Here is a 71,121-nt window from a genome sequence, read left to right as displayed (position 1 = left end):
TTATATATTAACATATAAAATAAAAAAATTATTGGTTACGTAATTATAACTATATTATAAATACAAAATTATAAGTGGTTCTAAATTAATTTCTAAAATTTAACTATCAAAGTTTTAATTAGTAAAAATTTGGTCACTAAACATTAGTTACAAAGGTATTTATTATAAAAGGAATTTGTTTCTAAATTAGTCTGTAGTTAATTAGTGACAAATTTAACGACCAATTATAATTTTTTATTCATAATAATGAGTACTTCAATAATCAATATTTTTTTATTTTATAAATTGGTATTTAAATTGATTATTACAGTGACTAACAATTTTTAGTTACTAAAATTGATTATTAATAAAATATTTTTTTGTAGTGAAATTAACTCATAAGTAGTAATCGATTATTTCATTATATTTAAATTATGCGTATAAACTTTTTTCCGACACTTACATTTTATCATAAGTTGGTTTGAAAAAGTGTGACATAAGTTGAAATTTGCAAAAGGCAAAATAGAACTATATAATGAATTGAAATCTGAAATTTCACATGATTGATTATACCAAACTATCTCATTGTGACTTTAGACAGATCAAGATGAAATTTAAATAACATTTCAAGCAACACTATAATAAAATAATTATATTACAGACCAAATCTATTTTATTTAAACAAAACTTTTTAGCTGATAAAAGAAACTAAATAAGCCTTGAAGTGGTTGAGACATGCTATATATAAGAGATAAAATGTGTGGCCTAAGAAATTAATGCATAGTTTGTGGAAGAGTTTGAAAGGTGAAAAGGGCGTAATATTAATATATTTAGGTTAATAGTTTGAAGAGTCCACTTTCCTTTGATTTTTGTCTGTTACTGTATTATATTCATGGACGGTCGACAATGGCAAAGCATCAATAATTGGCCCACATAAAGCATCATGATAACAATTCCTGAACATTGTTATCTTTTGAGTCTTTCTCAATTCTCATGTTGCTCTTCTTCCTCACTCATAAATTAATGGTTTTCACCAAACACAGCAATCTGGTTTTGAAACCGTGAAGAATGTAAAGATAAAACAAAGTGGTTTCATCTTAGTTCTGTCTGTTCGAAAACTGATTCAGGTAAAATCTCATATTCTTTTCTCTAATCCTTGCTTAATACCTCTTTATCTTCTGATTATTTTAGGGTTCATCACTCCCCTTCACCCCTTTGTGAAATCCTAACAATTTTACCCAGAACTGCTTCTTCTATTACACCTTACCGTATTGATTCCACTTTTGTATGCAGAAACTAATTAAGTCTTTCTATTACACCTCTTCTCAGGTATCTTTTTTTTCTCATTCAATCTGTAACATTTTAATGTAGTTTATGTTTTTGTTTTGAAGTAGTTTATCTTATATTTTAGTGTACACTGGTTTTCTGTGAACCAACTTTAATTAGCATAAGGAAAGATTGCAGAGACTTGATATCTATGGAATAACTGAATGAGTATCGATAGGTTTTGCTTTTGAGGTTTGTACAGCGAAGACTTCAGGTTTTGTTGGGTCAATGTTCAAAAACATTGAAGTAAAAAGATGATAATGACTCTTATTGGCAGAATATTATATTAATAATTTCAAAATATTTTCTCCTACGTTATACTTTTTTTTTTCTTCTTTTTATACTTAAAATAGTTTTTTTAAAAGATGTATGTATGATATGTAAGAAAAGAAAAACTTGCATTCGTAATATAAAATGATATTCTCATACTGTTTCTAAAAGATAAAATAATTTGAGAAAACTTTAAAAAATTGAGGGTGTAATTTACTCAATTATATATTATATGGTGTTTCATCAAAGAGGATGTGGATTTACTGGGTGACATCGGGTAAGTAACGTTTGATATTTTAACTAAAATTATTTTCCTAAATTCATGGCATCAGGTATGTTCGTGTCGTATGTTTTTCAGTTATTTGTAGGATTATTATAAAATATTAAAAAAATGATTATTAAAATAAATAAAACGAAAAAGGCTGTTAAGTAGTAGTTGTTTTAAAATTGAGGAATTATTTATTAATTTAATGATAGAAAGAGAGAAGCGCGATAACGACTCCTCACCAACACCTCTCTAATATCTGCATTTTAAGTTCCTTTATACCACCAATTCTTCTACTTTCACACGTTATTTATTTGTGGAACCTACTAATAAAAGTAAAACTAATAGTACTAATCATATCCCCAAATACCATCAACTTGTTCGGATTTGTAGAGTTTTTGAAAATACGAGATATATGAGATATATGAGAGTTATATGTAATATGTTATACAGAGGAACATATTTTTGTATTTTATTGATATACCCTATATATAGAGCAAAATATTTAGAATATCTCACTCCTAATCTAAAATAATAACTAATTTCTAAAACTGAAATATATCTCTAAAACTGAAATATTTCTTTAAAACTGAAATATTTCCTAAAAACTAATTTAAATAAAAAAAGATATTAAGTAATATTCTCAACACAACTATCGATATAATTACGATAAACATTTCGCTCAAGTTTCCATCTTAATTTTAAAAATTTAATGCGGATTTAATTGGGATACAAATTTATAAAATTTTAAGAGTCATATTACACTATGAAATATTATGAGTTATATAATATAATTACAATATAAAATATTATGAATGTTGAAAAATTTTAAAAATTATAAAAATATGAGAGATATAAGATATATAAGATATATGATAGATATAAAATATGTCATAAAAAGGAGAACTTGTTAAGTGTAACAAAATATAAAGTAAAATGATTTTATGAGATTTTTTCTAAAAATAAAGTCACAAAACTATTTTTCTGAAAATTTTTCCTTTCCAAATATGGATTTAAACAGAATGTAGATTTAAATGAGTACGGATTTAAATAAATGTTTCCTGTACTTATTTTATTATTTATTTAAGTTATTGTTTATTAAATTAACGCAAATTTTATGAATATTTGTATTTTTGTCCTAATGAATAAACGTTGTACATTATTTTTAATTTAGAAATTTATATTTAAAGTAGATAAATCTAATATGTTTTTTCTCTCTCATTTTTTTATATAAATTTTTTACCGTTTAGATTTTCTTTTTCATTCATATTTATCTCTTTGGTTCATACTCATAATCTCCTTTGTTCATATTCTTCATCAATATTCATCTCTTTTATTAATATTTCCTTTATTTAAATTTATTCATTTCATTTACACTTATCTCATTTATCTAGACTGATAATATTTTCTTCATTATTTTTTATATGTTATTCTTTTTGAAAATAATTTAATACTGTTTTATTATCGTATGTCATGATCAATTTAAAGTTTAATTCACATATAAATTATAATTCTTTATTTTTAATAAAAATTATTTTAAATATTAATAATTTTTAGTTTATAAATTAATATCTAAATTAATTATTACTGATTATTTTTGCGTGTAAAATTGATTAAAAACAATTATTATTAAAAATTGAAAATCAAAAACAAGAAACATATATAGTTATATATGAGTACATATATCTTTTTGTTTCTTTTTTTCATTTGAGAAAATTAAGTTAACTTTTTTCCGTACTTTTATTCCTTTCCGAAGCTGATATATCTTCAAGAAGACACACCCTAAAATGCTTCCTCATAAGTATAAAGATTTGATGTTTGTTTTACAGAAACATGGACACCGTACATGCGAACCCTGCATCGTCATCACCACAAACACATGTTGTTCAGATTGCTTCAGCTGATCAACTTCCACACCCTTCTCGTCACATTCTTCAAGATAGAAGTACTCACTCTTCCTCCTATAGTTTTGTTCTTGTATAATATATAGTGTCTCTGTAGCTGCATAACGCAACACTAAAAGCATCCTTATATTTTACAATCATATGTTTATTTTGCAAACCATACAGTATCATAGTAGAAGGTGAACCTCGCATAGGTTGTAAGAGATTATTCTATCTTATTCAGTAGTTTCAAATTCCAGTGTTAGGAGTGAGATTAAAACAATATGGAGGGAGTACCAAAGAGGGTGATTGTCAAATGCAAAATCAATAATGCAGATGAACATATATAACATTTTTATATATGTTATTAAACTAATGCTTTCTTCAACTGAAGAAAATTTGGCACTGCAATTTCTTCAGGTGAATACTTGCAGAAATGTGTACCCCTTTATAAGCTAGCACTGAGAGGTGATTGGAATGAAGCCAAGCGCATGATAGATGAAGACACTAGTCTCTTAAACGCAGCCATAACAAGGGAATGGGGTACACTACTTCACGTTGTGGCAGGAACAAACCATGTTCACTTTGTGAATCAATTGGTTAAGTTACTTAACCCAGGTGATCTGGAACTGCGAAATTTCAATGGAAACACAGCGTTTTGCTACGCTGCTGCATCTGGAAACATGGAAATTGCTGCTACGATGATCAAGAAAAATGAAGGCTTACCCAAAATCAGGGGCGGAGCAGAAGCCACTCCTCTTTACATGGCTGTCTTGCAGGGAAAAGGTGAAATGGCAAGGCATCTTTACCCTCTCAGTACCAACATTTTAGAAGAAGATGACTTCACCATGCTGTTCTTCCTCTGCATAAAAACTGAGTTGTATGGTGAGTTCATTTTCCTTAGTTCTTCCTTCATTCATCAAATGGTTTCTCAATTGAAACGAGTTTTTGTATTAAAGACCGAGAAGAAATAGATCTTAATTTGATCACACAATTTGCAGATATAGCTTTGCAAATTGTACAAGAACACCCAATGCTGGCATTGGCAAGGGATGAGAACAACGACACAGGCTTGCATCTCTTGGCTCGAAAGACTTGTTGTGGTTTTAGTGTTCGTGGTGAATGGTATCTTCCAAACCAGATCTTGAACTCTGGTAAATTCTTACAATCACCGTTACCTACTTCGAAAACTAGGATATTGGGTTCATATTCATTTTTGTTTTCGCCTCCTCATATCTAAAACAGTTTTCAAATTAGAATTATCAATCAAGATTTCTTTCAACTTATCTTCAAAAGCTTATATTCAAAATTAATGACTAAAACTACTTTTAAAAACTAAATTAAGCGCATGTCTCAGGCATGAAGGCAACTCCATTCGTCGAACTTGTTGAGCGTCTTTGGAGAATTCTTTTCGACCAAGATTACGATGAAACAGAGTTGAGGGCTTTCATAAGTCATCCATCACAAATAACATTTGATGCTGCACAAGTTGGAAATTTTGAATTCTTAGATACACTTATGAGGTCATACCCTGATTTATTATGGGAAGTGGATCAAAGAAACCGAACCATAATTCACATTGCTGTTCTCCACCGCCATTCAAAAATCTATAGTTTAATACACGGACTAGGCTCCATCAAAGATTTCATAGCAACTTTTGAGGACGATGAAAGAAACAACATATTGCATTATGCTGCTATGTTGTCACCTCCAGACAAACTCAGCTTAATTTCTGGAGCAGCTCTTCAAATGACACATGAATTACTATGGTTCCAGGTATACTCCCCAATTCTCAAAATAGATTTGTCTCTCATACAATCATGATCTTTGTATATCACATAGTATGACATTATACTCTGACTTAGTAAGAAAATCATTATACTTTGATATGGCAGGAGGTGAAGAAAATAATGCTGCTGTTAAATATAGAGAAGAAAAACGGTGAAGGCAAAACTCCTCGTGAAATATTTGCTGAGAAGCACAAAGAACTATTATCAAAGGCAGAATCATGGACAAAGAGCACAGCCATTAACTGCATGCTTGTATCTGCACTCATAACCACAGGAGTTTTCACTGCTACATTTATGGTACCTGGTGGCAACAACAAAAAAACAGCAAATCCTAACTATTTGCAGGAACAAGCATTCCTCGTATTTTCATTATCAGTTGCATGTGCACTGATATCAGCATCAGCTTCCATACTAATGTTCTTGTCCATCCTCATTTCAAGTTATGCAGAGGATGAATGTTTCAAGTCCCTCCCTTACAAGTTACTCTTTGGTATGGTCACACAAATCATCTCCATCACAACCATGATGATATCGTTCAGTGCTGCTATTTACATAACATTTTCTCATGGTTTAACGCGGGTTCCGTTTTCTATTTTCGTGCTTTCGTTTCTGCCATTGCCCTTGTACAAACCACTATGGTCAGATATTATTTATTCTTCTTATATTTGTATGTCTCTATTTTGGCCTAGAAAATAAATCCCTGGCTGGAAATGCTGAGGCCATATTTAAGTTGTTGATACGTGCATAGCTTATAACTTGTAGTCGTATATGCTCTATTAATTTTTTAGTTTTTTTTATAGTTTAACTTCATAGCTTGACTACTTACTCATAGTTAATTAAAATAATAAAGGATAATAATATTTTAATCTAATTTTTTTATTTACGTTTAATTTATTACTTCAATCATTTTGATATCATCACATTATTAAAAAAATTCAAAATAAATAACTAAAAGATGATTAAAGTAATAAATTAAAAAATAGATCAAGCTATCATTATCTAATGAATATTGATGAAAAGTATTACAACAAAAAAATAAAAAATAGAAAAACAATATCTCATATCTCATGTATATAAATATGTTATTATATGTCGATAAAAAAAAAAAATCAAACTAAATTTTTCAATTTTTCGATTTTGAGTAGGGCGATCGAGGGTGAAGGCAGTTCAGAATAGAGGGAAACATATCCTTTTATTTCTCTTACCTTTTTATAGTGAATATGATCTATGGAAAATATTTAGGGATTGGAAAATGTTCTTTTGGACAATCCATACCTATATACTTCTATACGTGTATGGTAGAAAATCTCTACCTCATCAACTCTTCGGTTTCAAATATGTTTTAGCTTATCTATTTCCAAAATTTTCAGACACTTGATTTTCTTTGCTCCCAAAATTTAGAATAATGAAATGTTGATCAGTCTTGTATTGTAATGACCTTAATTCATAAATTATGAATATTCGATATACAGCTCATAACTTTGTTGTTGTTGAGAAATTGTAATTTTATACATATGATATTGGTTTTACATATATAAGGTATTTGACACTACTTTTATCATAAAACTTTAAAACAATGATATTACGAGTCTTTACTTTTATATAATGTTTAACTTTGTCTAATATATTCAATTTAAAATTTTGATTCATGCTTGAACTATTCCTAACACTTGTAACTAAGAACACATGGTTAATAGTTTTCTCATTTAATCCACACATGATACGTATATTCATCTTCATATTCTAGACAAAAGAAATATATAAAAGATTTCATTTGTGTTGATTAAAATATAATTAAAATTATTATTATTATTATTATTATTAAATTATATTATATTTATATAAACAAATATTACCTAACAATTAAGTTTAAAGAGTTAAATTATAATCAAATGCATTTCTGATAAAATACTTATGGTGAATAACTTTTTTATTTTTCTATTTATGATGATATTGGAATAGTGAGTCTTCTTTCGTTACCAAGGAATGCCCTAACTATTCTTAGGTTTTTTAATCTTTTTTCTTAAATCTCTCATTTTTTTTTTCTTTTCAATAAATTCTGATGGTTTTCACTGAAAAATAAATGCTATTATTATAGGAAAACATTAAATAGAAATATTGAAGGAATCCCAAAACTTTAGCGCATTTAAATAGAAGAACATAAAAATGTGAATGAGTGAGAGTTGCAGAAAAACTTGCACCTTAATGAAAAGCAAAGTGGACCCATTTGTCTTTCACTTTAGGAACATGATGAGGTGGATACCTTCGCTTGACTTCAGTCAATGCCAGATTCTCCTATGTTCCTCTCTCGTGGAAGCAACCTCTTCAAATTATTTCACATTTTACTTTTATGTCCTGCTTACGTGTTTTTGTCGCAATAATATATTAGTTTCTTAAATTTTATTTTATTATTTTCAATATTTTAATTAAAGTAATTACATATTATCAATTTATAGTTAATTTATTAATGAGAATAATACTTTTATATGAACAGTAAATACTACATAATAACACTATTACTATAAATTTAACATAATATATTAACTTGTTTTTTTTACAAAAAAATTAAATTAAAAATATTCATAATAATGAAATAAAATTGAAAAGGTTATTATAATAATAAAAAAACTATTACACTTCCATTCTAGTAGTTGCATTTCATAAACTGACCCACACGGAATTGGGAACCACAATTAAAAATTTCTTTAAGATTCTGTTACTAAACAAATCAAAACTTGAGAGATACCCACTTGACAATTTGGCAATGTATGTTTTAAGTGTCCTCACACCTATTTTCTTTCTCCAAATCAATTGAGAATAACTTTGATAATGATAGTGTGATTTTTTTTTTTATATGCTAAAAGAATTGTCAATTAATGACTCTTTTTTTTTTCTTTTGACCAAGTCGTTATTGACTTTTAGTTTAATTGTTTTTAGAAGTGGTTTTTTTAAATGAAATTGTCACTTCAATTATCACACTTTTTTACTTAATGAAATAGTTTTTTTACTTTTTTATTTTATTGTGATTTATAAGCGTATATTTTAAATATATGTTAATCAATATTTTGAAATGACGTATAAGCTAATTATAAATATTTAAAATAAAATTATTGATATCGTCAGCTAAAATTTTATTCTTTATATTTCTTAATTATAATAGTGTAATTTTCCAAAAATAATGTTTAGGTCTTTAACTTGTTTTGAAGATAAAAGTGGTTGTTTTAAGATAATAAATTTAGAACTTTTTTAAAAATTTAGGCTTAAGTTTATGTGATTAAAGTGGATGTTTATAAAAGAGTAAAATAAAATTAAAATAAACTACAGTAAATATTTTAAAGCAAGTTGAAAGCATCATTTTATATACACGTAAATAATATATTTAATAAAATGGTACCATTTGAGAATTACTTTAACAAACCGGTCTTTTTTTTATCTTCTGATTTGTGTATTACTTTCACTACTTATTCCACTAAACATATATTTAGATGATAAATAAATTGGTCTCATGCACATTGTTTGAATCCATTTTGACAAACAACTTTTGTATTACTAAATATGAATATGGATAATATTTAACTAATTTAATTGGATATGAGAACGGGTTATATTATACAGATATGATAGTACATTAGATACGATACATATTTGATATGTCTATATATATATTTTGAAAATAATAGGACACGATATGATATATGAATATTAAAAAAATATATATAAATTCTTAAAAACATGATAAATATATGATTATTATTGTGTGAATTCAAATTAAAATCAAATGTATTAAATGTTTTCAACATAAATTTTTTTAAATTATTATCATTATAAAAGTATTACTAATTTTTATATTAAATTATTTATTAATAAATATCTATAAAATATCCTAAAAATATCCTAAAGTATTGAATATCAATACGTGTCGGACACATATATATGATACAAATTAAAGTGTATATGCATCATAAGAGAATGAAGATAAATATATACATATCCACCGTAAAGAAAAGTATGATCTGCATATTTTTTTTCAACAAATTGGTTAAGAAGGAGACCTCGCAATTAAAGGACTTTGAAATAGAAAAAGTGTTATTATTATGTCAATTTGTTTTGAGAATACAAGAATGTCAAGAGCAGGATTGTGTAGGTTGTATTGTAAAGTTTTTATGAGTAGAAAAAAACTCTTAGTCTTGGTTTCATATCTTTATTTTTTCTTTTACTACACATTTTTCCATCTCTTAGGTATTTTTTCTCTAATTACAATATTAACAACACATTTTTTTTTGTGAGTCAGGATTGTGTAGGTTGTACTGTATACTATCAATTTTAGTGAGTCAAATAACTTTTGGTGTCATATTTGATTATTTGTACTTTTCTTTAATATATTTTACTATTATTATTATTATTTACATACAAAAAAGTGTGTTTGACTATCAATTTTTGGTGTAGTCGCATAACCGCACTTCATTTATTATGTAATAAAAAAAACCAACACTTTTTTATTGCTTTTAATATTTAATTTAGTTTCATTTGAAAATTTTTGTTTTGTTAGAGTAACTTTTGTTTTGTTAAAATAACTTTTATTATTTCTCAACAAGTTTGGCTATTTCAATATATTAGGAAAGTTTTCTCAGATCTCTAAAATAATTTTCATCTTATCATATATCTTTAAGTTACACAATTTTTCACCTTTGTTTGATTTTTTTAAATAGTATATCAAATTATTTTTAGTATATACTTTTGATTATTTTACTTCATTTTAATATTTTACGTGTTATTTATTGTTATAATGTAGAATATTGTTGTGATGATTTTTTATACAATTATTGTTATTTTCTATCTCTTTCTTGTGTAATTTTATTAATACGATTGTATAAAAAACATTTTGTTTATTATAGTATTGACAATCAATGTTATGAATCTTGTGTATCACCATTAAACATAGATTAAAGTTTAAGAGATGAAAGATCCATGTTTAAATTTGAATTATTATTAGTTTAATTTTTTTTCTAGGCAAATTCATATCCAGTTAGGGTATATAATCTTTATTAATGTATAAAAAAAAATTTCATTATAATTTAGAAAGTTAGAATACATTTGAAATATTTTTAAATTGAATATTTGTTTTCTTTTATAATTTTTAAAAAGTATCTTCAAATTTTGTCAACTTTGTTTTCGCTTCATTATGTTTGCAAAATTAAATAAATGTTTTGTTTGTAATGAGATTTAATTTATATGTAATTGTGTAATATTTTATAATTCTTTCACTTTTATTCAATTAATATTTTGGTACTTTCATTTGAAATTTATATAATTATAATTTTTTTCTAAATATTTGATATTGAAAAAACAAAAATATATTCTTTTAAATTGAATATTTGATAATATCATATTTCATTATTTTTTTATACAAATTAATTAATGGAAATGGGGATTACTTTGAATATGAAATGAGATAATCAAACTCGTTCTTCCCTCTTGTCACCCTTACATATATCTCGTCTCAATTGAATTTAAATTTTTTAACTACTTTGAATAGTTATTGCCTTTAAGGACCTAACTTAATTATTGAGACTCTTTAAATAAAGGATAGGAGATTAAAAATGAAAGAGAAGTAAACAAATTGTAAGTTGATTGATGATAGAATAAAAAATATGTTAATCGTAAGATTTACAAATTGATGATGAGAAAATTACGTGTGAAGGGAGAATTGAGGAAAGTGTCCACTATCACCCTGACTTTTTCTTCGTATGGACCTTATCCATGTCCTACTTGATAATTTCCTTAGTCCCTTTCTTATTTACAATTATAGGTGAGAAGTTGAGTGACTTAATGAGAGAAGCTTTGAAAAGAGAAATGTTGAGTTATCAAAAAGATCATGAAAGATTTTGAGTCTGTTTTGGGTATCAAGGTGAACTTTTGTAAGAACAAGTTTGGGATTTTGAGCTAGATTTGATGAGTATTCAAAGTCAAAGATTTGATGAGTATTGAGGATCTTAAATATGAAAAGGAAGATTCAGTAGGTCAACTGAGAAATGGTTTATGAGGCAAAGGGAGGTGGCAAATTCAATCTCTATCTGCCAGCTTCTGTATTATTATTTTGACTTCAAAACACTCCAGAGAGATCTTTAGTAGAAAAGAAGGTAAATAGTATATGTTTATGGTGGACAAATTTAAAAAGCTGTGTTAACGTTTTTCATTGTAATGTGGAAAAAACTTTCTACTTATAAAGAATATGGAGGCAAGGTAAAAAATGTTAGAAATAGTTCAAGTGTGAGTCAAAGTTTTACATTGGATATAATAGACAAAATTAAATATTATTTAAAAATAAAGATCCATAACATCATTGCTTCAAGGTTTTTGTATAAAACTGATGTCAAATACCTTATATATGTAAGACTAATGTCATATAACCATATGAGACCATAACTTCTCAATGACTATAACCATGTATAAAAAAATATATAATCTAACAAAAAGGAAGATCTACACAACACAGTTTTTGAGGTTGTTTTTCCTAGCTGATGTAAAGTTGATGATGTTTTTGTTTTTATGTAGGTTTTCTTTTAGCAATGAAAATCTTGGTTATATCTTATGTTGATAGGTTATAGTAGTTTACAGTGAGTTGCTATTATCTTGTATTCCTATACAACTAATATTCGAGACAAAAGTTAAATTCAATTACGTGTTTGGTTTCCTGAGAAAAATTAAAATTGTATTTCTTTAGAATGGACGGCTAAAAACAAAACAGTTTTAAAATAAGAACATGTATAAGTGGAAAACATTGAAGTAAATTCCTGGCTACTTTAACCTATTAAAGAAAGAGAAAAAAAATTAAAGATTCTCCTAGTGCAAAAACTTTCACCAAGAATATTCTGTTTTAAAAAGTGTTTGTGAGAACGAGGCTTAAGACACTCACTTCATGGTGTATAATTGTTAAATATATATGCTTTAAATAAACATAAAATCACTAAAAAAGTAGTAGTGATCTCCAAAATCTGTTGCTATTTAAGTTATTTCAATGACAAAATGAACAATCAAATCAAGTTTATTTTTAGAAGCTTAAATCGATTTTCAAGTCATCACTATTTACTTACTTATTTTACACTTGTTACTCTTAAATTATCAGGAACTATTGATTGTAGGTTTGAATGGAACCAATATATAACTAAATATTTTGTTACATGAATAAAATGATTTTTAGTTTTCAATCACATCCACAATACTTCATTTAAACTCATATTATATAATAAAATATAAATAAAATTATTTAATTAACATAATGCATGAGCACCAATTGTATGCAGTCAATCCAAAGATGGTGTAATATATCTACATTTTTGAACAATATGTTGGAATATATGTTCCTCCAATGTTTTTATAGTGTTTTTATAGCACACTCAACATTATTAATTTATCTTATTTTACGTTATCTATATCACCTCTAGATTCCTCTAATGTAGACTTTGAATTTGTTCACTAAGTCTTTACTCCATTGAACACGCTCATATAAATTCTATTTTACATGATTTTCTAACAATATTCAAATACATTTCATTATTATTAATAAATACATTAGGAGAAACGTTAATATTTTTTCCTACAAAATAATAAAATATATTTTGTTATATCAGCAAAAAAAAGAAAATTACTTTGAGAGAGAATTAAAATCTAATATTACCTTAGGGAAAATATGATATAAGTACAAAGGGACAACATGGAGAGTTGCAGATGGTTGTATTGCACGTTATACAGAAAAAGTGGAAGAACAATGCAGCACGTTTCTAGGGAAAAAGAGTTTCATCAACAAATGAAGCTCAATATTCAAATATTCATCTGCAAACAAATATGACAAAAACATAAACTTTACCAGCCATGAAATTAAAAATAATGAGAAAAAAAATTATGCAACCAAATTGTCATGATGTCATTATTTATAAAATCAACTAAAATATTCATACATACTAATAAATCAAATTGTGTCATTATTTATAAAATATTCATACATAGAAACTAAAACTATATCGGTAACTGCAAATTTTTTAATTTTATTTGATATATCCATTTCAAAATTTTGTATAAAAAATTGAATAAAATAGTGATTTAAATATGTTTTGGTAATTTCTGTAATTATTTATCTTTTTCTAAATTTAATTCTATTCTCTTCCAAACACTAACTTCTTCATGAACATGATTTTGGTTCTTTGTAATGAAAAGTTTTGAAAATTATCTGGGGAGTGACTCCAAAGTGTGCTAGTTGAACAGTAGATTTAGATAAAGTTGTTTGAGGTAGTATTATAAGTGTTACTTCATTCCACCACTTTGTTGGTGATGATAAGATTCTATAACCAAACAAATAAAATATATGGAAAGGATTCTAAGTGGAGCCATCCATGTATGAACAAAATCTTTCCATTTTAACCTTCTATATCATGGCCCCATGTTCTATCTATCTACTAGCCCCCACCATCACTTTGATTCCAAATTCTTCCTTCTAATTTTTTAATCGTGTTTTTGTAACGTTCTCATTGAGAGAGAAAGAATGCTCACAATAATGCATTGGGTTTATAACATTATGCTACACAACTATGTTTGCATTATCATTTTAACAACATTTTATAAATATATATTTGCAACATTTATAATATCTCATTCTTTAATTTTATAATTAATTATCATTAATAAAAAAAATTGAATCCAAAACTAAATTAAGATTTAAAATTTCAACCCATTAAAAGTTAAGGATGAATTATAATTTAATACAACCCATTAAATAAAATATGGTTTTACGTAACCTAAAATTAGTTTATAACAAAGAAAGTCCTCTAAACTTATGTTTAATGTCTCCTGGATGAAAGATGGACTGCATACATTCAACCAAAAGAAAACATAACAGTGATTGGCTTTCAATAATTGTGTGGTTCATGACGAAGAAAGAATGTGGAGAGCTTTGCTTTTCTTTTTGACATTCATTCCACCTAGTTACCTCGCAATTTCGAAATACACAAATATGCTTCATTTTTTCACATTAATTTTGGCTAATATATATAATTAAAAGATTAAGTTCCTTGTTGTAGTTGCTGATAAGAAAAAACAATTCCTTGTAGTTGGCTTTGTAAAACAATTAAGGATCTTTAAGATTTAGGATTTTCACACAATAAAACATAATAGAACACTAACCTTGATCTATAAGAGATCATGTGAGTATGTGTTCTTCAATTTGTAACTTGTGTGCTCTCTAACCACCATTTCTCAATTTATCTATTTGCATTTCTTTTCTCTCCTCACATGTTTTTGTTGGGTTACTATGAGAAGAACCTTATTTTTTTGTTTGATTAGCAATAAAAAATATGAATTGAAAATAGGGATAATAGGGTTGCCCCAACCCTTATACAAAAAAGAACCTTATAATCAGATACAGAACTCCAATCCCTTTTATAAACCAACGCCCATCAAGTTTGCTTTTATTTTATATTTATTTTATATTATTACCACTTTCCATAATAATAACCAATGAGTCTTAAAACTTTATTAAATCACAATTAGACTCATCATAATATTTCAAATGAGTTACTAATAGAATTAATTCGTTAATTAATTCTAACATTCTCTCACTTGACTCATATGATGTCATAACATTATGTGATTTAATAGATACACATAATGCACATTAAAAGACCTTACATAAATTGGTTTCATCATTATTTCATAATTAAAGATACATAAATAATAAGAGTCATGGCGGTCACAGATCATTCGGTCGACATGATCCTTTATATGTACTACTATATAATCCATTTCTTCTTAATATGACCTTAAAACGAGAAGTCCATAATGATTTCAAAAATAATGTCATTTTTACAAAACAATAACATAACATAATTTGTTTTCTTCATAATTTGCATGCATAAACATAGAGAAGAAAACACAGATTTCAGAAATTTATACATTAGAGAGCTTAGAGTGTCACATAAACATTAATAACATTAACAATCAAAATTTAACATTCACTAGTATGTTAGGAATCCAAGTGTGAGTCTAAGTCCCACGTTGACCAGAAATGAGAAAGTAGAGCACTATATAAGAATAAAGACCCATAAACCCATTGCCTTAAGGTTTTGGATTGAGAGTGGTGTCAGTACCTTTTGTGGTTAGGCTCAAGTCTCATTTGGTGTTGTTCTCCCCAGTGAAACCCCCTCTTTAAAACCTTACATAGTAGACATAATGCCCATATTCTTTACATAGACAACATACAATTTAGGCGGTAACCCTTTTGTTAAAGGGTCAACAATCATAAAATCTGTGCTAATATGTTTTATTGTCACTCTACGTTTTTTAACTTCTTCTTTAACGACAAAGTATTTCAACTCCATATGCTTAGCAACTTTGGAATACTTGTCGTTTTTAGAAAAGAAGACTGTTGCAGAATTATCACAATAAATTTTTCAGTGGCTTGGAAATACTATCGACTACTCCAAGTCTTGAAATAAAGTTTCACAACCAATTAGCCTGAATTGTGGCCTCAAAGCATGCCACAAATTCAACTTCCATGGTGGATGCAACAATGACAGACTGCTTCGCACTTTTCCATGAAATCTCTCCTCCGGCTAAAAGATACACATAACCAAATGTAGACTTTCTTGTATCAACACAACTGGCAAAGTCTGAATCTGTATAACCTATCACCTCAATGTGATAAGATTTTCTATAAGTAAGCATGTGATTCTTTGTTCCTTGTAGGTATCTTAAAACTTTCTTTGCAGTTTTTCAGTGCTCTAGTCCTGGATTACATTGGTATCTACCAAGCATACCAACTACAAAGCTAATATCTGGCCTCGTACAGGTTTGAGCATACATCAAACTCCCAACAACAGATGTATAAGGGATATTTTCCATCTGTTTCCGTTCTAAATCATTCTTTGGACATTGCATGAGACTAAACTTGTCTCCTTTCTGTATTGGAATGGGAGATGTTGAACATTTATCCATTTTGAATCTCTCTAAAACTTTATTAATATATTAATATATGAGTTCTAAGACAAACCTAATACTCCTTGTGATTTGTCACAGAATATTTCTATTCCTATCACACAGTATGCCTTACCTATATCTTTAATTTCAAAGTTATTAGAGAGAAACCTCTTAGTCTCACTTAATAGACCAAGATCATTAGTTGCAAGCAAGATATCATCAACATACAAAATCATAAATATAAACTTACTCCCACTGACCTTCAGATATATACACCGATCAATATTGTTTTCCTTAAATCCAAAGGACACAATAATATCATTGAACTTAAGATACCATTGACGAGAAGCTTGCTTAAGTCCATATATTGATCTCTTAAGTTTACACACCATGTGTTCCTTTCCTTCTTTAGTGAACCCCACCGGTTGGTCCATATAAACATCCTCTTCTAAATACTATTCAGAAAAATAGTTTTAACATCTATTTGATGCAACTTAAGATCATAATGAGCTACTAATGCAATGATAATTCTAAAAGAATCTTTCTTTGAAATAGTCGAAAATGTTTCCCTATAGTCAATGTCATCTTTCTGAGTAAAACCTTTGGTAACAAGTTGTGCCTTGTAACATTCGATATTGCCTTGAGAGTTATGCTTAGTCTTAAAGACCCATTTACATCCAACTCTCTTGCATCCTTCTAGCAATTCCACAAGATCTCATATGTCATTATGTGCCATTGATTTAAGTTCATCTTTCATGGCATCTAACTACTTATTAGAATTATCATCATTAATGGCTTCTGAAAATGAAACTAAATCATTATCAATACTTAAGTCATTTTCTTACTCTTGTAGATAAACCACATAGTCATTCAAAATAGAAAACTTTCTATCTTTATGAGATCTTCTTAATAAAATTTCTTGTGGTTGTTCTACTATCGGTTCATTGTTAACCTCAGGATCATTAATTTGTTGTTCTTCTTGATTGTTGTGAGTTTTTACAACATGTGGAAGAACAACTCTTGATAAAGAAGTACTAGCTACAAGAATTTGTACTCTAACTTCCTTAATCTCCACATTTCGTGAAGCTTCACTCCCACTGGTTTCACCATTCTCAATGAACTAGACATTTCCAGTTTCAACGATTCTTATACTATGGGTAGGACAGTAAAACATATACCCTTTAGATTTTTCTAGATAACCAATGAAATATCCACTAATTTTTCTTTTATCTAGTTTCTTTTCTTACGGATTGTATATTCTTACGGATTGTATATTCTTACTTCTACCTAACAACCCTAAACATGCAAGTGTCTCAAACTGGGTTTCCTACTCGTCCACAACTTAAAAGGAATTTTTGAACAACTTTACTAGGAATCCTGTTCAACAAATACATGACAATCTTTAAAGCATACATCCACAATGATACAGGTAAACAAGAATTACTTAACATACTCCTAACCATATCCAGTAAGGTTCGATTACGCCTTTCTGCTACACCGTTTTGTTGTGGTGTGCTTGGCATTGTGTATTGAGCACAAATACCACGTTTCTCAAGGAACTTAGCGAACGGACCAGGATGTTGTCCACTTTCATCATATCTTCCGTAATACTCACCACCTCTATCAGACCTTACGATTTTCATTTTTTTGTCTAATTGTCTTTCCACTTCATTTATATAAACTTTCAAGACATTCAATGATAATGTTATTTTTTACCTATTATTAGTGCTAAATTTTGAGTAAAATCAACTTCTCCATAGCTTTTATCTTGTTTAATCCTCAAATTCATGTTATTTTTGCATTGTTTTGTATTTTAGTTGTTTTATTTTTGTTTTTACTTCTCATATCTATTATGAGTGTGTGAAATAAGTCAATAGAAAACAATTATGGTGGAGGAAAGCAAGTTGGAACTAAAGGAAGCATGATTGGACAAGAAAGATTGATTCTTAGACAAATATCCATGTCGTGGGGCACCGAAATTGCGCCAGCACGGCAAACATGTAGAAAGGACTCACCTATAGGAATATACTGTCTTGGACCACCACTGGAAGGCCAAAAAATCACCATTGGGCGTCAGGCTAACTCGCTAGGCTCGCTAGTGGCTTGCTAGTAGGGATGGCAACGGGGCGGGGCGGGTACGGGTATCATGATCCCATCCCCATCCCCATAATAAAAATTCATCCCCATCCCCATCCCCAAACCCAACGGGTATACAACTTTTGACCCATCCCCATCCCCACCGGGTAACGGGTATTTTCTTATACCCATACCCATACCCATTTTTTTATTGTTCCATATATCAATTAAATATTTTTTATAAAAAAAATTTAAAAATCACATCAACGGAATCATGATACTATCAAAATATTCAATATTAAAATAACATACTTTTTTTGATTTTCATGATGTCAAATATTAAGAAAAATATTATAATAGTATAAATCTCAAATTAAAGTATCAAATAACAACTAAATAAAATTCAAATAATTATATAAAAGCTAAAAAATTACACATTACTAAAATTTTATAATAACCAAAATATTTATTAATTTTACAAATGATCAGTGGTTTCATTTGCATTCGATCCACCTACACATAGAAAAAAAATGAAAAATTAGATATGATATAATAATTGAAATTGAAAATTTTAATTACTAGAATATAATGTACCTTCTTCATCAGATTCATTATCATAAAGGAGTAAAGATAATTAAATGTGTGACCCAAATTTGAGAATATCCATTTGAACATAACATAACGGAAAAAAAAATGTATAATTAAGATTATGATAAAAGGAAAAGTACCTTGAAGATCTGCTTAAACCTTAAAGAACAAGCCAAACAATTAAAAGAGAGTAAAAAAGTGTATAACCAAAGTAACAAAAAGAAGAGCTACAAAATAAGAGTCAAACATTTTCATGAAAATAAATAAATAAATAAAGATAATCAAATGTGTAACCTAAAAATTATTTCATAGAATGAAATTGAGGAACACCTATTTGAACATAACCATGTACAGAGAGTAAAAATTATGTAATAAGAAGAAGAAAAATTACCTTCAAAATTAAATCTTGAAAAACAAACCAGACAATTGAGAGAGTAAACAAAGTGTATAACAAAAAACAAAGAGAATGAGAAATATGTTATATATATATATATATATATATATATATATATATATTATATTATATTATATTATATATTATATTATATTACTATGTATATATATATTATATGTGTGGATATCTTATGTTTATATATATATATATATAATTATTTATATATATTATATTATATTATATTATATATTATATTATTATTACTATGTATATATATTATATGTGTGGATATTTTATGTTTATATATATATATATATATATATATATATATATATATATATATTTTTATAGATATATATTTATTTTAAGTATATATTATATTATATTATATAATAATATATAAATTTGTAATGTTATAAATTTGTTTATAAATGATCTCACTAGTTAAATGATTAATTTGTTTTATACGTATATATTATATATATTATATTATATTATTATGTATATATATTATATGTATATTATATTATATTATATTATATTATATTACATGTATATGTGTAAATATATATATATATATATATATATATATATATATATATATATATATATATATATATATATATATATATATAAAAGTATATTTTATTTATATGTATATATATTTTTTAGATTATTTAATAAATTATAAATAGTTTAGTAATTTAAGCGGGGACGGGTATTTGGGCGGGTATATATATATCCCCATCCCCATCCCCATCCCCAGTTGAAAATTTCGGGTATTACCCATACCCATACCCATACCCAGTCAAAGCGGGGATTCCCCGTCAAAACGGGGACGGGTTCGGGTGATACCCACGGGCACGGGTTTATTTGCCATCTCTACTTGCTAGACGAAAATGACAGCACAAAGCTGCAATATTTGAGTCGCTGGGTGAAAATATGACTCGCCCAGCGAGTTACAAGTCTGAGGGTGTCGATTTTAGGCCTCACTGGGAGAGAATGAAGTTGTTGGGCGAGAATGTCGACCCTCATAAGCGAATATGGTTATTTAATCATGTTTCTATGAGAGTTTTGGGAGGATTCCTCATTTTCATGAATAGAAACATCTTGGGTGCTTGGGAAAGGCTCTTGGAGGCTATTAGGGGTGTTGTAAAACTCTCCATTCTCCTTCTTGGGTTTCCTTCTTCATCTATGAAGGTTTTGCCCCTTTTGGGTTGGAGAGGATGATGGGCTACGGAATTGGAAACAAAGATGCAAATGAGAGGCGCAATTGGAGCATGAAGCAATATTCAAGAGCCTTGGGAGAGGGATTGTTTCTACTTTATGGTTCCAATTTCTTCCCTATTCTTCAATTTTGTAAAACCTTAGGTTCTCCACCATGGAGAACAATTTATATTTGTTGAGATTAGATATAAAACATTGAATTCTTGTGTAAAACTATGTTGTTAATATATATACACTTTTCCAATTCAAGTTAGTATTTGATTTCCATGTTTAATGCTTGATGTGGATTGTTCTCATGCTTGGTTTGTGATTCTTGAGGTGTTGGGAAACATCTTTAGAATCTAGACTTGAAATTAAATTCCTAATGTATGCTTGTATCTAGGAATAGAACTTGGTTAATTAGTAATCTTAGATTCTTGAAACTAATGCATGATTTCACTTGTTAAGAATTCAAGGAATTGAAACTTGATGAGTGATCATAGGCTTAAAGGCTCTAGAAATAGGATTTGAGTATTCTTATAAATTGATTTTAACATGAATATGTATTTGGGATAATTTAGAATGCATGAGAATGAAGTGGTTGAAGTATAATCTTGACAAATTGTAAATACACTATATTAATTTCTTGTTGCACACCAACTGTTTGATAAAATAAAAGAGTTTCTTAGTATTTTTTGAACTTTGTGTCTAATTGAGTCATGAACTGCGAGAGTTGTTATGAATTACGAGAGTTGTCATGCGTTACACAAGTTCCTTGAGAGAGAGAATACGATAAAATACTAATTACTTGCTATGTACAATTGGTGCACTTGTCGTATTGGATTTTCAAAAATAAGAAGGGTCGTAAGTTTCCTTATCTTAGTCACATGAATTCTTGTAAGTGAATCATTCAAGATAGTGAAAATATTATTATTATTATTATTATTTATTTTCTAAACAATCTAAAAATCATCATATCTATTTTTTAATATGTAAATGCGCTTAGAACGGCTTGTCTTGTCTCTTTTCGACAACAATGGACAAAGAAAAAAAAAATAAAAAAGGAGTGACCTCACTTTCGCGAAAATTTCCAGTTTCTTACTATAAAAACTGTTTCTCACTTCTGCTTATTCCACTGCACTTCTTCTTGTGATAAGTGTAAGCTTCCTGTGCATGCTTCATTCATCTTTCATCTTTCCCATTTTCTTTCTTTCCCATTTTCTCTCTTTCCCATTTTCTTTCTTCTTTCATCTTCCTTTTCAATTTGCATGCTTCATTCAACTGTTTTGTACTATGTATAGAAATTTATTCCCTTCGTTAGGGTTCTTCTATTAATCATCTCTTCTCATTATCTCTATTCTTTTGCTGGTTGGAATCAATTATATGCATGCTCATACATTACCTAGGAAACTTATACAGATTTCATACAAAAACATACGGTAAACAAATCTTGTTTATGTTTTTATGTATATATTTTTTGTTCGATGGTGGAAGTCACACGTCAACTATTTCATAATATACAATTGAGGTGAAAATCCCACCTTATAAACCGGTTTTGTGGGATTGAGTTAAACTTAAAGTCCATTTCTACATGATATCAGAGTCATTGTTTAGAAAAAGCTTATCTTAACTAGATTTCTTGAATATTCTTTTCTTAGTTCCTCTTTCATTCTGTTTCTTGTTTTGTAGTCTTCAGCACAGTTCCCTTGTGTTCCTGTCTATCTGAATTCTGAAAGATTTTGTTGCTGACAATATCATTTCTTCATCTTTGTGGCTTGCAGAAAAAGGTTGTCTGAAAAACTTGGAGATCAGGTATCAAACAACTACTAATGAAAATTTCAGATGCACATATGATTAATAACACATATGCCGATAATAATAAAAATAAAAACAAGAACAAAATATATTTATTTTTCACGAAATTAAGGATGTTATATATATATGTCACGTAGCTGCTTTGATGAGGTGGGGAACAAACGTGTTTTGTAATCCACTTCTGAAAAAAGTGTCTATTCATAGTTTACTTTTATATATATGGCATTTTAACGACCAAAATTAGTACGTGGAATCTTGTGTCGTCCACGTAGTTACCCTAATGTCATTGTTTGTTTTCTCATGGAGTGTTGCATGGGTAAGACCAAAAGGGCATGATAAGAAATACGCGTAAAAAAAGGCAATCTAAAATTGTTTAAATCTAAAATTTTACTTGTTTTCATTCTTTATTTGTTTTTAAAATATAATATTTTTAAAAAATACATTTTATAAATGAATTTTAGGATGTTTCTCATATAACTATTTATAAAGGTGACTAACCTTTTTAAATTTATTTATTTTTTTACTAAGATATCATATTCTTTAATATGAATAATTAGTTTTTGAATAGAAGTACAACATTACTCTTTGATTTCAAAATATTTTAAAAGATATTTGTGTACAAACAAAAAATTGTACTTACTACTCCGAATCGAATCATAATTTCTAAAGATAAAATAATTTTTTAATTTTTATTCATCACATATACCTCAAATACAATAAACATTCGTTTAAGTTCGCACTAATTTAAGTTCACACTCGTCTAAATCTGTATTTGAGAAAAAAAATTCTAGGATCAATAATTTTATGATTTTGTTTTTCAATTCGTTTAACTTTATATTATGATACATTATATATATATATATATATATATATATATATATATATATATATGAATAAAATAAAATAATAAGTTTTTTATGTAACATATATTTTATATTTATTATATATCTTATATCTCTCATATTATCACAATCACTAAATATCGTTAGTACTCCATATTCTAATTATATATGACCCCTAATATTTTATATTATAATATGACTTTTAAAATTTCATAAGTCTACATATTAGTTAAACTCGCATCAAACTCTCACGATCAAAATGCAGACTTAAGCGAATGTTTACTGTAATTACTTTGTGTGTTTTAATCACACAATTTTTTTATGAAAAATAACTAATTTATAAATATAAAAAATAAGAAACTAAATCATATAAATACAAAATCTTTTTTCCAACTTAAAAAAAATTAATGTAATTTTATATTTCTTTTAATCTAATAATATAAAATTAGCGTCTGTGATCGATGTTAATTAAAATAAACTAGGGTCAATCCGACATTATCTTTGGTATATACTTTTGTATCTATTTTTAGCGTACTCTAATAATATTATTGTGCAAGCTCTGACGCTAATTTTTGGTCATTAATTCTGTACATTCTTGTAGTGTCATGTATATATATATATAATCTTTCACCATAAAATAGATAATACTCATCTGTCATATTTTCTGGAAAATAAACTATTTCTGTTGTAACTTAAATTATACATGGATATGGGTGTCATAATGCAAGTAAATAGGCAAAATAATATAAATGAGGTAATTAATTAATTCTGAATACTATAAGTACATAGATAAAAATAGTAGTTCTCCCTTAGTGATCATAAAAGAAAAACAGAAGTTTCTCTGTCAATAAAAAATAAAAGAAAGAAAGAAAAGGCAAATAACAAAAAGTAGTGTGAAGAACAGAAAATTAAGGGAAAAGTCAACAACACTGGACTTGTGCCAAGAAAAACTGTCTGATTCATCAATTGCACGACAATATCAGTGTTTTTTGTATGATATCTCAAACTTTCATCATTGAAGTTGATGCTGTGATGATTTACTTTAGATTTTTGAATATTTTATAATTTGTTGGTGTTTGTATTACAGTGTGGTGAAATCTTTTACTTTATTTTAAAAAGAAAAATCTGCAATATTAAAATGACAAAATTTTAAAAAAAATCATTAAATAACAATCAAATTAAAAAAAACAATTAATCATTACATTAACTAAAATAAATATAGTTTTTTTAAAACAAAAATCATTAATATTTAAAAGACTCTAATATTAATAAAAAAATATAATTAATTTGTGAATTGTAAGTTTCTAAATATTAAATACCAAAATTTTAGATATCTATTATTATTAATTTTGAATTAGTCACAAATTTAAAAAGAATGTGTTCAATTTAAAATCTATAATGATAAGTATTTAATGTTATAGAGACAATTTAAACTATAATTCATATATATTATAATTTTTTTATTAACAATGAAAACAAAATGAAAACAAGATTAAATATTGATAACTTTTAATTTATAAATTTTTGTTTAAGATAATCAATATAAGATTTAAGTGTTATTTAATATTTTTTTAATGTATATTTTATCTGTCATGAAATTTTGTATTTTTCAAGTGGACAGTTTCCACTTCATAAATATTTTAAAAATATTATTATGTTCATTAGATAATAAAAAAGTTTACATGAGAAAAAAAATAGAGAATTTAATTTTTTTCAATAAAATAATTATAAAATAAAAGAGTTTTTAAACTTTTAATAATCATCAATGAAAGAAGTTAAAATCTTTCAAAAAAAATAATCTTCACAATATAAATCGGATATAAAAAATTGTTATTATAAACCTAAAAACCTAAAAAAATTGTGGCAAATATATCTACAAAGATTTAAAAATGTTCGTAAAGATAAAAACTCCCACAAAACAAAAGCTACTTAATAGTTGATCGTTTTGCAATTCTGTGTGGTTTTAATTCGTCACTAGGATCTTTCCAAAATTAATTAGTTTCTTTATCAAATTTCTTCAATCTAAACTCTAAAATTATACCTTTTTTTTTATTTTTCTTATTTACTAAAAATCTTCACAAGTTGAATCAATTAAATGTATTAAAAAAATGATTCATTATATAAAAAAGTGCATTAATATTTCATATACACTTAGAAAGTGAGTAAAAATGACAGGTTTATAAATTATCCGACAAAATAAAAAAAAACAAATGTATAATAAATGTAGATAATAAAATGAAGATTTACATATATCATTTCGCTTAAAAATAATAAGTTCCACATTCTTTGCATCCTAATCTCACATTCTTCATTCTTCTTTAATTTTCGTTATTTCTTTGATATATTTAACTTAACAAATAACTTACTTCATATTTCAATTTAATTATAAACTCCCAGGTATTATGATGAAAAAAATATTTTAGGTTTTCCAATAGAAAAAAAAAAAAGTAATAGTTGAGGAATCTGATTTTTAAGCAGGTGTGCTTTATTGATCAAGAAAGTAAGAAGAAAAAAATAAAAAATAAACCAAAATAAAGAACAAAACTTATAAATAAATATATAATTTATTTTTAAATTTAATTACGTATATGTATTCTAGTTTATAGTTTTGTTTAAAATATAGTTATTTAAATTATACTATATTTTATTTAAATTTAGAAATATTTATATAATGATGTGTCCCTTAATTAGTAAATTTGCCGCCTTCGATGATATTAACATAATAAGTTTCTTTTTAAAATAGTTTCAATTTTCATTGCCATTTATTTATGTTCTTTTAAGAAATTAAAACTTATTATTCCTAAAGTATAAATTACTGACTCATCCATTTTTTTAAAAAATAAATAAATAACTGAGAAATCCCTTTTTTACATTTTAACTAATACACATAGGCAGCATGTTATTTTCCATGTTTATTTATTGTTTACCATTGCTTAATTAGGTTAGGGTTTCCTTTTTCTAATTCTTGTTTCTTTCAAATGTGTGGTTATTTGATCATCTAACGTTTATATTTTTCCTTCCATTACAATTTTTAACTTTCAGTTGCTTAAATGATCATATATTTAATTAATTTATAGTTAAATGTGCATGATTAATTAAGAAACCATAATTCAACACTGCACTTAAAATTACTTAATTAACGAGAAAGATAAATAAATCTGTAGTATAAAGGTCTTGAACTAATTTTTTATTTTACAGTGAAATGGCCATGGCAGTTGGAAACACAACAAATCCAGAAGAATTACAGATAGTGATTCATAGATTTGCTTCAGTTCAATGCAGAAGTCCTTCATGTGATCTATTACAGAATACAAGTAATTCCTAAGATAATACTCAACAACATCTTCGTCTTTTTTTAATTGTTTTCAAGAGTGACTTTGCTAAACATATTTTAATTTTTTTTAATATGAACCAATATTAAAATAATTATACAATAAATAATAAATAATTGAAAGTGAGAGAGTGTTTTAGAAATGTTATTTTTTTTTAATATTATTAAATTTTCATTTAATCTATTTGAGTGTAATTGTTAAAAAAGAAAAAAAAAGTTTTTTTACACTATAATTATTATTGTAAGAGTAAAATAGTATTCTTGTCACACTTTAGTAGTCAAAAATTCATTTTCTTATATTTATAGGAGAAAGAAAAAATGAATAGTAACAAGAAGTAGTATCAAACAGAACATTGATATTTTGACTACTAAATTTTGATAATTTTCTTTTACAATATGAGATTATATCTTCTAAGTAATTTTGAAATATTAAGAATGAAAAAAATGAAAAAATGAAAAACTATTTAAAAAATGACATGATAAAGTTTCAAAATTTAGTAATAAAAAATTTGTAAACGGTGTCAAAATAAGAGTTTCCTTGTTAAGAATTGCATGAGGTGAATAAATTCATTTGAGTTATGAACCTATCATATGGTATATAATGCAAGCATCTAACATAGTTTCCTATAGGGGATTATGTGAAAAAATGTGCTCCCATTTACAACCTTGCAATTAAAGGGGACTGGAAAGAAGCAAGAACCATGTTAATGGCGGATAGCAGGTTGGCCACTGCTGCTATCTCACAAGGATGGGCCACACTGCTTCACGTAGCAGCAGAAGCAAATCAGTTGCACTTCGTGGAGGAACTGGTGCAACAACTCAACCCCTATGACTTAGAACTACAAGACTTCAAAGGAAACACAGCTTTCTGCTTTGCTGCAGCAATTGGCAATGTCAAAATTGCAGAAGCCATGGTCCGAAGAAATAGAAGTTTGCCAACTATAAGAGGTGGAGAAGGACTCACCCCACTTCACATGGCTGCTTTACAGGGAAAAAGTGAAATGGCATGGTATCTCTACCCTTATACGGTTCACAACTTCCATGGTGAAGATTGGGATTTGTTGTTCTTTCTTTGTATCAACACTGCCATTTATGGTACGCATGCATGTGTGTGCATATATTTCTCTCTCCCCTCCTCTTCCTTTCTTTAATTTCTTCAAACTTTTTTGAAATTTTACAGATTTAGCTTTGAAGATGTTACAAGATAATCCCATGTTAGCACTCGCTCGGAATGAGAACGAGGAAACAGGGTTGCATGTTTTGGCACGAAAATCTTCTGCTTTTAGTTGTGAAGGTCGAAGGTGTCCAAATCAGTTCATGAACTCACGTAAGTCTTTGCAATCACTGTTGTTCAAAACCTCATTAGTTTATCATAATATAACTTGACATGTGAAATTATTTGTGATAGGTAAGAATCAAAGTTTGGCTCTCCAACTTGTAAGGTGTCTTTGGGATACCCTTGTTTCTCTTGATTGCACAGAGATACAATTGATACGAGTCATAAACGAGCCGTCTCAAGTAATATTCATTGCCGCTGAAGTAGGAAACTGTGAGATTATTGTTGAGTTGGCTAAATCTTACCCAGATCTCCCATGGGAAGTTAATGACAAAAATCAAAGCATATTTCACATTGCAGTTTTGTATCGCCATGCAGCCATATTTAATCTCATACATGAAATAAGATCGATCAGGAATTTTGTGGTAACATATGAGGATGCAGATCAAAACAATTTACTGCATTGTGCTGCAAAATTAGCACCACCAAACCAACTTAACTTGATGTCTGGAGCAGCTTTTCAGATGATGCACGAGTTACGGTGGTACGAGGTATCTCTCCCAAACCTCATGCATGTTGCTCAACCTTCCGTTTATTTCCTCTGCATCTATACATTTTCATATATTACAGGAGGTGAAGAAGGTGATGCCACCTTGTTTCATAGAGAAGAGAAATTCCAACGGTAAAACTCCTCGTGAACTCTTCACCGAAGAGCATGCAGAGTTACTGACAAAAGCAGAATCTTGGATGAAGAGCGTGGCAAACTCTTGCATGATAGTTTCAACACTTATTGCTACAGAAGTGTGCACCGCAGCATTCAGCATTCCACGTGGTGATGATGATGAAAATGGAAACCCCAACTGCAATGCTATCATCTTCATAATATTTGCAATCTCAGATGCAACTTCTCTGATATCATCTTCAATCTCAATTCTCATTTTCTTGTCCATGCTTACCATAGCTCGTTATGCAGAGGATGACTTCTTCATGTCTCTGCCAATGAAGCTGATATGTGGATTGGTTACACTGTTTATCTCCATAGCGAGCATGATGGTGGCATTTAGCACTGCTTTCTTCATAACTTATGCTCATGGCCAAAATTGGGTGCCAACCTTCATTTCTGTACTTGCACTTGCACCAATCACCTTATTCACATTTCTTCTGTTTCCCTTATGGTCAGACATTGTTTACTCAGCCTATTTCTCTAGATCTATATTTCGGCCAAATAAGCACGTTCTGTACTAGGAAATCTGAGGCCCTTAATAATGATTTTAGTACTGTATTTTAAGTGCTTATTATCCTCAAATTACAGTGCAAGAAGAACTTGTTGCTACACATGCTTTTCTTCTTAACATCCATTTATCATTCCATTGAGATGCTTGCTCTGCAATTCGAATTTCTCATTTGAAGTTTTGAAGATGAGTACACCTATCCATTTAAAAAAATTTTAAAAAAAATATTTAAATTTTAAAAATGGAGAATCAGAAGCTAAATACATTTTTAAAATTTTGGAGAAACAAAATTGAATTTATCCCATAGGAAAAACAAAAGTCTCATAAAAAGTGCTGAATTTAAGAAAAGGGTAATTCTAGAAGTCCATATTATAATCTAGTAGCATGACGACGTCGTATCATGCTGTTGAAGATATTCATAAATTAGCTGTGCTCGGAGTGAAATGTTTCTCCATTTCGTTCCTTCTCTTTCTTCCAACTTTCCCCTTTTGCTGTACAAACAGAGATTGTTATTTCTGAAGATTGAAGAACCTCGATCATTGTTTTGAGAATTGGCGATACCAGGACCTAGGTTTTCTTCGTTTTCATCTCAGTAGAAACTAAACAGGTCAATTAACCTCTTATTTCCCATTTGTTTCTTTATGTGTATAGCAGAATATGAATGCTTCTTGATTCAGAAGTTTTTATGATTTAAGTTTTAGGTTTTCGCTGCTTTCCTTTCATTCTTCAATCTTCGTTTATTAGAGTGTATCAGTAAAATTAAAATTAAAATTGCAAAATAGATACCTGTGAGTGTACAAAACACTTCTCTGTGATTTATTGGTTCACGGTATGCGAAATGATGGTGCTTCCGATATAAGTGCTTCTGCCATGGTATTTGAGAGAAGCTAATATTTATAATGGTGAAAGCTGGAGCAAGAACCTTCATCTCTGTTTTGTTTGTACAAATGTTGGATGCAGTTATCGCAAGTGTTAGATTGCGTAAATAATAATACATCTCTTGCGTAATAATGCAGGTGAGCCTAGCGAATATGGAATGTGTGGTTCAGGGAATCATAGAGACACAGGTGAGTTTATGTTTTATTTGAATTGTTCATTGGAACTGGCTTTTTCTTTGAAGAATGGGGAGGTATTGTGGAATTAAATTTATCTGGGTTAGCCATGGTCTCTTGATGTGGGTTATTATAGTTCATCGTGTTTCATGTTAATGACATAATTTTCATTTAGAATGCTAATCTTCATTGTTGGCGTGTTACTTGCATTTAGTGTTTAAATTCTCCTATGGAAGTAAGGAAAAGGGTTGAGTGGCCACCTTAATGGTGCCTTCCTCAAGTAAAAAGTTAAGAAACAAATTTAGTTTGTTTCTAGGAATGTGAAATTTGTGTAATTCAGTGTTAAAATTCTGCAAATTCATTGTGTACACTTCTGGATGACTTAAAATGAGTTAAAGGTTTAACTGCAAAGTTCCACTTGTATCTTTACTGTTACCCAATTTTTCCTTTTTTCAAATATTAAAATTCCAAACTGATCTTTTTCAATTCTACAAAAATGTGCAAAACAATTCAGATATATGTTTAAAATTATATGTTGACACCTGGTATTCTCAATTATCTTTCTTGTTGTTGCACAAATCTATTTTTTCCTGTGAATGATTCATTCTTTGTTTGTTATTCGCTTGGGCTTTCTCTGAAATAACTTGATCCACTTGGTGTGAAGCTAATGTTGTTTTAGACAGTAACGAACTATTGTCTAATAGCTTGAGTATGCATGATGGTATATTATCCTACTTTTTTTTTTTTCATTTATTTATTAGAATCTACGGATGAAAGACTGGTTGTCTCATGGAAAGCATTCTAATTGTATGTGTTTTTGTTCATTTTAATTGGTAGAAATAATCACTCGTTTTTGTCAGTTTCCTCAGACAACTTGGGAAAAAACAAGTGATTATTTGTCAAACATGCACACACTTCTGCACTTATGGAAGGCAGTAGAATCACATTATTTCTTGAACAGAAATAATAATGTGGACATTCTTTTTGCTCTATATCCATAATTGTTCTTTTAGATAATCAAGATTTGTTCTGTTAGTAATACATTTTTTCAGAAGGAAACATTCATGTGGAAAGGCTGTGTATGACAACCTTGACTTTTAATATTTTATGTTCACAGCATGTTGAGGCTTTAGAGATTCTTCTTCAAGGACTATGTGGTGTTCAGAGAGAACGATTGAGGATACATGAAATATGTCTCAAGAGTGGTCCACATCTTGGTTAGTGTTTTATTTCAATAATTTGATATTTTTTGGCCAACAACATTTTCATTTTATTATCGCTGTTATGAAAGTACTTTTATTACTAAGAGGGGAAGAATATCCTGGAAAAACTAGCACGGAATAACTTGCATTAGAAGACAGGGAAATGTATGTCCTTACAAGAAAGCCTTCAATTGTTATTTGTCTAAGAAGCAAGCCCCTGAGAAGCTAAAAGTGCATATGAGATGAACGGTACTGAGAAGGAGAAGAAGAAGTAAAGCCCCTGAGAAGAGTGCATATGAGATAGACAGTACTGATAATAGAGAGACAATTGTATTTCGTAACAACAATATAATAGCATCATCCTTCACCCAACTCCACCAAAACAGAAAAAAAGGCACTTCTGCCCAGAACCTCAACCAATTTACTCCCTCCTAAGCCTTCTCCAAATGCAATTTTGAAAATTTACTTCAAATTATGAAGAAATGCCCCAAATTCTTTGGAAGCCTGCAATGAGTAATCCGGAATACCAGACATGATTAGCTGTTGGCCATTGTAAAATTGAAGGACTTTGTAATTTTGTTTAGTGTTGTCTGTACAACCACATAAAGTGTAACCTCTATTAAATGTTTGTTTCAGTATATACAGTGACAATTTCATTTAGAATGTTTTTTGTTTTGCTCTGTATTTATCTTCATGAATAGAAATGAAATATATTTTCAAATTCTTTTATGATTCCCTCATCATTTTTGTGTACTTTTGAATTATTTTGTGCATGTATCCTCAACATTTTATGATTTCCTATTAATCATGAGTTAATGGGCTTTGTTTGTAGGCAGTGTACCCTCAGAGGTTCGGCTTCTGTGTGACCTAGAGCAAGCTGAACCTTCGTGGTAAACCATTCATCTTTACTTTCAAAACTTTGTTGATTTTTTTTTTTTTTTTCATAATCAAATACCCATTAAACATGTGATTGATTGATGGCTTGTTCAGGACTGTTAGACATGTAGGTGGTGCAATGAGGGGTGCAGGTGCAGAGCAAATTTCTGTTCTGGTTAGGTCAATGGTGGAAAGCAAAACAAGCAAAAATGTTCTTCGTTTGTTTTATACACTGGGGTACAAACTAGATCATGAGCTGCTGAGGGTGGGATTCTCCTTCAATTTCTTCAGGGGTGCACAAATCACTGTAACAGTTTCATCAATCAATAAAATGCTGAAGTTACATGCAACTGACGAGGCGGTGCCAGTAACACCTGGTATACAAATGGTCGAAGTAACAGCACCTGCAGCTGCTGAAACCTACACTGAAGTTGCTGCTGCTGTGTCATCCTTTTGTGAATACCTTGCACCGTAAGAATCTCTTTTCTCAATTTCACGTTTTTCTATACCAATTGCAAATCTTTTACATACCAAGAGGCTGGAGCTGCAGTAACCAGCAGATTTACTGCTTTGTTAATTTTAATAACTTTTCATGCTGGGTTGATATCTCTCGGTCATGATTGTCTAAGGTCTTAACATCATATTAGAATTAGTTAACGATTATCAATAGAAGTGGTTTTGTAACCTTGAGAGTCTGCAGAAAAATACCATACATTTCTTATCTTCCTTCACATAGATCATTGATATTTGTAACTCTGGTGTGAATTTCGCAGGCTTCTCCACCTGTCGAAACCAGGCATTTCGACCGGTGTTGTAGCTACTGCTGCTGCAGCTGCTGCATCTCTAATGTCAGATGGTGGGGGCACAACATTGTAATGAGACTGTACAACCGTTACCAACACCCTTTATGTACATTACTTGCTTAATTTTTTCAAAGAGACGTTAACGTAAAATTTTCACTTCACAAGAACATGTTAAATTTTAACATCGGAGTATGCCGTCTCTTTATGAATTGCTTCATGATATATCATTTGGTATAGAACTCTAATGTGATTGTTTCAAGCTATTGAGAGTGGGTATAAGTGTCAATTTTATTCAGAAAAAGAAGAAAAGAATCAGAAGTGCTGGCTAAATGTTTATTATGCTAAATTTTCAAACGTCCATGTTTCATAACTGTAAACATTCTTTTTTACGAAATACGTTGGCTAAAACAACTATTAAAATCAATTAGTTTACTGTTCGTGAAATATGGCTATATTTTTGTATTTATTTTCCAAATTTTATTTATAAACTTCGATATCTTTAATTCAAAATGAATAAAAGACTACAAAGACAAAAAAAAAATAACAAGGATGAAGATGTAGTAACAAAGACCGAAGAAAGAAAAAAAGTTTATAGGTATAAAAGGTCAAATAAAAAAAAATTATAAAAATAAAAATAAAATGTAACTATTTGATCTAATTTAGGTCTAAACGGTGTCAAACTATTGATAATTTCTTCTGGTAACTTATCAAAAATTTTCCTGCATTTTATTATTTCGAATTTTATTTTTTTAGAACGTAATAAATCAATGTTGGAAATATTTTTCTGAAATAGGAGTGGTTAGTGTCTCTTGAAAAAATTTTCATAATTGATTTAGTGCATAAAATCCAGAATAATAGAATGTAGACAAATTTTAATTCTGAGAAAGTTATTAAAATTATAAAATACTACAAAATCATATTTTTAAAAAATATTAATAATTAGTTTTCACTAATCAAACTGCATATATAAAATAAAGCAAGCGCAGAAAATCGTCATTACTAGCGTAATTCACAAGATAAAAATATTTTAGGAAAGAAAATTTTCTACCGCCTTAAACTTTGATTAGTCACCAATGTGTCACACATGAAATAAGACAAAAAAATATCACTCAAAAATAAGCAATTTGAGATATTACCTATTAGTATAAAACTCTAGGATAAAAGAAAAATAGTGAGTTTCCACGCATAATCACAGAAAGAACATCCCCAGTTATTTATGCAATTTTTGAAGATTAAAAAGAGAAAAAGATATTAATCACACAGCAACTTTATTTGACCGTTCTGAAAATGAATGTTTTATCTTATCTAATTCATATAAAAATTGCACGTGTTCTTTCTTTTTCAGTGAAATCACCATTGTCGGTTTCTTTTAACAAACACATTGACGAAATTTCGAAGAACTTTAGTTGTGAACCAAGCTTCGAAGAAGGTTTATAGTTATGAACGAAGCTTCGAAAATCATTGAAAGCTGAAAACGAAGTTTGGAAGAATATTAGTTGTGAACAAGTTTCCAAGAAAGTGGTCACAAAATTTAGTTAACGATTAGATATTGGAAATCTTTGATCTGAGTTTATCCTGATTATATCAAACAAATAAAAATATTTATCCAACATAATTAGAATAATTTTTTCAGATTTTTAAAACAAAATTTCATAAAATACAATTTTATACAACCCAAATTTAAAAATATAGTTTAAGATTTTCAATGATAAATTAAATAATTTGAATGAAAAGTATTGGGTGATGAAAGTTAATAAATGTTTATGCACCTTATTTTGTGAAATCACTTTGTAAGAAACTACTGTGGATAACAAAAACAATCTAAGGAACTCACCCTCCTGGTTTATATAAGAGGGTTGTTCTGATATATTTAAAAGTTTCACATCACTTATAATTAAAAGTTAAAAATAATATATACATTCTTTTTCTTTAGCCTCTTGATATGTCTCATAAGAAAAAATTTATGATTAAATTAATCCTAATAGTACTATTTTAATGGAGTTGAATGTTGAAACAATTTTTTACCACAATAATAAGATTGTATACGAATAAATACTTTAAAATAGGTTATTTATAATTTAAAATAAATGTATCTATATATATATATATATGTATAAATTTTAATTTATAAATTTTAGTTAATGGTGTGTATGAATAAAAAATTTTAAGAATATGATTCATTTTTATAGAGAATTTGAAATATTTTATAATAAAATAGTTAATATTTTATAAGTATAATTTGATTACTTAAATTAGATAATTATAATTTCACCTTAAAAAAAGGAATTTAAAATTCCTCAACCTATGTTAAGAATTTGTGGCGATTTTTTTTATCATTAACACCCATGTTTATAATAAGGTGAATCAAATATTTTTTTTTTCAATATATGTTGAAAAAAATTAAACTTTAACTAAAACATACATCAACCAAGATAAAATTAAAAAAATAGCCAATATTAATATTTTAAAATTGTTTAATTGTTTAATATTTAAATAATATTTTTGTATTTAATGATAATTGAAATAATTTATTAAAAAAAATAAAATTTAATAAATTTGAATTATCTTATTTAAATAACGCAAGTAAAAGCTTAAGTAATTTAAAATGGGATAATTCAAATTTAATAAATTTAAAACTTTTAAAAATTACCAAGTTTCTTGTCCAAATTCAAGGTAAAAGTAATTGGTAAAGAAATTTGGTACAAGTGTTTATTATTGCTGGTACTATTTAAATTCTAAAAGAATAGTCCCATCAACATAATATATTTAAAAGTAAGCATGCTCCATGGTTTCTTGTGTCGTCATCTAAGAATAAGAGTGTCGTTTTCTTCTTTTTTCTAATCCCTCGTACTTTTCTTTTATCCCACTAAAGGTATCATCTACACTAAATAAACTCTAAACTCAATTAGAACTTTGCTAATGTATATTACATACATGTATACCATTTTTTGGAAGATATATTATATCACTTAAATACAACATAATCACTTTAACTTTTTCCTGCAATTCTAGTCTTTTTCTATAAATGAAACTACCTTTCTAATGTCTATATTTACTATGTATAAATAAATGACCGAATTCAAAAATAATATCAAATGGTATTTTCTAGTTATAGAAAACCTGAATCATATGAAATTATTTTCCTCTATCAAGGTTTCTGCTTCAAACAAGTATTCTTGTTATATATAGATATATTAAATTATTATTTACAATAATAATTTTATAAAAATATAATAAATTATCTCTTATAAAATATACAGTAATCTATCAATAAAAACAATAAATTCCTAGTTAACTTTTGTCAGTGATTCGTACGATTCAACTTTCTTTCTTTTTAATATTTTAATTTCTTTCCTCGTCATAATCACAGACCCCCACCACCACCATCTTACATAATTTATTTACATTGACTTGACTCACTCAGCAACCTCGAAAAGTTATAAGATTTTGGTTCACCTATCACTTGGACTGTTCTTGACCAACCAAAACTCCAACCTCTCTGTGCACAAGAACTTGGAACTCTGCAACAAAAAACCGTCACTGTTCAGAGCTAAGAGGTTAAGGAAATCATTTTTTCTCAACCTTTCTAATTCAGGTAATCAAATCTTATTACACTCTTCCTTCTCTTTCTCTTGTTTTTACTAAATTTCAGACATCTAATGTTTTCTCTGTTGTTCAAACATATGCTCAAGATGTTCCTTATTATCTCAGTTTTTTCCTTTTGCAACTGTTTTCCACACATTAACTTTTCTTGGATTTGGCTCACCTGCTTCTGCAATTTTTAAGACAGGACATTATGTGTAAAATTTGAACCTTGTTCATTCCCTTCTGGGATTTTAAATCTTATTTTCTTGAATGATGTTCCAAAATAAGTGCTGGGCGATTTTTTTCGGTTTCCTTCATCTCACTCCACTCACTCGTTGTCTTGTTGTGCCCTTCAATTATTGTTGAGTTGTTTTTTGAAATTAGAAACAGTTTTGAATTACGATTACTACAGATTAGGTAAAGTGATTTAATTTGGTTTATATTTGCAGAGGGAGTAGCTGTGCAGAAACATGTGGCTCGCAGAAGAACAATAATCAGAGAGTAAAAGCTTTCCATTTTCAAATGATAAGTGTGTAAGTATATGAATATATTATCATATAACAACATTACCCAGGACCCACTGGTGTCCAACCATTTTTTTAGCAAACAACTAATTTAGATTTTAATTTTTTTATCTTATTAATTTAAAAAAAATTAAAATAAAAAAATTATTTTGGCTACGGTAATTTATCTGCATCCTTGTAGTTTTATTTTAGTTTTTCTTTCTACGCTCTCATGATTGCAATCTCAGACTAAGATAGAAAAGAATAAAATAAAATACCCAAGTCGTTGTTGCATCACATCATTTCTACTAACTGTACTCTTACATTGAATGAAGAAGAAGAGAAGTTCGATTTGGGAACCTCATTTCGGAAATGTATGTGTTTTAGAAAATTTGTTTAAAATATTTATATTCTAAAATGAAAATTATGGGGGGTTTAGGAAAGAGAAAGTCTTTTATTTGACTTTAATGTCTTTAGTAATTTGGGCCTTAGAATCCTAACATAGGTTTGGTCGGTTTGGTTATAGTCCAAATCTGATGGTTATTCTTCTTGAGCCCCACCCCGTCCCAAAAGAAAGAGATTATCGTAGCAAAACAAGAAAGGAAATTATAGATAATTTGTAAAAACATCCACTTTAATATATTAATATTTTAATTATTTTTTAATTTATAATAGTAAAATATTATTAGATTATTAAAATGAGTATATTTTTTTGTTAGTTATATCGTTACATCTCAGTCAAACTTTAAGTTGGAATTTTCTGTAGTAGTTGGACTTTATTTCTATAGGCACTCATGAATCACAACGAGAACATTTTTTTTCTTTGTTTTTGCGTAAGCTTTAAGAAGCAGTTCACATTACTCCATAGACGATAAAAACCGGAAGAGCGTGCGGCCATGGATATTGAAGTGCTTCACTAATTACTGAAAATGGATATTAATGACACTTTATTGTAATTTGAATGTTCTGTTTTGCAGAGAAATGGCCGTATCAGACCCAACATCTTTCCAACGAGTGTTTCAAAGGGTTGCTTCAGCTCAGTTCAGGAGGCCTCTCCTTCATCTAGTTTCCAGTCGTAAGCTTTCTAGTTGATTTTTTTCTCCATGGTTGAACAAGCTGAATCATTGAAAAATCGGCTTCACTTTCATGATCATATACAATTTCTGCTACTAATGTTGTGGAGTTGAGTTAGATTTTCTATTTCTTAACAGAAATGTTTAGATTCTAAAATAAAAAATTCAATTGGCAGAAGAAGGCAGAGAAAGGTACCTCACCCAATGTGTTCCTCTTCACAAAGCAGCACTAAGAGGTGACTGGAAAGAGGCGAAGAAATTATTAGATGAAGATCCCACACTGTTGAATTCTGCCATAACAAAAGGGTGGGCGACAGTGCTACATGTTGCAGTGGGAGCAAACCATGAACGCTTCGTGGAGGAGCTTGTGAAAATAATGTCCCGAGAAGATTTAGAATTGCAAGATGACAAGAATAACACCGCATTCTGTTTCGCAACTGCAGTGGGAAACGTTAACATTGCTGAGATCATGCGCAGAAAAAATGAATCTTTGCCAACAATAAGGGGTGGACTAGGTGTCACTCCTCTTCACTTGGCCGTTTTACAAGGAAGAAGAGAAATGGCTGAGTATTTGTTTCCTAAAACTAAAGAAATACTCTACGAAGAGGATTGGGTTACACTCTTCCTCATTTGTATTGAATCCGGACTCTATGGTAAGCTTTATGCATTAATGACTATTCGAAGACTATTTTTTGGTTTTTTAAACAATTGAGTTCTTCCTTTAAACTTATGAGTGTGAACCACAAATATATCAATGTACACTTAACTACACTCTTTCTTCTATAAAGTCATCAAAGTTTGAAATGCACATAATTCGTACTTGTTGCAGAACTGGCTCTGGAGATGCTAAAAGAGAAGGAATCGTTAGCTTTTGCTCGGGCTGAAAACGGTGAGACAGGTTTACACATTTTGGCTCGAAAGCCTTCTAATTGCAGTTCCGGAAGTCTATTACAGTATCCGAAACAACTCTTGCACAAGTGTGAGTGCTTATAATAATCACTTCTATCAGGGAAATCATTACATTGAATTGTCTTTATTTTCAATTGTTGATTATCTATTCATAGAATGTATTTTGCTGGTAGTAATATTTGTTGTTGCTTTATTGAACGTGTCTCAAACCTATACTCAGACTCATGCATGTTTAATTGTGATGCATCATCAAAACACTTTTATGCTGTTAAGGTTATCTTTTGTTTTTGGTAGAGTCAATTACCTTTCATGGGACAAGTAACTAATAACTGGCCATATATATACTTGTGTGCCCTAGGCATGAAGCTGAAAGACCCTCCAGCACTCAAACTTACGAAACTCTTGTGGGAAGTATTTCTTAAGCTAGAGGATTCTAGGATGATGGAAGAAATAAGAGAACCTTCACAAGTAACATTTCTTGCTGCAGAAGTGGGAAATTTCGAGTTTCTATCGGTGATTATGAGCACTTATCCTGATTTATTATGGGAGTTAAATACGATGGGTCGAAGTATAATTCATGTTGCTGCCTTGCACCGACATGCAAGTATCTTCAATTTAATACATGAATTGGGTCCAATCAAAGAATTCTTATTCACATTTGTGGATGATGAAGGTAGCACCTTACTCCATTGTGTTGCAGAAATAGCACGACCAGATCGACTTAATATAGTTTCTGGAGCAGCTTTTCAGATGATGTTAGAGTTGACATGGTTTGAGGTATGATGCATACTACAAATAAACATACCCTTTTATCTGTATCTTCCTTTTCATGATCACTTTACTTTTATATATAATGATAGAATTATTATCCTTTTATTATATATCTTTATTGGGGTGTTTGATTTCAGGATAATATTGCATTCTTAAAAATCATATTCACACGATTAATATATGTAGAAATATTATTGTTATGAATATTTGGTAAATATTTAGTAATTTTAGAAAAAGTATATTTATAAAAGCTTGTAATTATGAAAAGTAGCTTCCACTCTGGTATAAATACAAGATATACCCACTTTTTATTGTGAGAATAAGAAGTAAAGCAAATGTTATCGTTTTTATAGTCTTCCAAAATATTTTCAAAAGTTATGGCAAACACAATATCTTATATATGCTATCTAATCAAAGCATTATCTATGATAAATTATTTACTTAATTTTTAACCCTAATTAACCAGAAAGGTATACAACAATAATTTCTGATTAGTTTATAGTGTAAAACCCTTTAATCTATAGTCATTCAATTATTGAAACAAACACAACCTTAATTTACACATAAATGCACACCCTTGATATAGTACATATGATTTTAGTATTTGAACTTTCATGCTATCCCTCCGAAACAAAACTTTAATATATTTTGCTTCCCAAATTTTAAAAATAAATGGATATATTTATTTTAATTTAGTTATGTTAAATTTTTTTGACGTGTCAAACACTTTTTATAGTGGTATTTGATTCTTTTACACAATTTGACATATTTCAACTTTTAATGTCATCTGAGAAACACACACAGATACCACGTAAAAAAAATTAATATAATTGAATTAAAATGACTATATTCATTCATTTTAAAAGTCTGTAGATAAAATATGTATAAAAATTTCAGACATTGACAAATTCTAATTTCACATCCAAGTTTAAAAATTAAAAACATGTTTAACCCTTGTTTGAAATTTGGGCATCAAAGTTCAAAAATTAGAAACATGTTTAACCCTTTTTGAAATTTGGGCATGCATACTTGAGTATAATATACATAAATGACATTGTGTTCAAACTCTTGATGTCATAGGAGGTGAAAAAGATCATGCAACCACTGTATATAGAGCTTCCGAACAATGAAGGCACTATTCCTCGAGACCTATTCACCAATAAGCATGAAGAATTGTTGAAAAAGGGAGAGTCATGGATGAAACGAACAGCAAGTTCTTGCATGGTGGTTTCAACTTTAATCGCCACAGGAGTGTTTTCTGCTGCTTTCAGCGTCCCAGGTGGTACCAAGGATGACACAGGATCTCCCAATTATTTGAAAAAACCTTTATTCACAGTGTTTGCATTCTCAGATGCATTGGCATTGATCTCTTCTTCCACTTCAACTCTGATTTTCTTGTCCATTCTAATCTCACGATATGCTGAACAAGACTTTCTCAGTTCTCTACCATTCAAGTTGATATCTGGATTAGTGACTCTTTTTGTCTCCATAATCAGCATGATGGTAGCATTCAGCAGTGCCTTTTTCATAACCTATTACCATGGTTCAAAAGGGGTTCCTTTTTCCATTGCTGTACTTGCCTTTTTACCAATTTGCTTATTTATATGCCTGCAGTTTCGTCTCTGGCATGACATAGTGTATTCTCACTATATTTGTAATTCTTTGTTTAGACCAAGTAAACGCATGATTCAGTAGAAAGATTCAGCTTTTGTTCCGGAATTTATACTGTTAAAAATGATAATTTTATAGATAATTACCAAAATGCAGGAGGTTACTTTTAAGAAGTGAATTTCAATTCAACTATACAAAATCTAAAGTGATGTTGAACCCACTTATATATACTAAATGCGTTTAATCTCTTATTCAAGTGAGATTTTCAATAAACATGTTAGTATAATATGCCTTTTTCCATAAGGTAGATTTGTTAGTATTTGATGGCTGAAAAAGCTCAAAAAGCTAAAGGGTCATGGATCACAAACATAGAAAAGGGCTCAAATACCAGTACGAATAAGTGAATATTGTTTTTGGTCATTTAACCTAAGACTTAATTTGTGGAGCTAAAAAGGATAGAAATGAGTTTGTGGAGTACTATAGTGTGTATATACTTTTTATTTACAAGTCTTTTACTTTTTAAGTTTAATTAAGTTTCAAAATTTTTATAAATTTGCATAGTTTTAATTGAATTTATATTAAATTTTTCTAATTTTATATTAAATTTCTATTAAATTTTATAAGTTTTTAGTTTTAATTTTCAAAATTTTATATTTTTCAATTGAATTCTTATTATTTAATTTTTTTATTAGTTGGATAACATATCTGTTATTTTGTCCAATCATCCTACATTAATTACATAATCTCATATTTTTTTAACATGTAAAAATAAGAAAATACGATGGCTGTACAGGATAATAAATCACGCCCTTCAATCAATTGAAAAAATATAAATATTTGAAGTAATAGACAGACAAAAACTTAATAGATGGCTAATTAAAATACACAAATTTATGAGATACTTAAAATTTAACTAAAAATCACTTTTTATTATAATTTTTTATAAATTGTTATTTATATCGGTTAAATTGATGTAACTTGTAAAATAAATGCTCTTGATTGCAATTCTACACTGCTAATTTTGTGAAGTATGAGAAGGATATTTTTGTTTATGAGTCACCTTTAGCACTGTCTTTCCCTAATTTTCCGTCAACATTGTGACCCCACAAAAGCCTTACAACTATGTCTTGTTGCTTAAGTTTTCCACAGAAGTTCCACAATTCTAATTGCATTTGTATGCTGCCACCCACTTTTTACGTGTTTCTTGGTTTCAGTCGAGTGCTTTATGACTCTGCTATCATGCAACCTTAACTTTACTTCATTAAACTCAACAATCATGGATACAACTTTTATACATTTCCTTTACTTTTGTTTAAGATTTAACTGTCTTTCCTTTGTTATCTTAATTTATTGTGTGTTGAATTTTTGGGGTAAGACCATCGACTTTGTTTATTAAGGATGTTGGAGATGCCAATGACTTTGCAGCTCCTCCTAAATTGTGGATGCTTCCAAGAAGTTTCTTTCACTGGACCACACAATTATATCATAAATTTGTATAACATGTGTTTTTCACCATATTTTCGTGGATAATCGAAATTAAAAGAATTGATTAAGGAAAATACAAGTACATATGTTTTAATATAAGTAAAGCAAAATTTGAAAACAACATTTTTTTTTTTTAAATTCAATCTTTGAGTTTAGATTTCAAGAAATGAAAGAACATATAAAGACATTATGAGAGTACTTGGTCAAATGTAATACCAGAAATTCAAACAAAGAGGGAAGTAAATGTATATTTCAGTAAGCCAAATCTATTTTTGAAGAAGTCTTTTCCTTTAAGTAGGAGACAAAGAGTGGAACCATGTAAACATAGCTTCAGAGTCAATTCCAACATTGACAAAGATTATCAATACATCTATTTTCTTTCTTTATAAATAAGAGAAATCGTAAATGTTATTTTTCTAATTTTAATTAGGCAACATTTCCATTTCCATTTTTTCCTAAGTTCTCAATACAACCTTCAGATTACTAAACAACATTACAGTTCCAAATAAGTTTTATCTCTTCCCTTCAAAATATCATTCAAATGTTAAAGCCATATTCAAACAATATGTTATGTCACTTCACTTAACAGTAAGCAAATCATAATTCAGGTGTATAGATTATACGCGCGCGTGATTAAAGTCAGGGTCACAATTTTTTCCTTTTAGTACAACGTTAAATGTTGATCAGAGTTTGGAATGATGTTTGTTTATTTTGGATTTGTTTTTTTTTTATATCCGTTGACTGAGAGAAGACTTGCTCTATTACATAAAGCAAATTGAGTTTTGTTTGAGTGATTCATTACGAGGAAAGTGCAATGAACCAGAACTAGATAAGAAACACAGAATTGAAAGGAAAATTCGTCATCATTTCTTCTTTTGTCAGGACTCCATCTTTCTATTCATATCCTATAAATCCATTTCATTTAACACGCCACCACAAACCACCATCTTCTTCTTCTTCTGGCTTCTGTTTCTCCTTTTCACCTCTCCTTCTTCTTCCAACTTTCTTTTCTGCTATTTAAACAACCCAAATATTATTAGTTTTCTTCCTTCATACCCTCACGGTTTTGAAATATTTTCCTTCTTACCTATGCATCTTGGTCATCCTTTTAGTGCAGACAATTAACAGTGGGAAGAAAAGCTCCGCTACAAATTCAATTTTCAGGTACGCACTCATGAACATGTTCTTCATTACGTTGAACTTTCAGTAGCAGTAGCAGTTTAGTACAATGATTGACCCAAAGCACACATGTTTTACATATGACCCCATCATCTTTTACTCTCCATGTTGATTCTTTTTAGGTGCTAAATTTTACTCTCTTTTATATATTTCGCCTTTTCTTCTTTGACGTGGTAAAATTCAGTTATGTAGAAATTGTATATATAAAATTAGGTTTAATATATATGTATATACTTAAATATCTTTTCATTTCCTTATGATGTGCAAGTGGGTGAAATAGTAAAACAAAATATAAAAGAAACCGTCCACACTTATTTACCAATCATATCTTTGTTGACCTTTTACTTTACTAGAGATTTTATATTCCAAAGAACCCTCAAAAGAAAGTGTTAGTTCCCAAAATTTCTTTTCAATGTTTATGTATATAAAATATGTACCGTTAGTTCCCATCACTTTCAATTTGATGTTCAAGTTTTCTTGGTGAAATGATGTATATACAAATGTGAGTATAAATATAAAATACTAAATTTCATTTGAATGGTACAAAATTTAGAATAAAATACACACGTGGTCTTGTAGGTGGATATGTAATTGTATTGTTTATAATTTAATTATTTTAATTTTGACTATTTAAATATAATATAATGTTTTAAATATATGCTTGTATATCTGTGGCATAAATAATTAATTATTTGACATATTTTGTATAGCAAATTTTGAAAGTGGATAAAGTTAATTATATGTTAAAAAAATATTATTGTAGGTTGATAAAGTGGTGGAAATTTGATGAGTAATATGATGAGTGAAGGAGAATCTGTTTGGAAGGCACCATATTTCAATGGCAGAAAATACGATGAATGGAAGGAGCGAATGATAGTATTCATTAAATCTATTGATTACAAGCTTTGGCTTGTGATTAAAAATGGACCCAAAATTCCAACAAAGGTAGTAGATAATGAAGAAGTGGAGAAGAGTGAAGATGAATACGATGAAGAAGACATGAAGAATTTGGCACTGGAAGCAAAAGCAAAAAACATTTTATATTGTGCCTTGAGTCCAGATTTTTTTGAAATATGTTCAGAGACTTCAAAATCAGCCAAGCAAATATGGGATGAGCTTCAAAGGTATCATTTTATTCCTTTTTAAGGTATTTGATAATTGCTGCTGCTGCTGATGATCACATTTACCCTTTTTTTTTGTCTTTTTATATTGGAGCAATCATTGTTTTGTAGATTTCTAAACTCATATAATTACTTATTGACATATCATAAGTACTTTATATTCTTAATATTGCTACGGTAAAATTTAAAAATAATAATATTTTTTTTCTATGTTAATCATGTTATTAATTTTAGTAATAGTGTTACTTTTATTATTTCAATAATTTTTTTTCACTTTATTATGTGAAATATCTAACAAGCTAATTATAGAATTCTAAAAAAATGTTATAAAATGACACATTTTTACGACAAAATGAAATAAAAATATGTTATTTTTCTCTTTTAGACTTTGTACACACTAACCTTGCATTTAAATGATAAAATTCACAAAAATAAACTAATTAAACAGTAAAATATACATTGAATCTTTATTTTATTCTACATTTTACTATATTGAATCTTTATTTTGTTCTTCATTTTACTATTATTTTTCTCCCATTTTCCCTTTGTTGTATTAAATATGGAGTATATTTATTTTGACAGGCAAATGACAGGTTCTCCTACTCCTACAACACAGCCTTCCAACAATGCAATGGACTCAGATGCGAATCAATTTAATGCTCCTGAAGGTTACTTTTTAAGTGGAACAGGTAAGACCCAAATGTTTTTTTTTTTTACCTTATTTGTTCTATTTATTATTTTAATTAAATACTCCCATATATTTTACATTTTTTAGTAAATAATAATTTCTTATGTTTTTTTATCTCTAAATATTTTAAATTTTTTTTGGAATGATATCTAATTAAAATTTTGACTTATGTTATTTTCGGAATAATTGTCAATCAGCCTATAATTTGTTCCTATAAAATAATAGTGGCAAATGATGCTATATTAATTAGTTTAGTAGTAATAAGGAATTGTTTAATTGTATACTTTGTTAAGTAATTATCATTGTTTTTAAATGTTATATATATCGATTGAGTTATGCATGAATTAATAACCATAAACAATATAGTGAACTTAATTGAAAACCCAGAAAACCTTAGAATAAGTGTAATGAACAATGTTTCAGGAGAATCTCAGGCTGAGTTTTTGAAGTTCTGCGTGCCCCTTCACAAGTATGGTTTAGAAGGCAATTGGACAGAAGCCGAAGTGATCTTAGAGAAAGATGAGAGACTGAAACATGCAGCAATAACAAGTGGTTGGAGTACACTGCTGCATGTTGCTGCAGGTGCAAACCATGTTCATTTTGTGGAGGAGTTGCTGCAATTGCTCACTGATGAACAAATCTCATTGCAAGATGGCAAGGGCAACACTGCCTTCTGTTTTGCTGTTGCTTCTGGAAATATGCGTATTGTTGAATTGTTGATCAAACGAAACCCTCACTTACCCAGAATCAGGGGTGGAGAAGGACACACCCCTCTAAAATTTGCTCTAATGCAAGGCAAATGCTACATGGCACAGTTTCTGTATGACAAAACCAGACAAGTATTCGAGGAATCAGACACAGAATCCTTGTTCTTCACCTGTGTCAAGACCGGAAATTACCGTATGCAATTTTAATAATAGAGTGTCTGTAAAAATTACCATTAATTCCTTTTTATTTTCAGTAAACCATGCTAAATATTTATCAAATATTTTTTTAGACATGGCCTTACAAATGGCAAGAGAGTGGCCCAATCTAGCTTGGGCACGTGATAAGAATAAAGATACAGCTTTGCATCTCTTGGCTCTAAATCAAAATCCTATGGATTCTTGTTGTCATTCTCCACACCTTCCCAATCCCATCAAGATCAATCCAGGTAAATTCCTATATTCACCACACATAAGCAAAATTTTATATATACATTCTAAATTTCCTTTTTCTTTTATAAATGTTTCATTGCATAGTGGCCCAATTTTTTGTATTGCAGGAATGAACCAACTTGTGATTTTTCAATTGGTTAATTATCTGTGGAACACCATGCTTCACGAAAAAACCATCCCCGAGGCAATTAAAATCATAGGTGAACCTTATCAAGTATTGTTCGACGCTGCTGAAGTTGGAAATTTTGGATTCTTATCAGAACTTATCAGTGCTCACCCCAGTTTGATATGGGAAGTTGACAATAAAAATCAGAGTATAATTCACACAGCAGTTTCATATCGCCATGCTAGCATCTTCAATCTAGTACATGAGATAGGGTCCCAAAAGGATCTTATAGTAACGTATATTGTGAAAGAAGACAACCCTTCCTCTTCTTCACCGAAAACAAAGAACAACAATTTGTTGCATTTGGCTGCAAAGTTAGCGCCACCAGACCAACTCGAATTAGTTTCTGGAGCAGCACTTCAAATGTGCCTTGAGATAATATGGTTTAAGGTAACCTCCTACGTACTTCTTAGACTTGCATGCTTGAACATTTTCACATTATACTATCTTCTATACTAATTCTTCAATATATGTGACAGGAGGTGAAGAAAATAATGCCCCCATCGTACGTAATAATGAAAAATTCCGATGGATTAACCGCTAAGGAATTATTCACAGCAGAGCATGAGGGATTGCGGAAAAAAGGAGAAGAGTGGATGAAACGCACGGCAGAGTTTTGCATACTCATCGCAACTGTTATTGCTACAGCAGTGTTCTCTGCTGCAATTAACATACCGGGTGGTATTGATGATGCAACAAAAAAACCAAACTATTTGAACCAAACATCATTTCTGGTATTTGCAATATCAGATGGAGCTGCTTTCATCTCATCTTCAACTGCAATATTAATATTCTTGTCGATTCTCATGTCACGTTATGCCGAGGATGACTTTTACAAGTCACTACCCTTGAAGTTGATATCTGGACTCATAACTCTATTCATCTCCATAGCATGTATGATGGTAGCATTTGGCAGTGCCTTCTTCATAACATACAACTACGGTTCGAGGGTTGTACCGGATTCGATTGCAGTACTTGTTTGTCCACCGTTGTTTTTGTATATAGCTCTGCAATTTTCTTTATGGTCAGATATCATATATTCAACCTTCTATTGTAGGACTCTATTTCGGCCAACCAAACGTATGATCTATACTATTAAAGAAGTATAACATTGTAACAAAAAATATATAATAAACTTTGTACTCAATATGTATATTATTTTGAACAATGATAATTTGACTACTAAATTTTCACAACTTTTTATTATCTCTTAGATGATTTTGAAATATCAAGGAAAGTGGGGAAGCAAATTTGAATTGTTGTCAGATATGACCCTATTCATAATACTCGTTTCTTATCTTCCTTTTAGGTAAATGTCACAGTTCTCACTTTTTTTTTATCGACAAAAAATAAATGAATTATAGGAAGACACTTCTAACTCTTTTAAAAAAATATATATTTCAGTTTTTTCCCTCTCTTTTGTGTGGTAAAATTCAGTTTCTTTCGTATCTTATTACCTAATCAAGTTTTATTTAGCAAAAAATTATTGTGTTAGAGGACATTTCTCCCATTGACAAGACAATTGTCTGAAACGACAATAATATATTAGGGAAATGATACAATGACTACTAAAATTTCACTACTTTGTTACTCCCTAACATGGCTTTTTAATTTCTGATTTCTTTTCCTTTTGAAACAATCCAAACTCTTGTCCAGCCTCTTCACGTGATGCAGTGGAGCAGGTCGGCAGTGAAGAAGGGTTCCAAGTTCCGAAAGTTCCTCGACGCCTTCTTCATTGATCGTAACTTCTTCCCAGCCATTCGCCTCATACTCCCCAACCTCGCGAGCGCGACTCTTACGGCCTCAAGGAATTCGTCCTCGCCACCTCCCTCATCGACGCCCTTGGCATCTCCCGTTACTCCCTCGATGCCCTCCGACTCATCAATTGGCGTAAAGGTGGCGCCGCCACCAACGCTACAGTCGAAAATTTCGGCCTCGTCGCCATTGAGGTTAGTGCACGACGTCGTTTTGTCTGTTTTAGGGTTCTGTTATGTTGTGATGAGGTGAAAAGTGAAATGTTGTTGGTTTTGATCCAGGTGCTGCACAACAGGCAAGGGACCGCTTCAGGAGGGTTGACGATAAGGGAGTTGAATGAATTGCTTTACCGATTGGCTTCCGGTGAAAACAGGTTTGTTTGTTGTTGTTTACATTGAAGTTTCGCATGTGATTGTTGTAGGTGCTATGCGAGGTTGTATAAGTTCTGATAGTGGGAAAATTTTGAGAAAAAAATTGAATGAACTTCGAGACAAATGCACAAGAAATGAAGTGGATTATCATGATAATCCTGAAAGGAGTTTCTCATTTATACCAGTAAATAAATTGATTTAATATCCTAAAATTAGCTTTGAGCCTGTAATTAAAATTTGTTGCAGATATATAAAGTTGGGAATTAGTGAAAAAATATTTTTCATGAGTTCCATCCTGATGCAGAAGACTTGTTTAATGTTACTTGTGACTTAAAATTAGTTTGTGAAAAGCTAAGGGATTGGAATCATCAGCATAAGCGGCATGTTAGTTGTGATTTAAAAAAATAGTTTGAAATTTGTATAGTCTTCAATGATGTAATTAGTGTCTTCATTATTCTTTGAACTTGGGACTTTAAATGTACTTGATACATGTTATGATAATTCTTGGTGAGAAATTAAGTGATGAGGAGGTGGAGCGGATGATTAAAGAAGTACACTCTAAGCATACAATGAATTTTTTTATTACAATTTTAATTTTATAAATACCTGCAATAGTTTTTTAGCAGTTGAAATTGATATTTTGTAGTTACTGTTTCTAGTTAATTCTAATGGTATTAATCCTGTTTTAGTTTTAAATACTCATTTTAGTAGTCTTCTAGAGTAGTTTATCAAGTGGTGCAAAGGAAAATTTTAAATATTTGCATAATTTTTAGTAGTTATTTTTATTTCCATTAATCTTTTGCTATTTTTAAGTTTGCATGAATTAGTAAATAGTTTGTCATAGTTGTTTTAGGCCTATGTAGTTTTAAGTTCTGTTTTTACTCGTTTTAGCTAGTCTCTTAGGTTCATAGGTCATATTTTAGATTTCATCATTTCTTAAATAGATAGAAGTAAAATTATGTACTAAGCCTCTTTTTGTTCTTCTTTAAAGTTGGCTACAATGTTATGTGATTTCTCATACTTAAATGATGAAGACCTCTGAGAGCAAAAAGAGAAGAAGAATAGCTAAATCTAAATTTGCCACAATTTCAAGAATATCCAATTTTCCATGACTTTTGTATGTATTATTAGTATTATTAATGTATTGTGCTATCTCATCAAACACATACAAGAATAGAAACAAAATACACTTTATTAACATTTTTTTAGTTAATATGTTTTTGTGGAAATAGAAAATAATGCATTTTATCAATTAAACATGGATTTCTTTTAGTAAAAGTTAAAAATTAATAAATTTTATATATAAATTAACACGTAATTGGATAATCATGAAAAAAATCCATGTGTCAGCTTAGGTAGACTTGTACAAAAAGTCTTCTTCAATTCCTCACTTATTTGTTTTTAAATCATCAAATATGTTTGACAAGTTTTGTGTCATTTTTTTGAAAACCGGTCAAGTTAGTTAATTAGTTTGGGTTCATAAATTGTTAAGTGTAATTACATGGGTGGTTTATAACAAGTACATGTAAGTTGGTGTGTACAAAAAATATTAATTTTTCAAGTTTTGGTAAACTTGTACAAAATGTCATTTCCAACTCTTCACTTATTTGCACTTGGGTCATCAGATATGTTTATTTGCACTTGGATCACCAAATATGTTTGACAGGTATTGTGTCATGTTTTTTGGAGACCAATGAAGCCAATTAATTATTTGGGTTTATAACCAGTTAAATGTAATAACATTTGTGGACCATAACAAGTACATGTGAGTTGTGCACAGAAAAAATTAATTTTACAAGTTTTGGTAGACTTGTGTAAAAAGTTCTTTTCAACTCCTCACTTATTTGTACTTGGGTAACTAGATATGTTTGACAGATTTTGTGTCATTTTTTAGGAGACAAGACAAACTAATTAATTAGTTTGGGTTCATAAAAAATTTATTGTAATTACATTGATTGTCTATAACAAATACATGTAAGCTGGTGTGTACAAAAAAGATTAAGTTTACAAATTTTGGTAGACTTGTACAAAAAGTCATTTTTAGCTCCTCACCTATTTACACTTGGGTCACCATATATGTTTGATATGTTTTGTGTCATTTTTATTGGATATTAGTGAAGCTAGTTAATTAGTTTGAGTTCATAACTATTTAATTGTAATTACATTGGTGGTCCACAAGAAATACATGTAAGTTGGTGTTAAAGAAACAGTTAATTTTACAAATTTTGGTAGACTTCTACAAAAAGTTTTTTTAGCTCGTCATTTATTTGCACTTGGGTCACCATATATGTTTTGACAGGTTTTGCGTCATTTTATTTGGAGACCAGTCAGGCCAGTTAATTAGTTTGGATTCATAAGTAGCTAATTGTAATTTGTAATTACATTGTTGATCTATAACAAGTACATGTAACTTGATATATACAAAAAAGATTAATTTTGCAAGTTTTGTTAGACTTGTACAAAAAGTCTTTCATAGTTCCTCACTTATTTGTACTTGGATCACCATATGTGTTTGACAGATTTTATGTTATTTGTTTTGGAGACCAGTTAAGCCAATTAATTACCACTAAGCTTCAACGAGTAATAAATTCAAGAGAACCAACGTTTTGGAACTTTTTTTTGGTAACACTATCCTCCTGAAAAAGAAAAAACTGAAAATTGTTATAGAAAGAACATCCCATTTTCATTTTACAAATAACTAAAGATTCCAACCATAAATACTTGGCTTTGCAAATATGCATTCCAAGTACTGATTTGACATTTGACCATTAAAAACACTTGATTTACTTACAAAATTATTGAAGCACTGGAACTTGGCATTTTAAAGCACAGGCCAGCATTATATTTCGTAAATTTGGCAAGACTTGTTGAATAGCTCGTTTATACTCGAAAGGCAAAGTTGGGAGTGCCCATTGTCCCTGAAAAATGAATAGCAGGAGCTGGTTAAACCAAAAAGAAGCACAAAGACACCAAGAAGAAGAAAAAAGAAATCTAGGCTACATTTGAACCAACACCGTTCTCTCCTTTCCAAGCTTGCAGGTTGGGGAGAATGAGATGAACGATTGGGAAGAAGTTACGATCAAAAGGCGTCGAGGAACTTTCGAAGGTTGGAGCGTATTTTCACTGCCGACTTGCTCCATTGTATCCTTATGAAGAAACTAAATAACAAGCTGAGTTTAGATTGTTCCAAAAGAAAAAAAAAATTAAAAATTAAAAAGTCACGTTAGGGAGTAACAACAAAGTAGTCAAATTTTGGTAGTCATTCTATATTTTCCAATATATTAACCTTGTACAAACCTGGCCAATTCTACTTTCTGTACGGTTTTTTAACCAGCAAAGATAAAAGATGGTGATTTTGTACTTTTTGTCTTTTTTTTTTCTCCTTTCAGAGCATGCGTTGTCTGTGTTTTCTAAACGTGTATAAATTACTTGTAGTTACTCAATAATGATGTAATAAATAGCTTATTTCGTAAAATATAATTTCAAAAATTTATATAATTTTTTATTTTCCATCACATTATTTTAAGCTTTAGTTACGCATCTTTTACTAACTAACATACTTTTCTTTTAATATTTAGCAATATATTCATTAAAACAATTTTCAAAATAAAGTGACATCATTTTATAAAAATATCATTCAATGATTATCATTTTAACTTTTTTTTTTCACAATATATCATATAGTATTACATATTTAATAAATTAGTAAAAATATGTGGAAATTGAAGAATATGATATTAGCATACGCACAAACAATTTAAATAAAAATTAATAAAATAGTACGATATACGATTAAATTTATAGTTTGTTCTACGTCTGTTCTCTTTTAACTTATTTATATTAAACATGTGTATGTGCTTTGTGTTGTGAATACAGTCTCTCAATAGAAAGACGATCATGGGCAAATCTAGTTAGAGAGGGAAATGGCCGAGTCTTCAACTTCAACTCCAACTCCAACATCAGAATCCAACCATACAATAATATCCAATGCAGATCCTCTGAATGCTCCTGACCTTATTTACAAGAAAGAAATGGTAAAAATTATGTTACAAATATAATTTTCTTCATTCATCCATAATATATAGAGCTATTTTCTGAATATTATGTTGTTGAATTTTGGTAGAACTAGATATCTCTGATTCAGGGGAAGGAATGCACCCATTTTTTGAATTTTGCGTGCCCCTTTACAAACATGGTATGAAAGGCAATTGGGCAGCAGCTAAATGGATCTTAGAAAACAACGATGAGAGACTGAAACATGGAGCAATAACAAGGAATTGGAGTACACTGCTCCATGTTGCTGCAGGTGCAAACCATTCTCACTTTGTGGAACAGCTGCTACACATGCTCCATGATCAACACGTTTCGTTCCAAGATAACAAGGGCAACCCTGCTTTCTGCTTTGCTGCATCATCTGGAAACATGCGTATTGCTAATTTATTGCGAGACAGAAATCCACACCTCCCAACAATCAGAGGTGGAGGTGGATACTATCAACGACAGTGTTATCCAAAATTTAAATAATTAATATACTCAATCTCAAGAATTAAAAATATTACTTTTTGAATGTATTTAAAAATATTTCATGTTAGCTGTGACATCCCATTTAAAAATATATATATACTTATCACTAAGGGTTTTCTATGAAACTTTCTCACCAACACATTTCACATGCCTGTCCATCACCCAATTCTCATGAAATTCCACCAACAAATATATCATGTTTCTCATTTCATACTTATCACATGCATACCAACATTCAATCCAACGAAATCATAGCTTATTACCTAACAACATTTTCATCCCAAACCCATTCAGGCATACACCCCAAGCATGGCCACATACTATGGGCAAAGAAATAATTAACACAAAGATAGAGTTACATCAGCCAACACAGCAGTCCCTGTCACAACATCTCGTCCAAGCTAAGGGTCCTCGCCCAGGCGAAAGGGTTCCTTCCGCTCAGGCGCCCCTCCTCACCTAGGCGAGAGCGCGACAGTGGCCACTGCAAGGTTCCAGCGGGTTCTCGCTCAAGCGACAGCGTCTCGCCTAAGCGAGACTGCGCCTCGCTCAAAAATAAAAACTCGTCGCCTAGGCGACAACACGAGCTGGAACCCAAGGTGCGTCCCTACTATTCTCGCTTAGGCGAGGTCACTCGCTTGGGCGAGATTAGCAGGTTCTGCACCTGTTGATACATGCACTACCATTTCAACCAAGCATACACACGGGTTTAAAATAGATTCACACCACCACAGACATCAGACAAGTACTAGACTCACAAAACAGACCATAATATGAGCAAAATAACCTAAGAGCACAAAGTTTCTAGCTTCCCTTACCTTTTTGGGGTACTAACACAGAGAATAGTAAACCAAGCAAGACCAAACGAGATTCTGGAGCAACCTATAGAACTGAGAACGAACACTCACGAAGATGAGAATGGGTATTAGCACTAGTGCATTTTAGAGTTTTTACATTGCAGTATATGCCTCGGTTCCTGCACACCCGCTGCATATAAACACGCGGTGGCATTTTTGTAATTAAAATCATCTTTTATGCCTCGGTTGCCAATCCAACCGAGGCATATAGCTTAAAAAAAAATTTGGCTGCTCGCTTTGACCCATAATTTAATTTTATTTTTTTTTACTAACGCAATATGCCTCGGTTCTTTTTTAACCGAGGTAGTAAAGACAACTAAAAATTTTGACCACTTGCGTTGACCCATAATTTGAATTTTTTTTTTTACTGAAGCAATATGCCTCAGTTCTTTTATAACCGAGGCATATAATGAGACAATATGCCTCGGTTTCAAATAACCGAGGCAGTATCCTTTGTAGGGTTTAAAAACCCTAAATTTCTTCACTACAGTAGTGGCGCACTTCTGCAATTCTTCTTCTTCTCCAACGTCCAGCGCACCTCGACAGTCCCGCAAGAACGAGGCTGCACCCTCACAATGTTTCCGTGGTGGGAACTGTACCTATTTCAGGTTTCTAGCTTAGGGGGTTTTGCTTCTGTTTCTAGTTTCAGGTTCACGCTCTGGCTTTGGTGTGGTTGTTGCGGGATCTGTCTCTTTCTTTGTGGTTTTTTCAGTCTTGGGGTATGTCTTTGTTCGAAAGTTTCAGGGTGAGAGAGAAGAAAAGTTTCAGAATGGTTTCATGGCGTGTCCCAGGGCGTTTGATTACAAAGAGTTAAAGTCTGTGACAAGAGAGTTTCATCCGAGTAGGATCGTTGGTCACAGATCATTTGGGACGGTGTATAAGGCTTTCTTTATCTCTTCTGGAACCATTGCTGCAGTGAAAAGGTCGCGACACTCTCACGAAGGGAAGACCGAGTTTCTGTCTGAACTCTCCATCATAGTCGGTTTCAGCACAAGAATTTGTTCAGCTGCAAGGTTGGTGTGTTGAGATGGGAGAGCTATTGTTGGTGTACGAGTTTATGCCCAATGGAAGTTTAGACAAGATGCTTTACACGGAACCTGAAGTGGGAAGGTTGTTGAGTTGGTCTCACAGGGTGAACATCGTTGTTGGATTGGCCTCTGTGCTGGTTTACCTTCACCAAGAATGTGAGCGGAGAGTGGTTCACAGGGACATTAAAACTAGGAACATATTGCTGGATGGAAACATAAATCCCAGGTTGGGGGATTTCGGATTGCAAAAGTTGATGGATCATGATAAGAGTCATGTGTCCACTTTGACGGCTGGAACAATGGGTACCTTGCCCCCGAGTATCTTCAGTATCTTCTAATACAATCTTAGGCCTCGGTTGAACCAAAACCGAAGCACTAACTTCGCAATATGTCTCGGGTTGACAACCGAGGCATAAAGGATTGTCTTTTTACCTCGGCAGTATATGTCTCGGGTATGAACCCGAAACCAAAAGCGGAAAATAACCGCTGTTGTTTAACTTCCCTGCACTAGTGTAGGGGAAACCTACAACAAAACTGAAGTTTTTAACTGGAAAAGAGGAAGGATGAAGTTAAAGCTCAACTTACCTGAGAGCATTAAACAGATGAGCTAGCTGGAAACAAAAGGATTTATGCCCTAACAGAGCTCTAACTGAAACTTTAGAGGTGTTTGAGGGAGGGAGACAGTCTCTGAAAAATGGCACAAGAGAGGGAGTGAGCTGCAAGAGTGACAGGGGGCTCCCTACATGACTGGCCTTGGGCCTGCGAAAGGCCAGACCCAAACACAAAGAGCTGAAAAGAAATGGGACTTATATTAGCAAGAACATAATTGAAATATAATGTTTAATTTAATAATTTAGTTAAGCAATTCAATAACAATTCAAAAATAATTTGATTCAAAAATACTGCAGTTCAATTCAAAAATAATATAATTCAATTCAAAAATAGTACAATTCAATTCAAAAATAATACAATTCTACCAAAATAAGTTAAGAAATATGACAGTTTAATTTATATTGCACTTCAATTTATTGTAGTGTAGTTCAATTTAGTATTAACAGAAAACAATTTAGTTGACTTTGTCTAAATTACTTTTGAGTTTAATTCGGTTCAAACAAACAAATTTTCGATTGACTACCATTTTTAAGAGTGCAGTGTAAATTATGGCAAACCCTAGTTGAAATGATGCAGATTATGCATATTAGAGTACGACTAGAAAAAACATTATTATGGTGATATTTATATTTAGTAGTGTTTTTAGCGTAAAAATTGATATAGATGGGTTCATTTGATATATTTTTTGCCCATTAAAATAAATTATATTATAGAAGATATTTGAGATGTCCAAGGTATATATATAAATATTGGAATTATATTATACTCTCTTTGACACTCATAAATATTGGAATTTATATTTTCTGTTTTGGATTTATTTTCATGTCCGTTTACCAAGACTTTCTCTTATACATTATGCATCTTCGTCTAAAAGCAACTTGGAGTTGAGTCATTCCTTACCTGGAAAGTGCAAACACCGGCCAAAGCCATGGAATCACAGTGAGCAACAAACACAAGAATATTCTAGAATATCTCTTCAATTGTCATAGAGCTACCTCTCTTTCTATTATATAAACACTTTTCTCCTTCATTTAACACCACACCACACCACAGCACCATCATCATCTTCTTCTTCTTCTTCAGGTTTCTATTTCTGCATTACTCCTCCTCTTAATTCTGCTGTTTACTTTTAACCTCCACTCTCAACTTCTCAACTTCTGTTGCATTATGGTTAGATGATGCATACTGGTATTTTAGACAGTAAATATAGTGTATTTTATAGTTATCTATTTTACTATTATTCTTAAGATTTATTTTGAGGTTGTTTGATATGTTATTATTGGTATCTATGTTATCTATTTTTTTTAAACGTAACTTTAGTGTAAGTTTAAAATACTATTAAGTACTCATTTATATGAGTTTTAAATCAATAACTATAGTGATTTGAACGAAAATATCCAATCAAAAGTTGAACTTTAAGATGAGTAATGATTAGGTTGAAATTTCAGTCACATGTTAGAAACCACGAGTTGAGTACAATAATTGGCCAAAGGTGATAAGGGTGGGGAAAGTGGGGAAGCAAATTTGAATTGTTGTCAGATATGACCCTATTCATAGTACTCATTTCTTATCTTCCTTTTAGGTAAATTTCACAGTTCTCACTTTTTTTTATGGGCAAAAAATAAATGAATTATAGGAGGGTACTTAAAAAGTGTTCTAATTCTTTTTAAAAAAAATACATAAAGAGTTGAGAGAGATAGAGAAAATTATATTTCGGTTTTTTCCCTCTCTTTTGTGGTAAAATTCAGTTTCTTTCGTATCTTATTACCTAATCAAGTTTTATTTGGCAAAAAATTCTTGTGTTAGAGGACATTTCTCCAATTGACAAGACAATAGTCTGAATATTAACTTTGTACGAACCTGGTCAATTCTACTTTCTGTACGTTTTTTTAACCAGCAAAGATTAAAGATGGTGATTTTGTACTTTTTGTCTTTTTTTTTTTCTCCTTTCAGAGCATGCGTTGTCTGTGTTTTCTAAACGTGTATAAATTACTTATAGTTACTCAATAATGATGTAATAAATAGCTTATTTCGTAAAAAATAATTACAAAAATTATATAATTTTTTATTTTCCATCACATTATTTTAAGCTTTAGTTACGCATCTTTTACTAACTAACATACTTTTTTTTTAATATTTAGCAATATATTCATTAAAACAATTTTCAAAATAAAGTGACATCATTTTATAAAAATAATCATTCAATGATTATCATTTTAACTTTTTTTTTCACAATATATCATACAATATTACATATTTAATAAATTAGTAAAAATATGTGGAAATCGAAGAATATGATATTAGCATATACGCACAAACAATTTAAATAAAAATTAATAAAATAATAAAATTTATGATTAAATTTATAGTTTGTTCTACGTCTGTTTTCTTTTAACTTATTTATATTAAACATGTGTATATGCTTTGTGTTGTGAATACAGTCTCTCAATAGAAAGACGATCATGGGCAAATCTAGTTAGAGAGGGAAATGGCCGAGTCTTCAACTTCAACTTCAACTCCAGAATCCAACCATACAATAATATCCAATGCAGATCCTCTGAATGCTCCTGACCTTTTCTTTTTACAAGAAAGAAATGGTAAAAATTATGTTACAAATATAATTTTCTTCATTCATCCACAATATATAGAGCTATTTTCTGAATATTATGTTGTTGAATTTTGGTAGAACTAGGTATCTCTGATTCAGTTTCAGGGAAGGAATGCACCCATTTTTTGAATTTTGCGTGCCCCTTTACAAACATGGTATGAAAGGCAATTGGGCAGCAGCTAAATGGATCTTAGAAAACAACGATGAGAGACTGAAACATGGAGCAATAACAAGGAATTGGAGTACACTACTCCATGTTGCTGCAGGTGCAAACCATTCTCACTTTGTGGAACAGCTGCTACACATGCTCCATGATCAACACGTTTCGTTCCAAGATAACAAGGGCAACACTGCTTTCTGCTTTGCTGCATCATCTGGAAACATGCGTATTGCTAATTTATTGCGAGAAAGAAATCCACACCTCCCAACAATCAGAGGTGGAGGTGGATACCTCCCTATTCAGTTTGCTGCTATGCAAGGAAAATGTGAAATGACATGGTTTCTGTATCAACGAATAATCAACACAGAAGTATTCCAAGAACCTGATAAGAAATCCTTGTTTTTCTCTAGTGTTAAAACCGGCAACCATAGTAAGCATTATTTATTTTTAAGTCACTGTTCTTTATTAATTCTTTCAAATTTAAGACTAACATTAGCACTGTGCTAAGCAATAGATAGTTAAGAATTAATTTTCAAGATTTATTGCAGCGTACAATAACACAGTATACATTCACTATTCAAGTCTGTTAAAATCTAAGAAATTAGGAAGATATTATTACTTTAATTTAATTAATCTTACAAATAAATCCATGTTTTTCAATCAACTTTACTAAGATATTTTAAGAGAATGTTTTGCTAAGATATTCAAATACTTTCTAGGGTTTGCCTTACAAATGGCAAGAGACTCGCCAGACCTAGCTTGGGCACGTGATCAGAATAATGACACAGCTTTGCATATCTTGGCTTTGGATCAAACCCCCTTACATTCTTGTTCTCATTGTCCAGATATTGCAGATCCCATCAGGATCAACCCCGGTAAATTCTTAAATTCACCAATAAGTGGCTTTGAAGTTTTACATGTTTCGTTTCAAGTAACAGATCTTTTATGTTGCAGGAACGAAAAAAGTTGTGACTTTCCAATTAGTTAAATATCTCTGGGAAAAGATTCTTCGCCACAAAAGCATCTCGGAAGTAATTGAAATCATAAGTGAACCTTACCAGGCATTATTTGATGCAGCAGAAGTTGGTAACTTTGAATTCTTATCAGAGCTTATTAGTGCTCACCCTAGTTTGATATGGGAAGTTGACAATAAAAATCAGAGTATAATTCACACAGCAGTTTGGTTTCGTCATGCTAACATCTTCAATCTAATACACGAGATAGAGTCTCAAAAGGATCTCATAGTAACATCCTACGTCGATCTAAGCAATCCTTCACCTTCTGAACCAGTAACAACAAATAACACTTTATTGCATTTGGCTGCAAAGTTACCACCCTCACGTCAACTTGAATTAGTTTCTGGAGCAGCATTCCAGATGTGCCTCGAGATAAAATGGTTTGAGGTAACCAATCTTATATTTCATTAGCTTTGCATGCATTACTTTTTCAAATGGAACTATTCTCTCTACGCCTTTCACCCAAACACCAACACATTTCAATCCTATATATGTGTTAGAAAATTCATTTATCATTTGAATTCAATTCATCACCATCTTCTGTACTAACTCTTCAACGTATATGTCACAGGAGGTGAAGAAAATAATGCCCCCATCATATGTCATAATGAAAAATTCTAATCACATAACTGCTCAGGAATTATTCAGAACAGAACATGAAGAATTGCGGAAAAAAGGAGAAGAGTGGATGAAACGCACTGCAGAGTTTTGCATACTCATCTCAACTGTTATTGCTACAGGAGTGTTCTCTGCTGCAATTAACATACCGGGTGGTATTGATGATGAATCAAAAAAACCAAATTATTTGAACCAAACATCATTTCTGGTATTTGCAATATCAGATGGAGCTGCCTTCATCTCATCTTCAACTGCAATATTAATATTCTTGTCGATTCTCATGTCTCGTTATGCTGAGGATGACTTTTACAAGTCACTACCCTTGAAATTGATATCTGGACTCATAACTCTATTCATCTCCATAGCATGTATGATGGTAGCATTTGGCAGTGCTTTCTTTATAACCTACAACTCTGGTTCGTTGATTGTACCGGATTCAATTGCAGTACTTGTTTGTCTACCCTTGTTTTTGTATATAGCTCTGCAATATTCTTTATGGTGGGATATCATATATTCAACCTTCTATTGTAGGACTCTATTTCGACCAACCAGATGTATGATCTATACATGATCTATACTACTAAGGAAGTATAACATCGAAAGTAGTATATAATAAATTTTTGCGCAAGATGTGTAATATTTTTATTGTGTTGTTTTATCATTATACAAAACCTGTGTTGTGGACCAGACAATACTAAATATTGTGTTGAAATGAGGCAGAATGCGCCTCTTAGAATAAGACTACAAGAAACATTATTATCGTGATATTTATCTTTCTCACTGTTTTTAGAGTCAAAATTAACATATAGGTTCATATTGTTATCACAAATTATATAAGATGCTTTGATAAAGATATACGAAGATATTGCATTCAAATGTGGTGAAGGTAAATTGATGAAGATGTGAAGATTTGGAGATTCACTTATTGATTAAGCTTGAAGTATGTGCTGAATTCACAATAATTAATATATCGACATATTTATTCGTCAGTAATGTTTTCTATAAAATTAGAATTTACAATTGGTTTGAAGGTACAATTGGTTTCAATTGGTTTTAAGACTATACTACGAAAATTTCAAAGAATTTAATGTTGAGAGTAGTGTTTGTTATAAGATTGAATCCCAAGGCATCTGCTATTATGTTGGTGGTGATTATTCATGAGAATTGTAACCTTTGAAAGGCAAAGATTAGATTCGGAGATGGATATACATAAATAGTACTCATTCTCCATTACTTTTAATCAAATCAACCTCTCACCATCAAATTTAAGCATGAGTAGACCAAACTCCATAATTGGAAGAATGAGACTTAACCCGCATCAGTGCAGCCCATCCCGTAGTCCATTCCAGCCAACACCAGTCTAGCCCAATCTAGTACTAGAGCCACCACACACTATGGGAGACGAATTTGATTTTGGTGATTAAGTACACTATTAGGACCATATATGAGAGTTATTGAGGATTAGTTTTACTTTTAGTGGGTTGAATTTGATACTACTTCACTTTATGTTTACATACATATATATTATGTTTAATTAATACCATAATATATGTTTACGTTTAATGTTGGAGTTGAATTGGATATATATTTGTTTGGAATGGATCAAATTTTATTATTGGCATGATTGTTTTTAGATATTTTGTGGTTTTCAATTCCGTTATTGTTTGTTGCGTGTGGTAAGTAGACATGCAAAACACACTTTGCAGTTTGATCATTATTTATCGACCACATTACCAACGGATAAATCTGTCGGCAAAGGTCGTAATTGCTTTACCGGTGGATCTTGTGTTCGTTAGTAATTACCGACGGATATATTCATCGGTAATTGAAACATTTACTGACAGATATATCCGTCGATAATAAACAACAACTACAATATCTGTCGATAAATTTTACAGACAAACCTTTTACCGACAAAATTTTGCCCATCCGAAAATACTATTTACCAACGGATATTGTCATTTACCGATGGATATTGTCATCGGTAATACACAATTTTCTTGCAGTGTAAAATTCTTTGTAAAACTATGTTGTTAAAATATATATGTTTTTCCAATTCAAGTTAGTGTTTAATTTTCATGCTTCATGCTTCATGCTTGATGTGGATTGTTCCCATGCTTGATCTATGATTCTTGAGGTATTGGAAAATATCTTTAGATCTAGACTTGAAATTGAATACCTAATGGATGCTTTTATCTAAGAACAGAACTTGGTTCATTAATAATTTTAGACTCTTGAAACTATTGCATGATTTCATTTGTTGAGTATTCAAGGGATTGAAACTTGATAAGTGATCCTAGGCTCAAAGGCTTTAGGAATATGATTTGAGTATTCTTCTGAGTTGATTTTAACATGAATATGGAATTGAGATAATTTAGAATGCATGAGAATAAAGTGGTTGAAGTCTAATATTGACAAATTGTAAATATACTATATTAATTTCTTGTTACACACCAATTGTTTGATATAATGCCAAAAAGAGTTTCATTGTGTTTTTGTGAACTTTCATTGTGTTTTTCAACTAACATAATGGTGATAAGACTACAACATAACAACATCACAACACTACAACAACTTTCTCCTTGAGCAAGAATGTGATGATTTGCTGACTTAGTTGTGGTAAATAAAAATGGTATGGATATATGTTGCTCTACCAACACAATGAAATCTCTTTGGACACTAGAGTTTGTTCACATGGCAGGAGATATTAACGATTGGTCGAACATTTGTAGTTTTTGGAGAGCTTGGTGCAGGGTATTGGATTGCTGGAATATAGATTAAAGGAGGAGGATACAACAACGCTTATATTAGTAAGGATCTAAAATATATATTTTAGATTGTGAAGTTTATAATATATTTTTGGATTTAAGAATATTTTTTGAATTATATAATTTAAAATATATTTTATATAATTTGGAATATATTTTCAATGTATTTTGAATTGTGTAATTCTTGATATATTTTCAAATTTGGAATTGTATTTTGGATCACATAATCTAGAAGATATTAATAAAATGAAGAGATGCTGAAACCTTTGACCTTTTATTATTATTTTAACGAATAATAGCTTAAGATTTACTAGTGTAATGGGGTGCAGGGAGAAAAATGGGAGTGCAGAAAGAAACAACTTTTTACTAAGTGCAAGAGTATGTCAGTCCATGAGGAGGCACTAGTGCAGTACCCCCTTTTGGCCTCGGTTATTTTCGAGATTCTGCCTCGGTTTAAGAACCGAGGCATATTAAAGCGAGGCCAAAAGGCACCCCTTTTGGCCTCGGTCATTACCCGAAGCCATAGATCCCTTTTCTGCCTCGGTTGCAGAGAAACCGAAGCCATAGATTCAATATTGTTTTAAAAAAAAAAAATTCACAGGACCGAACTTCATCTCGCCGGCAGCACCCATCGCGAATCCTTCGCGCAATCCACCAAGCAGTGATGAGAACTCCATTGTTCAGCCATTGATGCCGCAGCAACAGCGAAAATCGTAACCACCTGCACCACCATTTTATCGTTGCACCTCGCCTCATCTTCCAGCAACACCTGCACTTTTGTGAGCCACCGTGAATGCCAATACTGCACCGCTCACCATGGAAGCACCTGGAACAGTTGCAGTAGCGAAATGCTCTGTTGAAATCCTCTTCTCTGTTTCGATATTTCATGTTAGTGGCCTTTGAAGCCGGAGGGCTCTTGAGGGCCATAGTGTTGGTTCTATTATACCCTTTTGTTTGTGTAGTAGGAAGCGAGATGGGGTTGAAGATAATGGTGATGACATGCTTCTTCGGGATGAAAGCATCAAGCTTCAGAGTGGGACGCTCCGTGTTGCCAAAATTCTTGTTGGAAGACGTTGGTGCTGAAATGTTTGAGACACTCAAAAAAGGAGGGAAGCAAGTTGGTGTGACCAAACTCCCTCGGGTCATGGTGGAATTAGGGAAGAAGATGAATAGTGATTGGGGTTCGCGATTTGGGGATTTTAACAGGTTTTATGGCTTCGGTTATTCAAAAAACCGAGGCCTAAAGTGGCTCAATGGCCTCGGTCGAAGGGGATCCGAAGCCAAAGGCGGCGGCGCTGATGAAAATTTTAAATTAGGGTTTCTGGGCTGCCTAATAGGCTTCGGTTCTTAAGGAACCGAGGCCTAAAACTGCTTACGGCACCGGTTGTTTGTAGAACCGAAGCAATATAGGTTGCTGAAATTGCAAAATTGCCACCGCCTCCTTATAGGCTTCGGTTCCACCATAATCGAGGCCTATAAGGCGAGGTAAAATATCAAATTTACACTAGTGAGGATTGAGTTCTGTTTTGATGTAATATCAAATGGGCGCTTCTCCCTGCACCTCCAACACTTCTTCAGTACCCCCAAAAGTTACAATAATACCCTTCATTAAAATACAGCTGAGAGTTGGTAAGGACGCAGTAAATGAAATTTATTGCGTCGCCAACTTCTGCACCCCCAAATACTATTTCTTGTCCGTTTGTATCTCTTTCACTCTGCCTTCATTTAAAATTTCTCTCATTCTCGTTTCGTGTGGTCCCTTTCATTCTCCTCAGCTTTCAATTTTGTGAGCTTCATTCTTTCATTGTCCGGTGGTGGTGGTCCCCTTTGGAGGTTTGTATCACTTTCATTCAATTTCTTTTAAGTTTATTCTCTCAGTGTCTCAGTATCTCACAGTGTCTCAGTGTCTCAGTGTCTATAGAAGGTTGTTGAAGGTTATCTTGTTTGAAGAAAGGTGTTATCGTGAGTAACGTCCATCCTGTCCAAGTGTGCTACTTCCGTTCTGTCCAGGTTAGAGCCTTAACATGAGCTGAAGTTTTTTTTTTCTGTGTATGATGGGAAACGGAATTCGTATTCCGTTTGATAACATATGAAACAGCTTTCACACTCCGTTTCAAAGAACAAGACGTAATTTTTTATGGAACGGAATACGAATTCCGTTTCACAAAATCGTGAAACAGATTACATAAACCGTTTAGGAAAAATTTAAAACATAAACACGAAATGGAATACGAATTCCGTTTCACAAAATTGTGAAACGGATTCTGTAATCCGTTTCATAAAAAAAATTGCAAATTTTTTTCTGAAACGGATTACAGAATCCGTTTCACAATTTTGTGAAACGAAATTCGTATTCCGTTTCGTACAAAATTATAATTTTTCCAAAACGGGTTACATAATCCGTTTCCTGGAAGTCTGAAACGGAATTTGCAATCCGATTCCATGTGTTTTTTTCTCAAATGGGTTTTGGGATCCGTTTGCGCTTTCCCTAAACGTTTTTTAATGTATTTGTGGTTGGTTTGTGGTTGGTGAGAACGAGAATGTAACAAAATAAATTCGAACCAAAGCCTCAAGAATCTAGGTTTTTAACATGGCAATGGATGGCTGGTGTTTCCTAAGCTCCACCAACTTTGCCCTCATTCATAACAAAATTACACCCCCACGTCCAACAATAATAATTTATCACAAAGGCAATTGAGGATGATACTACCAAAACTACAGGGCTTCTTATCAATACAGTAAACAACAAAGTGACCCTTCCACTCTAATGATGCTGCATTTTCATGAGTCTTCGGCCACAGAAGTCTTCTTCTTTGGTAATTCGTGACCTCTTTCTGCCACTTCGAAGCCATCTGGATGATATTTTTTGAACTAACCATTCTTGCAATTTAGCTTCTACAATATATAAGATACGAGAATCTCACATATTTAGGAAACGGATTACAGAAAAACTTAAAATTCTGTACGAAACGGAATACAAATTCCGTTTCACAAAAGTGTGAAACGGATTCTGTAATCTGTTTCATAAAAAAAAAATTGCAAATTTTTTTCTGAAACGGATTATAGAATCCGTTTCACAATTTTGTGAAATGGAATTCGTATTCCGTTTCGCAAAAAATTTTAATTTTTTCCAAAACGGGTTACGGAATCCGTTTCCTGGAAGTGTGAAACGGAATTTGCAATCCGATTCTATGTGTTTTTTTCGCAAACGGGTTTTGGGATCCGTTTGTGCTTTCCCTAAACGTTTTTTTCATCTATTTGTGGTTGGTGAGAACGAGAATGTAAAAAAATAAAGTCGAACCAAAGCCTCAAGAATGTAGGCTTTTTACATAATGCGTTTCATGAAGATGTGAAACTAAATTTGTAATCCACCAAGTTCCATGTGCTTCTCTAATGAGTGAATGTATACTGTGTGATTGGTGAATTTTTTAACGTGAATCATGCAATCTGTTTTCAATATCACCATGCAATGAGTTTTGAATTTGACATGCAATGAGTTTTCAATTTTTGATACGTGTTGCATTATTTTTTTAACATTGTTATGTATTATGTGGTTACCTTGTTTTGTTGACGTATTAAAATACTTTATTTTTATTATAGTTCATTATGGAAGATCATCAATTTAGTTATTTGAGTTTCTTGGATTCTCAAGCGGATTCTCAACTAAATTGTAGTCTCATGCCGGACTTTTCTGATTTTGTTCATGATATCTGCGAACAAGATTATACATCTCATTTTACAACGGATGATATTTTCCCAACACGTGAAGATTTGATTAAGTGGGTTAGAGGGGTTGCTTATAATCTTGGATTTGTTGTCATTATTCTAAGATCAGATAAATATAATGGACAACCAGGAAGAAAGACCCATGTATTATTAGGTTGTGAAAGAGGTGGAAAATATAGAAAATACAAGTCTGATGCAGAACCGAGTTTATCTGGGACAAGAAAATGTGATTGTCCCTTTAGATTGAGAGGGAGACCCATCTCTCAAGGGGAGGGATGGGTATTGAACGTAAAATGTGGTTACCATAATCACGATGTCTCATCTACTCTAGTTGGTCACCCCTATGCGGGTAGGTTGAAGTCTACTGAACAGTCGTTGTTTGTTGATATGACTAAAAGTCAAGTCAAACCTGCAAATATACTTCTCACCCTGAAAGAAAAAGATGAGTGTAATGTTACAACCCTGAAGCAAGTGTATAATGCAAGATATAGGTACAAACGTTCAATAAGAGGTTCAAGAACTGAGTTACAACAGTTAATGTTGATGTTGGAACGTGATCACTACATCCATTTTAGTAGATGTCTTGATGAATCTGATGTGGTTAGCGATTTGTTCTGGACCCATCCTGATGCTGTGAAGTTGTTAAATTCATTCAATATTGTGTTCTTAATGGATAGTACCTATAAAACCAACAAATATCGGTTGCCATTACTTGAGATTGTTGGTGTGACCTCAACAGGATTAACTTTCTCAGCCACTTTTGTATTTTTATCTAGTGAAAAGCAAAATAATTTCATTTGGGCTCTTGAAAGGCTCAGAGGTCTGTTTATGACGTGCGAGGGTGGTCCACAAGTCATTGTAACTGATAGGGATCTTGCTCTAATGAATGTTGTTGGCATTGTGTTTCCTGAGTGTTATCATCTTCTATGCCGTTTCCACATTCAAAAAAATGTGTAGGCAAAGTGCAAAATGTTAGTAAATTCTGTTGACGCATGGGATGTTGTACTTCAAGCCTGGGAGAATGTCATGGACTGCGAAGATGAATTAAAGTTTAAGGAGTGTGTTCATCGTCTTGAGCTTGTTTGTCAGCCGTGGCCTGTATTCTTTGAATATGTTAACGACTCGTGGATCATTCCTTACAAGAAATTCTTTGTGAAGGCATAGACGAACAAAGTTATGCATTTGGGGAATACAACATCAAACAGGTATATTTGCATTTTGCTATTAATTAAAATTATTTATTAATGGTTTATATGATTTCCTTGTATAAATTGTACTAGGGTTGAGTCTGCTCACTGGAGTCTGAAGAAAGTTCTTGGCAGTAGTATGGGAGACCTTTGTTCGTGTTGGGATGGCATTCACAACGTCATTATCTTGCAACATAACGAAATTAAAGCATCTTTTGAAAGAAGTATAAATCTGATCAGTGACTCTTACAAGGCATTGAGTTATAGAAGATTAGTGGGAAATATTTCTAGATGTGCCTTAGAACTCTTTGCTCCAGAGTTAGAAAGAGTAAAGAAGATTGGATTCGATAGTAGTCGTTGTGGCTGCATTCTCAGACAAACTTATGGTCTACCATGTGCGTGTGAATTAGCACGATATGATCCTAGGATTATTCCTCTCCAAGAAATTCATGTCATGTGGACTAGGTTGAGCTTCTCCAATGTCTCGTCTTCACAATCTAAAGGGCAATTATCTATTCAGAGGGAGGTTGATCTACTGCTTAATCTTTTCAAAGAAGTTGATATTGCAGGAAAAGTGACCATAAAACATAAATTACTTGACATAGTTAGCCCTTCCATGACATCGATGTTACCACCACCGAGTAAAGTTAAGACGAAAGGTGCAACTAAGAGTCATAGATCAAAGAAGTCAACCAAACGTGATCCCTCCTATTTTGAGCATGTGGACGCCTTCATTGAGTCCTCAAGATAAGATTCATGTGTTGCAAAAACAGAAAACAAGGTTAAGAGCAAACGTGTAATTGAAGAGAAAGTAATACCCATGCTAGAACAGTTCAATCCTATTTTTCATCCTTATATACTCGATGTTGTCGATGTTGTGGCGGACGGTCATTGTGGATATAGATGCATTGCTGCATTGTTGGGTATGGGTGAGGAGTCGTGGCCTCTAATCATACATGATCTATACAAAGAACTTAGTCAATGGCGAGATGAATATGCAACGTTAGTTGGAGGCTATGATCGTCTGGAAGAACTGAGAAAGTCTTTGCTAGTTCAATCACCATCAGGGGTATAACTTCTATACACCAGTGTTGAAATTTATGTATTACAAGTTTTTCATGATTTTGTTTTATTATAATCTAATTAATTATATACAGGCTAATCGAGACAAGTGGATGACTATACCAGACATGGGGTATGCGATTGCTAATCGGTATAATGTAATCCTCGTGTGCTTGTCATCAGTTCAGAATTTGACTATATTCCCACTTCGTACATCCCCACCTATTTTGCAAAGTCAACATCGACTAATTTGTATCGGACATGTTTACAATTCTCATTTTGTGCAGGTATATATGTTTATATATATATATATATATATATATATATATATATATATATATATATATATATATATATATATATATATATATATATATATATATATATATATATATATATTATTTTTATAAAGAACTTTATTTCTCTATTGACTAATTGCGTATTTACAGGTTCGTCTACAAGAAGGTTGTCCATTACCGACAGTGGATATCATATCATCTAGCAATTGTTACCCAAAGGCAAAAGGGTGGGCATCATTTTATAGAGATAGGATGCAAGCATTCCTAGATTTACTCATAGTGGATCGTAGTTATGTAGATCTCATGGAAGACTGATATTTGTTGATTGTATTTAAGTATTTCACTATTGTAGTTTGTAATTATTTTACCAATATATAAAATTCTAACTCCTTTGGTCAAGGGACGGATATATTTTGGCCTCATTGCTAACATTAAATAACTTAATATAAAATACCATATATAGATGAAATATCTTAATATAAAATACCATATATAGATGAAATATCTTAATATAAAATCCAATAGAAATGTCAATTCTAACATCAAATACAAATAAATCGACTATCCAGACGTAGATGGTCGTCGACCTCGAACTCTACGTCCTCCTCTAGTCTCTTCCTCTTCAACGCCATCTTGAGCCATCTGCAATAACTCATGAGTGCGATCCCAGGCAACTGTGCCCTCAGTAACGTCTCTACAGTCTATCATCCGCTGAAGACCACCTACAATGCGTTTCACGAGACCCTGTGATAATAACAAGTTAATGTCAAATATTAAAACTTACTAATAATATGAACAACTAAATGTGTTACATACCAATAAACCACTGGAAGATGATGACGGTGACGTCCTCTGAACTGTTATGTCATCTGGCAAATTCCAACGAAGTCGGGGCACAAGCACAAGGCTAGGTCGGTCGGCCTCAGCTCCACGTAAAATGTATGGATGGGAGACTCTCCTAAACTACTGCAAATATCCATCTGAACATGAAAAAGGAGCTGGTGCTTGGACCACTTGATGTACAACAAACTGCTCGTGCTTTTTCCACCGATCATCAATAGCCTCAAAGTCCATCATGGTGAGCTAGGCGGTTGTAGAATAGGCTGGATGA

At 30.8% G+C, this 71,121-nt stretch overlaps 8 protein-coding genes and 1 long non-coding RNA gene across 12 annotated transcripts in view; 8 read left to right on the top strand and 1 right to left on the bottom strand.

Annotated features, from left to right (window-relative positions):
- Positions 1-887: 887 nt before the first annotated feature.
- Positions 888-6,252, top strand: LOC114196014 (uncharacterized). Its single transcript, XM_028086501.2, has 7 exons — positions 888-1,106; positions 1,273-1,308; positions 3,670-3,785; positions 4,144-4,608; positions 4,725-4,877; positions 5,081-5,499; positions 5,619-6,252. Exons 3-7 carry the CDS (start codon positions 3,674-3,676, stop codon positions 6,207-6,209), a joined length of 1,740 nt encoding a protein of 579 aa, XP_027942302.2. The 5' UTR covers positions 888-1,106; positions 1,273-1,308; positions 3,670-3,673; the 3' UTR covers positions 6,210-6,252.
- A 20,351-nt stretch (positions 6,253-26,603) lies between these two features.
- On the top strand, positions 26,604-29,293 carry LOC114164653 (uncharacterized). Its single transcript, XM_028049389.2, has 5 exons — positions 26,604-26,716; positions 27,364-27,828; positions 27,914-28,060; positions 28,142-28,560; positions 28,640-29,293. The coding sequence occupies exons 1-5, from the start codon at positions 26,605-26,607 to the stop codon at positions 29,252-29,254; spliced, it is 1,758 nt and encodes a 585-aa protein (XP_027905190.2). The 5' UTR covers position 26,604; the 3' UTR covers positions 29,255-29,293.
- A 348-nt stretch (positions 29,294-29,641) lies between these two features.
- LOC114164654 (mediator of RNA polymerase II transcription subunit 18-like) lies at positions 29,642-33,437 on the top strand. 2 transcript variants are annotated; one of them, XM_028049392.2, is made up of 6 exons: positions 29,642-29,848; positions 30,258-30,308; positions 31,411-31,510; positions 32,328-32,385; positions 32,486-32,842; positions 33,145-33,437. In XM_028049392.2, the coding sequence occupies exons 2-6, from the start codon at positions 30,273-30,275 to the stop codon at positions 33,245-33,247; spliced, it is 654 nt and encodes a 217-aa protein (XP_027905193.1). In that variant the 5' UTR covers positions 29,642-29,848; positions 30,258-30,272; the 3' UTR covers positions 33,248-33,437. The 2 variants fall into 2 exon arrangements, with proteins under 2 accessions (XP_027905193.1, XP_085522362.1); XM_085666236.1 differs by lacking the exon at positions 29,642-29,848 and having other exon boundaries at positions 30,240-30,308.
- Positions 33,438-36,575: 3,138 nt separating this feature from the next.
- LOC114196221 (uncharacterized) lies at positions 36,576-41,734 on the top strand. Its single transcript, XM_028086785.2, has 7 exons — positions 36,576-36,769; positions 37,209-37,292; positions 38,240-38,337; positions 38,512-38,988; positions 39,165-39,314; positions 39,603-40,021; positions 41,096-41,734. The coding sequence occupies exons 2-7, from the start codon at positions 37,282-37,284 to the stop codon at positions 41,708-41,710; spliced, it is 1,770 nt and encodes a 589-aa protein (XP_027942586.2). The 5' UTR covers positions 36,576-36,769; positions 37,209-37,281; the 3' UTR covers positions 41,711-41,734.
- Positions 41,735-44,040: 2,306 nt separating this feature from the next.
- Positions 44,041-48,557, top strand: LOC114162220 (uncharacterized). Of its 2 annotated transcripts, XM_028046036.2 has the most exons (7): positions 44,043-44,275; positions 45,054-45,414; positions 45,994-46,100; positions 46,523-46,999; positions 47,097-47,252; positions 47,364-47,812; positions 47,902-48,557. In XM_028046036.2, the coding sequence occupies exons 2-7, from the start codon at positions 45,077-45,079 to the stop codon at positions 48,529-48,531; spliced, it is 2,157 nt and encodes a 718-aa protein (XP_027901837.2). In that variant the 5' UTR covers positions 44,043-44,275; positions 45,054-45,076; the 3' UTR covers positions 48,532-48,557. The 2 variants fall into 2 exon arrangements, with proteins under 2 accessions (XP_085522405.1, XP_027901837.2); XM_085666279.1 differs by having other exon boundaries at positions 44,041-44,275; positions 47,097-47,812.
- Positions 48,558-48,987: 430 nt separating this feature from the next.
- LOC146883444 (uncharacterized) lies at positions 48,988-52,832 on the top strand. The gene is made up of 3 exons (XR_014984308.1): positions 48,988-49,371; positions 49,459-49,550; positions 51,848-52,832. It is a non-coding gene; the product is annotated as an uncharacterized LOC146883444 (long non-coding RNA).
- Positions 52,833-53,427: 595 nt separating this feature from the next.
- LOC114195845 (uncharacterized) lies at positions 53,428-61,607 on the top strand. Of its 2 annotated transcripts, XM_085666343.1 has the most exons (6): positions 53,428-53,582; positions 54,584-54,590; positions 59,285-59,764; positions 60,054-60,209; positions 60,289-60,737; positions 60,922-61,607. In XM_085666343.1, exons 1-6 carry the CDS (start codon positions 53,472-53,474, stop codon positions 61,537-61,539), a joined length of 1,821 nt encoding a protein of 606 aa, XP_085522469.1. In that variant the 5' UTR covers positions 53,428-53,471; the 3' UTR covers positions 61,540-61,607. The 2 variants fall into 2 exon arrangements, with proteins under 2 accessions (XP_085522469.1, XP_027942064.2); XM_028086263.2 differs by lacking the exons at positions 53,428-53,582; positions 54,584-54,590 and adding an exon at positions 59,020-59,163 and having other exon boundaries at positions 59,253-59,764.
- A 6,242-nt stretch (positions 61,608-67,849) lies between these two features.
- On the top strand, positions 67,850-70,325 carry LOC146883443 (uncharacterized). Its single transcript, XM_085666303.1, has 6 exons — positions 67,850-68,375; positions 68,475-68,586; positions 68,743-69,308; positions 69,423-69,718; positions 69,807-69,998; positions 70,161-70,325. The coding sequence occupies exons 1-6, from the start codon at positions 67,850-67,852 to the stop codon at positions 70,323-70,325; spliced, it is 1,857 nt and encodes a 618-aa protein (XP_085522429.1).
- Positions 70,326-71,083: 758 nt separating this feature from the next.
- The window catches only part of LOC114187812 (uncharacterized), a 462-nt gene continuing 424 nt past the window's right edge, over positions 71,084-71,121 (bottom strand). The window contains exon 2 of the mRNA XM_085666302.1: positions 71,084-71,121. This exon is cut by the window's right edge and continues 289 nt beyond it. Coding sequence (XP_085522428.1) covers positions 71,084-71,121 — 38 coding nt within the window.

This window comes from Vigna unguiculata, chromosome 9, assembly GCF_037176805.1.
Source record: "Vigna unguiculata cultivar grain cowpea cultivar isolate G323 ecotype 2 chromosome 9, ASM3717680v1, whole genome shotgun sequence".
Taxonomy (NCBI): domain Eukaryota; kingdom Viridiplantae; phylum Streptophyta; class Magnoliopsida; order Fabales; family Fabaceae; genus Vigna; species Vigna unguiculata.
The sequence above is the reverse complement of the archived record's forward strand: the minus strand, read 5'-3'. Positions and strand labels throughout refer to the sequence as shown.

What these genes read in the sequence shown, in the direction of transcription:
- LOC114196014 (XM_028086501.2), top strand. Translation starts at nt 3,674, where the DNA reads ATGGACACCGTACATGCGAACCCTGCATCGTCATCACCACAAACACAT. An exon ending in AAACCAGATCTTGAACTCTG is followed by an intron (nt 4,878 to 5,080) that starts GTAAATTCTTAC and finishes CGCATGTCTCAG; the next exon opens with GCATGAAGGCAACTCCATTC. An exon ending in ATGAATTACTATGGTTCCAG is followed by an intron (nt 5,500 to 5,618) that starts GTATACTCCCCA and finishes TTGATATGGCAG; the next exon opens with GAGGTGAAGAAAATAATGCT.
- LOC114164653 (XM_028049389.2), top strand. Translation starts at nt 26,605, where the DNA reads ATGGCCATGGCAGTTGGAAACACAACAAATCCAGAAGAATTACAGATA. An exon ending in TATCAACACTGCCATTTATG is followed by an intron (nt 27,829 to 27,913) that starts GTACGCATGCAT and finishes GAAATTTTACAG; the next exon opens with ATTTAGCTTTGAAGATGTTA. An exon ending in AAATCAGTTCATGAACTCAC is followed by an intron (nt 28,061 to 28,141) that starts GTAAGTCTTTGC and finishes TATTTGTGATAG; the next exon opens with GTAAGAATCAAAGTTTGGCT.
- LOC114164654 (XM_085666236.1), top strand. Translation starts at nt 30,252, where the DNA reads ATGCAGGTGAGCCTAGCGAATATGGAATGTGTGGTTCAGGGAATCATA. An exon ending in GAGCAAGCTGAACCTTCGTG is followed by an intron (nt 32,386 to 32,485) that starts GTAAACCATTCA and finishes TGGCTTGTTCAG; the next exon opens with GACTGTTAGACATGTAGGTG. An exon ending in TTTTGTGAATACCTTGCACC is followed by an intron (nt 32,843 to 33,144) that starts GTAAGAATCTCT and finishes TGAATTTCGCAG; the next exon opens with GCTTCTCCACCTGTCGAAAC.
- LOC114196221 (XM_028086785.2), top strand. An exon ending in CCTTCATCTAGTTTCCAGTC is followed by an intron (nt 38,338 to 38,511) that starts GTAAGCTTTCTA and finishes TTCAATTGGCAG; the next exon opens with AAGAAGGCAGAGAAAGGTAC. An exon ending in TATTGAATCCGGACTCTATG is followed by an intron (nt 38,989 to 39,164) that starts GTAAGCTTTATG and finishes TACTTGTTGCAG; the next exon opens with AACTGGCTCTGGAGATGCTA.
- LOC114162220 (XM_085666279.1), top strand. Translation starts at nt 45,077, where the DNA reads ATGAGTAATATGATGAGTGAAGGAGAATCTGTTTGGAAGGCACCATAT. An exon ending in ATATGGGATGAGCTTCAAAG is followed by an intron (nt 45,415 to 45,993) that starts GTATCATTTTAT and finishes TTATTTTGACAG; the next exon opens with GCAAATGACAGGTTCTCCTA. An exon ending in TTGAGATAATATGGTTTAAG is followed by an intron (nt 47,813 to 47,901) that starts GTAACCTCCTAC and finishes TATATGTGACAG; the next exon opens with GAGGTGAAGAAAATAATGCC.
- LOC114195845 (XM_085666343.1), top strand. Translation starts at nt 53,472, where the DNA reads ATGGCCGAGTCTTCAACTTCAACTCCAACTCCAACATCAGAATCCAAC. An exon ending in TGTTAAAACCGGCAACCATA is followed by an intron (nt 59,765 to 60,053) that starts GTAAGCATTATT and finishes AATACTTTCTAG; the next exon opens with GGTTTGCCTTACAAATGGCA. An exon ending in TCGAGATAAAATGGTTTGAG is followed by an intron (nt 60,738 to 60,921) that starts GTAACCAATCTT and finishes TATATGTCACAG; the next exon opens with GAGGTGAAGAAAATAATGCC.
- LOC146883443 (XM_085666303.1), top strand. Translation starts at nt 67,850, where the DNA reads ATGACTAAAAGTCAAGTCAAACCTGCAAATATACTTCTCACCCTGAAA. An exon ending in TTTGAATATGTTAACGACTC is followed by an intron (nt 68,587 to 68,742) that starts GTGGATCATTCC and finishes AAATTGTACTAG; the next exon opens with GGTTGAGTCTGCTCACTGGA. An exon ending in GAGTAAAGTTAAGACGAAAG is followed by an intron (nt 69,309 to 69,422) that starts GTGCAACTAAGA and finishes TTGCAAAAACAG; the next exon opens with AAAACAAGGTTAAGAGCAAA.